This window comes from Impatiens glandulifera, chromosome 3 (genome assembly GCF_907164915.1).
Source record: "Impatiens glandulifera chromosome 3, dImpGla2.1, whole genome shotgun sequence".
Classification (NCBI taxonomy): domain Eukaryota; kingdom Viridiplantae; phylum Streptophyta; class Magnoliopsida; order Ericales; family Balsaminaceae; genus Impatiens; species Impatiens glandulifera.
The window spans coordinates 28,044,237-28,116,325 of NC_061864.1; the positions used below are offsets into that span (position 1 = coordinate 28,044,237).

The 72,089-nt window shown below is 29.1% G+C and overlaps 3 protein-coding genes across 3 annotated transcripts; all 3 read right to left on the reverse strand.

Moving 5' to 3' along the window:
- Window positions 1–24,372: 24,372 nt before the first annotated feature.
- LOC124931753 (putative pentatricopeptide repeat-containing protein At1g03510) lies at window positions 24,373–25,733 on the reverse strand. Its single transcript, XM_047472303.1, has one exon. The coding sequence runs from the start codon at window positions 25,699–25,701 to the stop codon at window positions 24,436–24,438; it is 1,266 nt and encodes a 421-aa protein (XP_047328259.1). The 5' UTR covers window positions 25,702–25,733; the 3' UTR covers window positions 24,373–24,435.
- Window positions 25,734–26,779: 1,046 nt separating this feature from the next.
- On the reverse strand, window positions 26,780–36,405 carry LOC124928712 (zinc finger protein BRUTUS-like At1g18910). Its single transcript, XM_047468964.1, has 12 exons — window positions 36,004–36,405; window positions 35,219–35,437; window positions 33,182–33,379; window positions 32,782–33,110; window positions 32,475–32,706; window positions 30,037–31,682; window positions 29,166–29,387; window positions 28,931–29,068; window positions 27,663–27,900; window positions 27,521–27,580; window positions 27,253–27,324; window positions 26,780–27,174 (listed from the first exon to the last, which is right to left on the reverse strand). The coding sequence occupies exons 1-12, from the start codon at window positions 36,277–36,279 to the stop codon at window positions 27,073–27,075; spliced, it is 3,732 nt and encodes a 1,243-aa protein (XP_047324920.1). The 5' UTR covers window positions 36,280–36,405; the 3' UTR covers window positions 26,780–27,072.
- A 1,674-nt stretch (window positions 36,406–38,079) lies between these two features.
- On the reverse strand, window positions 38,080–38,508 carry LOC124930108 (uncharacterized mitochondrial protein AtMg00820-like). Its single transcript, XM_047470470.1, has one exon. It carries the CDS (start codon window positions 38,506–38,508, stop codon window positions 38,080–38,082), a length of 429 nt encoding a protein of 142 aa, XP_047326426.1.
- Window positions 38,509–72,089: the final 33,581 nt, after the last annotated feature.

The window sequence follows — 72,089 nt, forward strand, 5'->3', positions numbered from 1 at the left end:
TGGAAGTTATAAAGATAATTGCGTTATTAAGTCATATACTTAGCTCAAATAATATTTTAAATTTTTTTTGCTAATTTATTAATAAGCTATATTTTCTTTATACATGCAGTTAACCACCAATATTATTATCACTACATGTCCATTGTGACCACGTCTAAAGTTACAAATATAACTCAAGACGATCTTATTTAATTTTTATGGAAAACAACGGCAAATGGGTGAGGGCTTTACGTATGGAATATCTTCGTTTAAGGAAGTCTCGAGATGACTTAATTGCTTATGAACGTCGTGGAAATTGTATTGTTTTGACTAATTTACAACAACTCGAGCGTCATATGAAAATGGTGAAGGCGAGAATGAGACGTTTCTATAGACGTATGCTAATAAACACTAAGCGACGGACACTTGGTTCTATTAACACTAATAGTCTAGAAGGTTAGCTTCGGTTAAAAATTAGCTTATTAGATGATTATTGGATTTTTTTTATAACTAACTTAACTTGATTTTATATTCATATTATTCATGCGTTTTAGTTATTATTTTTCAGATTTTCCCCTGGTACTATTACCTATATGGTTGTTTAAATATTTGTTTTTATTATAGTTGTTAGATTAGCAGGTTTGAAGGTCCTATTAGTAATTATTTTCCTTAAATAATTGATCAATTATTGGCATTTATTTTTTGGAATGAAGATACATTTGATGGTGTAAGCTTTAGTGTGTTACAAAGTTCTTTAAACTATTAATAAAAACAAATTATTATATATAACTTTATAGTTTAGATGAACAAGTTTGAAATAATTATTTTCCTTAACTAATTGGTCAATTATTTGCATTTCTATATTTTTTGGAATGAATATTTGATGGTGTAAGCTTTAGTGTTAAAAAGGGTATATTTGTATCAGTGAAATTAGAATTGGAATTGACATAGAAATCGTAATTTCAATTTCTTTAGAATTGATATTAAATTATAATTCAATTCCTATGTTTGAGAAAAATATAGAAGTTTAATTCCATCCCTTTGGGAAAATTATAGAATTGTAATTCAATCTCAATTCCTATCTTTGTAAATAATCACATTTATGTCACGTTTAACATTTTTTTAACACGTTTTCACACGTTTAACATGTTTTATACATTGTTAACACATCTAACACATTTAACACGTTTTTGACACATTTAACACGTTATCATGTTTTTCACACATTTAACACGTTTTTTTTATGTTTTTGACACATTTAACATGTTTTTGACACGTTTAACACGTTTTTTTTTTATATTTTTACACGTTTAACACGTTTTTGACATGCTTAACACGTTTTTCACGTTTCGGCATATTTTTCACGTTTTGACATGTTTAACACGTTTTTGACATGTTCCACATGTTTTTACACGTTTAACACGTTTTTCACGTTTTTGGCGCGTTTAAACACGTTTTTGACACGTTTAAACACGTTTTTGACATGTTTAACACATTTTTATACTTAAAACACATTTTCTCATTTTTAACAAGTTTTTCACGTTTTTGGCACATTTAACACGTTTTTGACATTTTTAATACGTTTAACATATTTTCACAAGTTCAACACGTTTTTCATGTTTTTGACATGTTTAACACGTTTTGACATTTTTAATACGTTTAACATGTTTTTCACACGTTTTGACAAGTTTAACAGGGTTTTCACGTTTTTGGCATGTTTAACACATTTTTGACATGTTTAACACGTTTAACACATTTTTCACATGTTTAACATATTTTTCACATGTTTAACATGTTTTTCATATTTTTGGCACGTTTAATAAGTTTTTGGCATGTTTAACACGTTTTTCACAATTTTGGTACGGTTAACACATTTTTGGCATGTTTAACACATGACAAGTTTAACAAAATTTTGGCATGTTTAACATATTTTTAGCAAATTTAACAGATTTTGGCACATTTAACACATTTTTCACGTTTTTGGCACGTTTAACACGTTTTTAATATTTTAACACGTTCAACATATTTTGGCACATTTAATACGTTTTTTGCACGTTTAACACATTTGACAAATTTTAACACGTTTTTGGCACGTTTAACACATAATGGCACATTTAACACATTTAACATGTTTTGACATGCAAAAAATGTGTCAAAACGTGAAGAACATGTGGAACATGTCAAAAACATGTGGAACATGTTAAACACATGTTAAACGTGCCAAAATATAAAAAACATGTGGAACGTGTCAAAAACATGTTAAACGTGCCAAAACATGAAAATGTGTTAAGCGTGTCAAAAACTTGTTAAACGTGTCAAAATGTGTTAAACGTGTCAAAAACATAAAAAAACGTATTAAACATGTATAAGACATGTTAAACGTGTCAAAAATATGAAAACGTGTTAAACGTGTCAAAACCTGTTAAACCTGCAATAAAACGTGCCCAAAGTATGCCAAAAACGTGAAAACATGTTGAACGTGTTAAACATGACATAAACATGTTAAACATGATATTAATGTGTGAAAAACGCGTTAAACATGTTAAAAACGTATTAAACATGTTAAAAACGTAAAAAACATGAAAAATATATCAAAAACGTATTACCGTGACAAAAACGTAAAAAATGTGTTAAACGTGCCAAAAACGTGTAAAAACGTGAAAAACATATTAAACGTGTTAAAAACATACTAAAAACGTGTTAGACGTGTCAAAACGTAAAAAGTGTATCAAATGTGAAAAAAACGTGTTAAACATGTAAAAAACGTGAGAACATGTTAAACGTGTAAAAAATATGTTAAACGTGACATAAACGTGTTTAATGTGTGAAAATGTATTAAACATGTCAAAAACGTAAAAAATGTGTTAAACGTGACAAAAACGTGAAAAATGTGTTATATATGCTAAAAACATGAAAAACGTGTCAAAAAAGTGAAAAACATGTTAAACGTGTCAAAAATATACCAAAAACGTGTTAAACATGCCAAAAACATAAAAATGTGTTAAATGTGTAAAAAATGTGAAAACATGTTATATTCCAAAAACGTGTTAAACGTGTTAAACATACCATAAACGTGTTAAACATGTCAAAAACGTGTTAAACAGGTCAAAAATTTTCTGGTAAGATTATTAGATGGAATGATCATTGAGTGAATGAATAAATGCTTAGCTAGGTAGTGTATCAAATTATCAATACTAAAGCTTTGAAATTAGAGTTGTTTACTATTTTCCATCTCTTGTTCATTTGCAATTATATATTTGTCCTTTTGGGATGTGCAATAATAAAATTATCCCTTTTCGTATGTGCAATTAGCCTGAAATTTGTATCTGTTAGCAATTTATCTATTATTCATTAGTCTTCTTATTTAGATTTTATTTTCTCATTAATAGGATGAACTTCTTTAAAATTAGAGATTTTTTTAGTGGGTATTTAAGAAACTTGAGACTTTTAGTTTGCTCTATTTTATATGCACTTAAATATATATTTGGTAAATTTAAACAATATCACTAATTATGTGGCATAAAAAATTGAAAAATATAAATTATTATTAAAAATTTAATAAAGATTGCAATATATATTGTAGAGTAAGATGTTAATTTTAGTGTTGAATTATTCTTAAATTTTAATAGAGATTACAAGATATATTAAAAAATACAATTCAATAGGTGTAGACATATAAAATAAGTTGTAATATATATATATATATATATATATATATATATATATATATATATATATATATATATATATATATTGCAAATGAAGTTGTAATATTTTCAAAATATAATAAACCTAAATGTTGGAACAAAGAATTCTAATATCTAGTTACAAAAGAAAATGCCAATAGAGTTGCAATTAGAAGTCTAAGATTGCAACTTCAGAATACCAATTACAAAATAGTGCCAAATATGTATAATGTTGCTATAGAAGTTGAAAATTGAATTTTTAATGTAATTTAAGTGGAAAATTGTATAGTTCCAATTCAACCTATTTAATTATTATCTTCATATAGATAGATAAAATGAGAACAAATTAGAGTATGATTATTTGTTTTATGTAAGTAATATTTGTTTGGTTACATTTGTTAAAATTTTATATTTTTGTAGTTATGATTTTTTTTATTTGTGAGTTTTTTACTTATTAATACTTGTGATCATTCTTATATTTTATTTATACTTAGGTTCATTGTTTTAAGGTCTTTTTTTATATTTTAATGTGTAATATCATTTTTATGTTGATGAATAATTATTGTCTTTAATATAATAACATGTTAAAATGTATGGATAAGTTTAATTATTTATAACGTTACAACTAAATTTATTATTATTATTTAGAACATTATTCAATAATGGACAGCTTCAATGAAATTTCAAACATGGTCTTTGATGGAAATTGTCAAGTTATTTGTTAAATTTGTGTAATTTATTTGAAAAGTGGTGACATTATTGTTTTCTTTTAGCATATATATATATATATATATATATATATATATATATATATATATATATATAAATTTAGGTGAATCGTTATTGAAGAACGTGTATATATTCTTGAAAACTTTCGAGTTGTCTTAGCTAGTTCAAGCTACAAACCTGTTGGAAAAAAAAATCACTTACGAGACAAAGATGTGCCATGTTGATGATGTTTTAGAAATACTCAAGTTTAGCTTTCAATTCTTGGACTACAGAAATGTAGTTGATCGATACATGGTTTGACATGTTTGAGAGTTTTTCGTTTAACCAAAAAATTGATCATGTAAATTGATGATAGACTTTGATCTTTGTGTGATATAGTAGTTCTTGTTCAGTTAACAAATGTTGGAAGTGAAGCTATAAGTCATACGGGTGGTCATTCGGTATCCAGAAGAGTCATTGAGTTACAGTTTGAAAGGTATTAAAATCATTGATCCCTAAGCTTATTATTTATCTAAACTATATTATTTTGTTCATATGTGTTTTTACATTGGCGAGAAAATTCAACTTACGTTGTAAGGCAATGCAACATTAAGTTTTGATTTACCTAATCATGGTGAAGAAAATACGAATATAATTGTGATTGTTACAAGGTTATTAGTCAAAGATTATAAAGGAAGTTGCTATGTATTTGAAGTTATCCATATTTTCATAACTATATATCTTACAAAATTTGTGTGGTTTGCAAAGTGAATTTGATTTCTTCAACTTCAGCCACTAAAACTTATTACAATATTCAGCTAAGTTAACCCGCTACTAAAAAAAGTTGTTTTTATCGTGTAAAAAATGTTTAAAAAAAATACTTTTTGTATATTGTGCAATCTATTTTTGGGAAGCGTAATGTCTTAACTTAACTTAGTGCACGTGTTCTCAAATTTTCTATTGCACATTTTAGTCCCATCCAAATTTTTCTTAAGATAGTATGTGAAAGTTCAAATTTACTTTGTGTTGTGATGTTAGTAAATAAAAAGAATGTTTATATAAATGTTTAGCTTGTTTTTATAAATATATTTTAATGGAAACAACAATTAATAGGATCTGCAATAAAAAAATGTTTCTATTATTCATACAATTTCTATGGTAAAAATGTTTCTCAAAATGAAAATGAATTTTTATTTTGACGCGTGTACTATGTTTACGAATGAACTAAAATTGTTGTGTCTATATAGCAATTAAAAGTATTGAATGCTATGTTGTGTGTAATGTATGAGTTTATTACTTTATAAATTAGGTATAAAGTCTTGACTATGGGGTGACTATGGGGTGTAATGCTAGCGCTCTTTTATTCCAAAAATAAAGCAGGTATAAAGTCGACTTTGAAGTGGAGGACTCAACTAAAATTGCTATGTTTCTATTATTCAATAGAAGTATTAAACAACTTCTTGACATATCAAACTCATGTTTGTTGTTTTTAATTTGAATAGTTCGGACGAAACAATGCTCCTCATACAGCTATCTCAATAGCCGCACAAAAGTGCTTTTTCAAACAAAGTTGACAACCTACGATTTTAAGCGTAACTCACGTAACTTTATAATTAAAAATATTTTCAAAATTGAACAATCATACAAAAATGATATTCACGTAACTTTATAATTAAAAATATTTTCAAAATTGAACAATCATACAAAAATGATATTTTGAGAGCGGATTCACACAGCTATGCTAGATACCGCAAGTTCATCTAACCAGGTAACATAATTATTTACATGATGTTAAACTTGTAACATTTTGGTTTTTATGAATTTTTGATAGGTTCTCATGAGTGTTAATAACTATTTACATGATGTTAAACTTGTAACATTTTGGTGTTTATGAATTTTTGATAGGTTCTCATGAGTGTTAATGTTAATAACGTTGTAACACAATATGATGAGTGCAATATTATTTATAAGAGATGCAATATATAATTTAGCTTTATTTATAAAAATATATTGTTTAAAAGATTTTTGTTTTTCATGAATCTTGTGTTCTTTTATCATATATGGTATCGTGTTCTCTATTTATTTTCTAGACATTTTACAAGCTTACAAATTTTCGTGTTTGACTAAGTTGTTTCTTTTAAATTTTTTTAATTTATTTTAATTTTTATATATATATATATATATATATATATATATATATATATATATATATATATATATATATATTTGTGCAAACATGGGTTTAACTCTAATTAATATAATATATATTAAAATAACATAAAACCCACTAGTATTAAATTAATTAATATTTTAAAAAATATAAATATTAAATGTTATAAGATTAATTTTCTACCGGGATTAGTTTTATTAATACATTATAAATAATTTTGAATTAAATAATTATTATAAAATCTATTATTAGAATATATATTTGGTATTTATTTCTTTAAATTTTGTATTAATTATATTATTGCTATCAAACACATACACATGTCTGATTTCAATAATAAATTAAAAATAAAATAAAATCAGCAAAAATATTAATACTAAATTTTGAATAATTTAAATAATTTTCTATTTTAAATCTATTTATAAGTTATTTCCTAAAAGATTTAATTAAATAAGTGATTAAAATATTTTTTTTGGAAATTTTTATTTAGTTTAAGTCAATAAAAAATGATTAAATTAAGAAAATAAAATTTTTATTCAATAAAATTGAAAATTAATTATTAGATATTTGATTTTTGAATATTAATTAGCTATAATTTAAAATAATAAACTAAATAAGAAAGTTAATATAATAAATATATGAAAATATTAATTAGCTATAATTTAAAATAATAAACTAAATAAGAAAGTTAATATAATAAATATATGAAAATAACCTAAAACAACACTAGTATTAAATTAATTAAAAAGAATTTAAAATATTAAATATTATATGTTATATTAGACAAAGTTTATTAATTGTTAAAATATAAATACTAAATTTTGACTAAATTAAATAAATTTGTATTTTAAATCTAGTGAATTAAATTAATATTTTGGAAAGCTTTTAATTTTAATTAAGTCAATTAGAAATTATTAAATTAATAAAATAAAATATTTATTTAATAAAATTGAAAATTATTTATTTGATATTTAATTTTTGAATATTAAAAAGAATATATTTAAAAAAAATATAAAATATTATATTTGAGAAAGATTATTAATAGTTAAAATTTGAAAGTAAGATTAATTTTATATTTTTAATATATTATAAATAATTTTGTTTAATTTAATTATTATAACTTTAATAAACAAAAAAAAATATAAATAAAGTAACATTATAACTAAATATTAATTACGTTAACTTTATTTTATTATAAAATCTGAGTTGTTTTTTAGAATTTAAAGTTATTATTAATATTTAGAATAATTGGTATTTATTTATTTAATTTTACTGATATAATACACAAACAATGAGCTAAAATATCAATACTAAATTTTGAATAATTTAAATAAATTTTTGTATTTTAAATATATTTATAATTTTTTCTTTAAAATATTTAATTAAATAAGATTAAAAAGTCCATTAAAAATTATTAAATTAAGAAAATATAATATTTTATTTTATAAAATTGAAAAATAATTATTAGATATTTAATTTTTGAATATTAATTAACTATTTATTTAAAATAATAAACTAAATAAAAAAGTTAATATAACAATAAATAAAATATATATATTAAAATAACATAAAACCTACAATTATTAAATTAATTTAAAAAATATATTTTTAAAAATATAAAATGTAAAATTAGAGAAAAAATATTAATTGTTAAAATTTTAATATAAGATTAATTGGTTTTAATATATTATAAATAATTTTAATAATTTTTTTATTTAATTATTATAAATTTAATAAACGAAAATATAAGAAATAAAAAAAGTAATGATTTTTTTTATAACTTTGATAAGGCTTAACTTTATTTTATTATAAAATATGAATTGTTTTAAAAAAAATTAAATTATTATTAATATTTAGAATAATTGGTATTTATTTCTTTAAATTTTGTAATAATTTTCTATCCGATTTTAATATTAAATTAAAAATAAAATAAAATCAGCTAAAATATTAATACTGAATTTTGAATAAATTATATAAATTTTGATTTTAAATCTATTTATAAGTTATTTCCTAAAAATGTAATTAAATAAGGGATTAAAATTAATTTTTTGAAATTTTTTAATTTTAGTTATGTAAATTAAAATTTATTAAATTAAAAAATATATATTTTATTTATTAAACTTGAAAATTAATTTTTAGATATTAGATATTTAATTTTTAAATATGAATGAGCTAATTATTTAAAATAAAAAATAAATATCATATAATAATAATAATTAAAATATATATATTAAAATAACCTAAAACCACAGGTATTAAATTAATTAAAAATATATATTTTTAAAAACATAAAATATTAAATATTACAGTAGAAAAAGATTATTAATGGTTAAAATTTAAAAATGTGAGTTCTAAAATTTGACTTACCTCAATTTATAAATGATTTTAAATAAATAAAATTAAAATTTAAAAGTTAAAATGAATTCCAACTCATTAAAATAATAAAATATAAAAATACATAAAATAATTTGAAAAAATATTGTATTTATTTTATCTAAAATAAATTTTAAGACTCTAACATAACATAGTAAAAATAAGTTCGATATTATTATATCGACCAAAAATCTCGCTAATTAATTAATATTTTTAAAAATATAAATATTAAATGTTATAATATTAATTTTCTACATTATAAATAATTTTGAATAAAATTTTAATTTAATTATTAAAACTATAATAAACTAAAGTAAATAATTATTATAAAATATGACTTGTGTTATTAGAATATATATTTGGTATTTATTTCTTTAAATTTTGTATTAATTATACTATTGCTATTCGTACACATGATTTCAATATTAAATTAAAAATAAAATAAAATCAGCTAAAATATTAATACTAAATTTTGAATAAATTAAATAATTTTCTATTTTAAATCTATTTATAAGTTATTTCCTAAAAGATTTAATTAAATAAGTGATTAAAATTATTTTTTTGAAAATTTTTATTTAGTTTAAGTCAATTAAAAATGATTAAATTAAGAAAATATATTTTTTATTCACTAAAATTGAAAATTAATTATTAGATATTTGATATTTGATTTTTGAATATTAATTAGCTAATATTTAAAATAATAAAATAAATAAGAAAGTTAATCTAATAAATATATTAAAATAACATAAAACAACACTAGTATTAAATAAATTAAAAAGAATTTAAAGTATTAAATATTATATGTTATATTAGACAAAGATTATTAATTGTTAAAATATAAATACTAAATTTTGACTAAATTAAATAGATTTGTATTTTAAATCTAGTGATTAAAATTATTTTTTTGGAAAACTTTTAATTTTAATTAAGTAAATTAAAAATTATTAAATTAATAAAATATAGTATTTATTTAATAAAATTGAAAATTATTTATTTGATATTTAATTTTTGATTATTAAAAAGAATATATTTTAAAAAATATATAAAATGTTATATTAGAGATAGATTATTAATATATAAAATTTGAAAATAAGATTAATTTTATAGTTTTAATATATTATAAATAATTTTGTTTAATTTTATTATTATATCTTTAATAAACAAAAATATAAATAAAGTAACATTTGTATAACTTAATACTAATTATACTAATTAGATTAACTTTATTTTATTATAAAATCTTAGTTGTTTTTTTGAATTTAAAGTTATTATTAATATTTAGAATAATTGATATTTATTTCTTTAATTTTATATTAACTTTATTCTTACTAAAATTGAGATACGAAAACAATCGTACAACTAAAATATTAATACTAACTTTTGAATAAATTAAATAAATTTTGTATTTTAAATATATTTATAATTTTTTTTCTTTAAAATATTTAATTAAATAAGATTAAAAATTCAATTAAAAATTATTAAATTAAGAAAATATATTTTTTTTTATAAAATTGAAAAATAATTATTAGATATTTAATTTTTGAATATTAATTAACTATTTATTTAAAATAATAAACTAAATAAAAAGTTAATATAATAATAAATAATATATATATATATATATTAAAATAACATAAAACCCACAATTATTAAATTAATTTTTAAAATATATTTTTAAAATAATAAAATGTAAAATTAGAGAAAATTTATTAATTGTTAAAATTTTAATATAAGATTAATTGGTATTAATATATTATAAATAATTTTAATAAAGTTTTTATTTAATTATTATAAATTTAATAAACGAAAATATAAAAAATAAAAAAGTAATAATTTTTTTTATAACTTTGATATGGCTTAACTTTATTTTATTATAAAATATGAATTGTTTTATTAAAATTTTAAATTATTATTAATATTTAGATTAATTGGTATTTATTTCTTTAAATTTTGTATTAATTTCAATATTAAATTAAAAATATAAAATCAGTTAAAATATTAATACTAAATTTTGTATTTTAAATCTATTTATAAGTTATTTCCTAAAAATGTAATTAAATAAGGGATTAAAATTAATTTTTTGAAAAATTTTAATTTTAGTTATGTAAATTAAAATTTATTAAATTAAGAAATATATATTTTATTTAATAAACTTAAAAATTAATTATTAGATAATAGATATTTAGTTTTTAAATATTAATTATCTAATTATTTAAAATAAAAAATAAATATCATATAATAATAATTAAAAAATATATATATTAAAATAACCTAAACCCACCTGTATTAAATTAAAAACATAAAATATTAAATATTATATTAGAAAACATTATTAATAGTTAAAATTGTAGAGGGAGAATTCTAATATTTGAACTACCCCAATTTATAAATAATTTTAAATAAATAAAATTTAAATTTAAAAGTCAAAATAATTGAATTATTTATTGTAATAATTAATTCTAAATAATTAAAATAATGAAATATAAAAATACATAAAATAATTTAAGAAAATGTTGTATTTATTTTATCTTAAATAAATTTTAAGACTATAATATCGTAAACATAAATAAGCATATAGTATTGTATCGACCAAAAATCTCTCTAATTCTCTAATTGAGGAGAACATTCATGGGGCTGGTCTTCCTCCAGTGACATATGTTCAAGAAAAGCTTCAGAAGATCATTGGTTACGTCAATGATAATTAAAATAAATAATTAAGGATAATGATTGTATCAATATGATCCCAAAAATATACCAAATAAAATTAAATAAATAGGCAACATAAATGTCATATTTATTACAAGTATTTTGTAAGTTGAAAATGTAGTAAAAAAGATTAAAAGAAATTAATTTCAAACAAGTTCAAGGCTGGAAAAATGCTGGAATCTGCTGCAGTTGAAATCAAGAAAAAATAGTGAAGCATACCTCACAATCATCGGATGAGCGCTAGATTGTCATCAACCGCCCATCAGTCAGACGCGTAGCCCGTTGCAACAAAGAGGGACGCTTTCGTGCAGTAGGGGAACAATAGACAAGCGCCAAAACATCGTTATCACAATTGCGGACGGAACGCTAGTACGTCCGCGCTTTGGCCCAAAACGACGTAGTTTCTCCTAGTTAGTCTTATTTCTCACGATGACAAACAAGACGAGAACAACTTTCATCTTTGATTTTTTTAAGATTCAACTTTGTCGTTTCTCCACCATTTGACTCCATTCAAAATGTGAAATGACCATCCTACTACGGTGAACATTTCACCTACAACCTAGGCATCATCATTGCCTATATGGGAAATTGACCGAAGATCAAACAAAAGACCATTGATGACTTTTTGACTAAATCGAAGCCACTTGGTCGATCAAACGACCTTAGGAGGCTATGAAAACTCTCCTTTAGGAAAATTGAAGGCTAGAGATCTACCCTCAAGCCTTCAATCACTCCCGAACGAAATCCGCCATTGAAGATCTTTAAGATTCTTTTGAAATTTTAAAAATTTCGTGTAAGTCTGTAAATCTCATATCCAAAAATTCACGAAGCTTTTAAAAGAATTCAGAAATGTTCTCCAACTTACAGTAAGTTTCCAATCATACTTTATTTGATTTACAAGTTTAAATTGAATTTTTTATATTTATGTTTAACCAGTTTCATATACTACTTGATTATATGATTTCTTAATTAAAAAACGATCCTAAGATCATTTATAAGTTTTCTATCGAAACAAAACAAAACCAATCTACCTAAATTAGAAATACCCAAATTTAATTTTAAAATTTTTCAAAATCGGATTTCTTAAGAACAACTTAGAAACCTTCATAATATGTTTATAAAGATGTTAGGAACATATTCAAAACAATTTCAATCCATCCCGATCATTTTTTATTAAAAACTAATTTTTTATAAAAAAATTCCAATTCTTGAATTGGTCAAAATGAACAATTAGTGTTCACGTTCTGATTTCATTCAACCATATGAAGCATAAGGAAGTTATTGACAAACTCTTTATGCTTCATCAAACCTTAAAAAAATCAAAAATCTATTTTTTACCTCAAAACTGTTTGAGTTGAATGAGACATCATCCTGATTGAATGTTGCGTTGGGATGATGTTATAAATGATCCTTGAAACTAGGCAAACCTTATCATGCCCTTGGATCAAAGGACCGAAGCTCCAATCGAAATATGCAGTTTGATGTTCTTGATGTCCGACCGGGGGCTCAACTTGGGTTCGATCTAGGAACGAAGAAATTGAACCCTCCCCTACATCCAACTAAGGATTCCTATCCTAGGAACGAGAAATCTCGCACCCGACCGAAACCTTTGGCACCCCTACCGAGGACTCTTCGCATCCGACCGAGGATCCCTAACCCAGGACCGAGAGCTCCTCGCACCCCGACCGAGGGATCTTATGCCCGACTAAGGATTCTTTGCACCCGACCAAGGATCCCTAACTCAGGACTGAGAGCTCCTTGCACCCCGACCAAAGAACTCTATTCCAAGACTAAGAGCTCCTTGCACCCCTACCGAGAGCTTTGTTAGGATTTGTATCTCCCAAATCCGACCAACTTTAAATAATCTGTAAAAATGCAAGAAAAAAGAACACAAGAAGACATAGATTTATAGTGGTTCACTCAAATTGAGCTACATCTACTTCAGCCACTACCAGATTTCACTATGAAGAAGAAGGAATACAGAGCTTTTGCCTTACACTTTATCTCTCTAGAATGCTGTCTTTTTTTTAACCCTTAATAATCACATATTTATAAGGTAAACATTCATGTAATAAACTTAAATAACTCTTGATCAGACCTAAGCCCAAAACTAAATATAAACCCAATAAATTCTAATTAACACTTGTAGAGTTTATTATAAGTGTAGGCTCCATAACTCAACAATCTCCCACTTGGAGACTAACTTCATCATCTCTCAATCGGTAGTGGCTTTCCATTCGGTGTCTTAACGAAGAAGACCAACTAAAGTTGCACACAACTTCAGTTTCTCATTTGTCACAACTTTCGTCAACATATCAACTGGATTCTCACTCCCGGGAATCTTTTAGAGATAATACTCCATCTTCTAAAGCTGACCGAATGAAATGATAACGACCTTGTATATGCTTCGTCCTGCCATGATAAACATGATTCTTTGCCAAATGAATGGCACTCTAACTTTTGCATCGCAACACACTTTTCTCGTAGTCTTGACCCAGTTCTCGTAAAAAGGATTATAACCACATCATCTCCTTAGCAACCTCTGTCACATTAACATACTCTGCCTCACAACTAGAAAGAACAACAATCTTCTGTAATTTTGAAACCCAACTAATTGCAGTACCTCCTAGAGTATAAATGTACCCTGTTGTGCTCTTCCTACTATCAACATTACCACCATTGTGAGCATCAATATATCTTTTCAAACCCATATTAGATTTTCGAAAACACAAAGAGAGACATGTACTTACTCTTAAGTATCGTAGTATCCACTTTACTGCTTCCTAATGTTGTCTACCCGGGTTGCTCATGAACCTGCTAAAAACTCTCACTGCATGTGCTATGTCTGGTCTTATGCAAACCATCGCATACATAATACAATCAATGGCAGAGACATACAGAACAGTGGCCATGTAATTTTTCTCGTCCTCTGTTGAAGGCGACTGATCTTTAGATAGTCTGAAGTGACTAGCTAAGGGGGTAGTAACTGGTTTTGCATCATACAAGTTAAACTTTTTAAGAACTTTCTTCACATATTCTTCTTGTGAAATCTTGAGAACTTCTTCATCCCTGAAAATTCTCATCCCAAGGATTTTTTTTGCAGCACCCAAATCCTTCATTACAAACTTTTCAGACAACTCTTTCTTGAGCTTGTTAATCTCATACAAGCTTTCTCCAGTAATCAACATGTCATCAACGTAGAGGAGTAGAATAATGTACAATTTATCAAACCTCTTGATATAGCAGCAATGATCAGCTTCACACCTCAGAAAATTGTTGATTTTTATGAAGTTATCAAACTTCTTGTGCCATTGCCTTGGAGCCTGTTTCAAACCATAAAAACTTTTCTGAAGCTTACACACAAGCTCATCTTTTCCTTTGATTTCAAATCCTTCTAGTTGTCGCATGTAAATCTCTTCATCTAAATCACCATGAAGAAAAGCAGTTTTGACATCCATTTGTTGAAGATGAAGGTCTTCTTTCACAACCAAACTCAAAATAGTTATGATTGTCATCAATTTAACTACTGGAGAGAAGATCTCATTGTAGTCAATACCTTCTTTATGTTGAAATCTTTTCACAACCAATCTTGCCTTGTACCTCATGATTTTATCATGTTCTTCTTTAATCCTAAAGATCAATTTGTTGTGAAGTGCTTTCTTTCCCTTTGGTGGCTCAGTGAGCTCCCAAGTCTGATTCAACGTCAAAGAGTCCATCTCACCTTTCATCACAGACTCCCACTTAACCGATTCATTAGATTGTATTGCTTCCTCGTAGCATTCAGGTTCACCTCTATCTGTCAACAAGATATAGTTCAGAGATGGAGACCACCTCTCAACTGGTTTTCGATTCCTTGACGATCTTCTCAACTGTATATCCGGTATTTGTTGATTTACCTCTAGGGCCACGTTCTCAACAATTTCATCTTTAACAACACATTGTTCTTCTTTTATAGTCGGTATATATTCATCTGAAAATTCTTTCAAATCGACGATACCAGTCTCTTCCAACTTGGGATCACCATCTGATGTCTTCCTAACACAATATTTGTAGAGAACTTGTTCATTGAAGATAACATTTCTACTACGAATGATCTTCCGATTTTGATTATCCTAGAAACGATAACCAAGCTTGATATCACCATAACTGTTGGGAAAAAACCCTGACAGAAACACAAAAGAAGAAAACAACTGAACGAACACACTAACAGAATTTGATAACGGAGTTCTTCCAAAATGTTGCCTACGTCTCCGAGCACTGAGGCTATCAATTAATAAGGAAGAAGAGATACAAATATTGGGTGCTATAAACCAAAGAGGGGAGAGTTTCTTTTATACACTAAGAAACTTCCCCAACTCCTATCATCTTCCGATGTGAGATTTATGCTAATTGTGAATATAGTTTCTTTTATATAATAAGAAACTTCTTTCACTCCCATCATCTTCCGATGTGGGATTCTAATTGTGCCAAAAACAATAAATCTCCACCTTGGCACAATATCCAAATACTAATCTTCAATATTAAAAAATAAACCTTCAGTGCTTCCAATTGGCGCTCTTCAGCGCCGACTCAAACACGGAATGTGTTTACCAAATTTAACAATTAGATTTGGTTTTCCCCATATCTTTCATCTCGAACTATCTACCCAATTGAGCCTTCAATTTATCAACTTCATATTGGCTCTTTGATGCTATCAACATATCATCAACGTACAAGATAAGGTAGATAGATAGATGTAAGACTCATCTTGCAATTTGCGCAAATACACACATGAACTAAATATGCTTCTTGTGTACTTGTGCTCCATCGTAAACTTGTCAAGTCGCTTGTACCATTGTCTCGACGATTGCTTCAACCTGTACAATGATCTGTTCAACTTGAAAACACAATTTTTTTTATCAGCAACTTTGAATCCATCTGGTTGATAAATGTAGATTTCTCGTTCAAATGATCGTGTATGTCTGCGGTCTTCACATCTAGTTGAGCTAGCTCCAAATTCATCTGCGCTACCAAGGCCAACAAAATTCCAATGGAAGAGTGTTTAACAATAGGAAAAAGTACCTCATTATAATCACCTCCTTCCTTCTGAGCGTAGTCTTTAGCTACCAATTTTGCCTTGTAGCGAACATCAAACTTTTCAAAAAATCCTTCTTTCTTAGCAGAGATCCATTTACAACCAATAACTTTCTTTCCTTTTTGTAGATGCGTCAACTTGCATGTCTCATTCTTCTGAAGAGATTGCATCTTATCTTCCATAACACCTCTCCTTTTTTCCATTTTCAGTACTTCGACTGACATCTAAAAAAGTGGATGGAACATCATCTACAACTAGAAGTGCATAGGCCGCCATGTCAACAAACCGACCTGGTTTTTTAGTAACTCGTCTTGGCCTGTTTATAGCAATTGATTCACGTTGTTCTGAAGGTTCTTAGGTCAGAACCTCTTCCACATTTAACTCTTCGTTTGTCGTCGGAGAGTCACTTCTAGTTGGGCTTATCTTTATCTGCTCAAACTCCACATGTTGCGGAGTACAATCAATCTTGTCTGGTGTTACCTTATTCAACATTGAATAATCATCAAAAATAACATATTTTCTGATAATGGTTTTCTTTGCATCCAAACACCAAAGGCGATATTCTTTAACTCCTGTATCAAAATCCCATAAAAAGAGCCTTCTTTCCTCGTGGATCCAACTTTGATTCAACAACATGATAATATGCAGTAGAACCAAAAATATGTAAAAAATCATAATTAGTTGCAGGTTTTCCAGACCATACCTCTAATGGAGTCTTGCCACCAAGTGCAGATGATGGTAGGCGATTTACCAAATGTTGAGCGTATGAAACAGCTTCTGCCCAAAATTTCCTGTCTAACCCAGTATTAGACAACATACATCGAATTTTCTCCACCAATGTCTTGTTCATACGTTTCGATACTCCATTCTGCTGTGGTGTTTTTCTGACTGTGAAATGTCGAACTATGCCACACTCTTGACATAACTTCTGGAATGGATCATTCTTGTATTCTCCAACGTTATTAGTCCGAAGAACTTTGATCTTTCTTCCTGTCTCGTCTTCAACTTGAGTTTTCCATTTAAGAAAAATCTCAAACACTTCATCTTTGTTCTTCATAGTAAACACCCAAACTCTTCTGGAAAAATCATCAATAAAAGTAACAAAATAATGTCCACCTCCAAGAGAAGGAGTCTTGGTAGTCCCTAGACATCTGAGTGCACATAATCCAAAATACCCTTGGTGTTATGGATAGCAGTACCAAATTTTACTCGTCTTTGTTTCCCATAATACAATGTTCACAGAAATCTAATTTACAAACTTTTGTACCTTTCAGCAATCCTTGCTTGACAAGAGTTTGAATAGATTTCTCACCAGCATGCCCCAATCGCATATGCCATATCTTTGTTGCCTCTAACTCCTTATTGCTCCCGAAAGTTGATACACATGATGTCCCATTAACTGCACTACCTTGATAGTAATACAAATTATTACTCTTCCTGATAGTTTTCAACATCACTAGCGCTCTAGATATTACCCTAAGAACTCCATTTTCCAATTTCACATGTAGGCCTTTCGACTCCAAGGCCTCCAAAGAAATGAGATTCTTTTTCATATTCGGTATGTACCGAACATCTCTAATAATTCTGGTGAATCCGTCATCATTCATCAGCTTGATTGAACCTATCTCCTTTATTTTACATGTATTAGCATCTCCCATGTAAACAACTCCACCATCTAGCTCCTTAAAGTTAAAGAACCACTTTCGAACTGGTGTCATATGATAAGTGCAGGCTGAGTCCAATATCCACGCATCAGGATGTGATGTTGTGTATGACATCGATAAAGAGTATTCTGAATCTATATCACCTTTGTTTTCTGCAGAATCTTTCTCTTTCTTCTTCAACTTTGGGCAGTTAATCTTCCAATGTCCTTTCTCACGATAGAAAGCACATTCATCTTTGGCAACTCTACTTTCATATCTTCTTCCTTTCCCTTTTGATTTGCTTTGTTGACGGCCCCTGACCATCATTGCTTCATCTGCTGTACCAATTTTGCTTTTCCTTTTGTCCTACTTTCTTAATTCATGACTATATAAAGCAGAACTTACAGCATCAAAAGAAACATTTCCTTCCCATGAAGTAACGTTGTTTCTAAGTGTTCAAATTCATCAGGAAAGGACGATAGCAACATCAAAGCAAGATCTTCATCCTCAAACTTAACATCAAGGTTTAATAGATCTGCTACTAATTCATTAAACTTAGTAATATATGTTCATTCATAGTAGTACCTGATTGGTAATCAAACCGGAACAACTACTTCTTCATAAGAAGCTTATTCTGACCACTCTTCTTCATAAATTTATCCTCAAATGTTTGCCATAGTTTCTGTGCAGAAGTTTCATTCTTCACAGCATACTTCTGCTCTCTGGACAAGCACGATCGAATTGTTCCGCACGCCAACCGATTCATTATACTCCACTCTTTTTCTTCTATACCATCTGCCTTTCCGACCTCAATAGCAACATCTAGACCCTACTGAAAAAGACAATCTAGAACCTCACCTTGCCACATGCCGAAATGCCCAGTTCCATCAAAGATTTTCACTGCAAAACTTCAAATTCGACATCGGTGTCCTCGTCCAGGATGACGAAGGAGTTGACGCCCCTTTTGAAGACTCCACCATGCCAAGGACGAACTTTCGGCTCTGATACCACTTGTTGGGAAAAAACCCTAACAGAAACACAAAAGAAGAAAACAACTGAACGAACACACTAACATAATTTGATAACAGAGTTCGGCCAAAATGTTGTCTACGTCTCCGAGCACTAAGGCTATTAAATTAATAAGGAAAAAGAGATACAAATATTTGGTGCTATAAACCAAAGAGGGGAGAGTTTCTTTTATACACTAAGAAACTTCCTCAACTCCCATCATCTTCCGATGTGGGATTTATGCTAATTGTGAATATAGTTTCTTTTATATACTAAGAAACTTCATTCACTCCCATCATCTTCCGATGTGGGATTCTAATTGTGCCAAAAACAACAATAACCAATGAAAAACATTTATTAGACTTTGGATCAAGCTTGCTCCTATCACATTCATTAATATGAACATATGATAAACAACCAAACACTTTCAAATAAGAAAGGCTTACGTTTTTATTGCTCCAGGCTTCTTAAGAAATTCTAAATTCAAGAGGAACAGAGGGTCTCATGTTTATCAAATAGGCAGCAGTATTAATAGCTTCTTCCTACATGCAATCTCATGCTTTTAGCACGCTCGTTCAATGTTCGATTCATTTGTTCAGCTACTCCATTCTCTTGAAGCGTTCGGGGAACAATCTTCACCATACTGATCTCATTCACATCACAATACTCTTTGAAATTTGAATTGATATATTCACCTCCGTTGTCGGATCTCAAGCACTTAACTTTCTGATTAGTTCATTTTCAACCAAAGTCTTCCACTTCTTGAAAATAGCAAATATTTCAGACTTGTGCTTCATAAAATAAACCCATACTTTTCTTGTTGAATCATCTATAAAAGTCACATAGTAGTATGATCCGCCAATAGAAGAAACAGGTGCAGGTCCCCACACATCAGTGTGTACCAACTCTAGCCTTTCTTTCTTGAGCTCCTTCCCAATCTTTAAGAAACTCACCCGTTTTTGTTTTCCAAGAATGCAGTTTTCACATAACTGATATTCAACAGACTTCAGTTCTGGAATCTGTCCATTTTTCAAAAGAATTTTCATCCTTTTTCGCTCATATGGCCCAACCTGCAATGCCACAACTCACTATTTTTCGAGTCATCAACTACAGCAATAACTGTTTCTCTGCAAGTTAAAGTCATGTATAACGTTCCAGTTTTGTGACCTCGAGCAACAACAATTGCTCCTTTAGTCCCCTTCCACGCACCATTTCCACAACTAAAATTGTGACCTTTCTTCATCAAGTTGTGTAACAGAAATCAGATCGCGCATTAAACCTGGAATGTGTCTCACCTTATTAATCTTCCAAACAGAATCATTTGACATTTTCAATTTGATGTCCCCCATGCCAACAATATCTAGTGGCCCACCATCTGCAAGATAAACTTTCCCACAGTTTTCAGCCACATAATTCTCCATTTATTCTTTGTGGGTAGTGGTGTGGAAAGACGCTCCCGAGTCCTAAACCCATGAATTTATCAGGCTATCAACAGAAAGAAGTAATACATCAGTGACAGTTTTTGTAACAACGTTGGTTGCATCATTTTTATCATCACTGTTTATCTTCGGTGCTTTGCAGTTCCTCTTCAAATGACCATGTTTACCACAATTCCAGCACTCAAATGTCCGCCCAGACTTGGACTGACTCCTCTTGCTCCTCGACATAGATCTGCTCTTACCTCGGTTGAAATTTCTAGCATTACCTCTGCCCATGTTTTCCACATTCAGAGCAGAACTTTTGAACGTTTCACCAGAATCAATTTTACGAACATCTTCAGCAAGAATACGATCTCTAACTTCAACAAATTTTAGTTTAACATTTCCAACCGAATTACTAATTGTTGTCCCCATAGGTTCCCATCTATTTGGTAGAGATGCTAACAAAATCAGGGCACTAACTTCATTCCCAAAATCAATCTCAACAGATAGAAATTGATTCACAATTGTATTGAATTCATTCAAATTAGTAGTGACAGAAGTACCATCAACCATTCTTAAGTAAAAGAGTCTTTTCATTAAGTGTACCTTGTTGTTAGCAGATGGTTTCTCATACATATCAGAAAGATTTTTCATCGGACCCATGGTGGTCTTCTCCTTTGCTACATTATGAGCAACCGTCTTGGCTAGCGTCAATCGGACAACTCCCAAAACCTGTCTATCAAGGAGTTTTCATTTAGCTTCATCCATCTTTTCTGGTTTCTCACTCAAAAGAACATGAAGCTTCTTTCCATAGAGATAATCTTCAATCTGTATTCTCCAGAAGGCATAATCTATACCATCGAATCTTCCAATCCTATGTCCTATACTGTTCTCACTTGCCATTGTTTCCAATGCTCAAATCTAGCCTAGATGCTCTGATACCAATTGTTAGGATTTGTATCTCTCAAATCAAACCAACTTGAAACAATCTGTAAAAATGCAAGAAAGAAGACACAGATTTATAGTGGTTTACTCAAATTGAGCTACATCCACTTCAGCCACCGCCAGATTTCACTATGAAGAAGAAGAAGGAATACAGAGTTTTTGTCTCACACTTTATCTCTCTAGAATTCTGATTTTTTCTAACTCTTAATAATCACATATTTATAGGATAAACTTTCAGGTAATAAACCTAAATAACTTTTGGACAGGCTCAAGCTCAAAACCAAATACAAACCCAATAAACTCTAATTAACACTTGTAGAGTTTATTATAAGTGTAGGCTCCATAACTCAATAAGCTTCTCGCACTCCGACCAAAGATCTTAGCCCAGGTTTGAGAGCCTCCAACATCCATCTGAGAGCCTCCCGCATCCGACTGAGAGCCTCTCGCACCTTATTGAGAGTCTCCCGCACCTCGACTGAGGGATCTCGCACCTAGTTCCGAGGGTTTTATCCTAGAACCGAGGAGAACGACACCCAATACCGAGAGGGTTGGTCCTATGGCCTATTTGGTTTGAATTCTAAAATTTCAAAATTATTTTTTAATTTTGCATCCTAAACCATTTTCTAAAAATCTGAAAAAATAGAAAATAATTTCTAAATATTTTTAGAATATTTTCATAAAAAATATTTTGATAAGGGTACGTTTGAGATTTACTTTCTTCATCAATCGTCGACATCAATCTTAAGTAACAATATTTAAATATTATTCTGTAATTTTAAATGTAAGAAAACTTGTGCATGTCTAGGACCGGAAGAATAATTAGTTAAATAAATTGTAATAATACCAATTTTCAAAAGCCAAGACTCTAAAAATAAAGACCGTTCTTTAATGGGTATGAAGAATATAGTGCGAATGTCCTTTTCCGAGTATTACCAAACACCGAACTTAAAAGAAATTTTAGTCAAATATACGTTTGTAAACGTATAATTTAATTGATTTTAAATTAAAAATTAATAAACGATTTTATTATCAAATAGATAATCTTTTAAATTAGTTATTTTTAATTAATTTAAAAGTACATATTCTTTTAATCAAATTATAAATTAATTATTTTAAATTTAAAAAATTTATCTAAATTTGATTAAAAATTAATTATTGCTGTAATTAATTTCAAAATACATATTTCTATAAATCTTTTTATATAATATTTTATTAAAATTAATACAAAATTTTAATTATAACAAAGCAGAATGATGCATTATTCAAAGTAAAATTAGTCATCTAAAATTTTGATCAACAATATCGAATGCCTTTAAAAAAATTCAAAATTACAAATTCAAGGTTAAAGACTAGCTTACAAACCCATGTTTTTTAATAGTTTTTTTAAGCAATAAAACTATGATTGTAGTTTTTAATTATATTCAATTATTTTAGATTCATTAAAATGATTCTTGCTTCAGAAAAGGCTGACTACAATCAATCCAACATAACCGTTCGAGTTATCAAAAAAAAACTCAGAATCACGTGAAGAACAAAACTATCACATGTAAAAACTTGTAACAAATCATTATAATACCTTATATTATTTGTTTCATATAATAAAAAATATTGTATGATATTTGGTGACATTTGTATCTATATATTTATATACTCCGGATTTTTATTAGGAATAGAGCTCGACCTGAATATTTCTTTTTATGTAATATAACCCTTAATTTCTTTTTTTTAATTTATTATTATTTTGTCTAATTATTAATAAATGGATAAATCTGATGTTCATTCATAATTTTTCGGTTATTTTCTTAAGCCTATTCCACAATTTATTTACTGTAAAAATGTGACATAACTCCTTAATTTCTTAAAAATATTTCAATTTAATTTAGTATTTGCATATCTAATTATTAATAAATGGACAAAATCGTTGTTTATTGATTAATTTTATCCATATTTTTTCTGTTATTTTCTTAAGTCCACCTCAACTCAAAATTCTGAATTCGTTATGTATAATGATAGAGAACAAAAATATATTGATAAAAAAATATAAGAAATAATGTGTATCTCTTGATTTGATTGAAAATCTAAAAATTATTTTTTATTAAATTTTCAATCTAATCAAAAGATGACATCGTTTCCGTTGTGAGACGCAACCGAATGTCATGTGAAAAGTCACAAATGCCCTATGAAAAGTCCACAATTGCGAGACGCAACCGGCATTTGGGAGATGGATTTTTTTTTTTTTTTTAAAAAAAAATTCGTCTCGCGAATGCCGGTTGGCTCTCGCAACTGGGGTTGCGTCTTGCAATTGTGGACTTTTCACAATGTACTCAGTTGCGTCTCGCAACAAGGACATTTTCGTCCAAAAAAAACAAAAAGTGTCACTAGCACAATTAATTTTATACGTTGGTCAAAAAGTAAAATAAGATCATCTTTAATTTCATTCTATCAAATTTCCCATTTTATTAAATTCTAACAACAACAACAAATCTAATGGATTTAATGAATATTTATATAAAAAAAAAATATAACACTTATAAAATATATATATATAAGTAGTTTAGAATTGGAGTCAATTTTTTTAATAGAACAATTTCTTTTTTTTGGTTAAGTATTATATATAATATTCTTGATAATAAATAAATAAATAAATTATACAAAATAGAGTAACATCAAATTCCTATGAAATATGCATGAAAGAGAGGAAATGATATCCAGTTTCCATGTCTTACATAATCCAGCTACCACCAGGTGCAGCTTTAACCCCTTTCTCCATCATCTCTCTCCTAATTCTATCAGCTTCTTCATATCTCCCAGCAGAAGCATAAATTCTCCCCAACAACACAAAATTTGCTGCATTATCAGGTTCAATCTCCATCAAAGCTTTCCCAGCAATCTCAGCAATCTCTACTTCCTCTCCATAAGTCCGACAAGCTCCAAGAATCGCTCCCCACGCCTTAGCCGTCGCCTTCACCGGCATATTCAAAACCACCTCATACGCCTCTCGTATCCTCCCCGCCCTGCTGATCGCATCCACCAGACACGAATAATGATCACTGTTAGGTTCTAAACCGTAATCATTCTTCATACGACCGAAATACAACCTAGCTTCGTCGGCTTTCCCTGCATGGCTACAAGCTTTAAGAACTCCAAGAAATGTAATATCATCAGGCTTCACTTTCGCTGTTTCCATCTCTGAGAATGTTTTCAATGCGGTTTCTGAATCTCCGTCTAAAGCGTAAGCTGATATTAAACTACTCCATGCAACCACGTCTCGTTCAGTCATATGTTCGAACACGATTCGTGAATTGATGATGGACCCGCATCGTCCGTATGCTTCAACTAATCCGCTATCGAGTTGAGGATTTGAACTGATTCTGTTTCGAATTGAGAATGAATGGATTTCTTGAATCATTTGTAACGATGCGGTTGACATAGCTGATCTGAGTAACGCAAGTAGAGTGATTAAATTCGGTTTTAACTTGATAGATTGCATTCTTCTATAGAATTGAACTGAAGATTCATTATCTAAGTTAGATATGATGGAATTGAAACTTGATTCGTTTGGAGCGATGTTCATAGTTTCAAATAGGTTTAATGCGCGGGGAATGTCTCCAGATTGGGCGTAGAGAGAGATCATGGAGTTCCATACGACTACGTTTTTGAGAGGAATTTCATCGAACAGGTGGTGTGCGGAGGAAATGGAAACGCATTTTCCGTACATGTTGATTAGGGCGGAGGAGACGAATGGGTTGTGGAGGAGAGATGATTTGATGATGTGGGTGTGAATGGAAGAGCCGAGGATGGGGGAATTGGATGCGGTGCAGGATTTGAGAGCGAGAGGGAAGACGTATGGGTCTAGAGAGAGGGTGGAGTGAAGTTGGCGGAAGAGAGAGAGTGCTTGATCGTGAAAGCCATTGTTGACATGGGAGGTTAAGAGCTTTGTCAAAGAGAGAAGACGATGGAATTGCTGATTTGAAGAGACGGATACCATTTCTCTCTTTCTATGAACCTGGTTGAATTTTGTATGGAGAAATTATCGAGTTATGAATTTTGGGTAAATGTGTAAATTAGGGTACTTAAATTTTGAAGATATATAAAATAGTTTGGATGTTTTTTTTAAAGGTCCTTAAATAACATAAAGAGTAGGTTAAGCCATCAATTAAATAATGATTGAATTCAATAATTAGTTTAACTATCTAAACTCAACCCTTATTGATTCACTTTGAATTTCAAATAAATTAGTACTTGTAAATTACAATATTAGCTTAAAAATGAAAGAATTTTTTTACTATCAATGAGTATTTATCAATGAGTATTGTATTTTGCAGCTTTCAATAACAGAGAAAAAAAAATTCCAAGTGAGATGCCTAAGAGAAAAGGAACGAGAGGAGAATCGACGAATAATAACGAATAATCAATAATGAATGAAAAAGCGTGATGAGAATTAAAGAAAAAACGTGACGAGAATTATAATATTTTAATCAACACTTCGATCGCAAACCCTAAACCCTAAACCCTAAACCCTAAACCCCAAACTCCGTTCACAAATTAAACCCTAATCATTTTCAATCTTTACCCCGTTACAAATATTTATGATAAAATTAATTATAAATCAATAATTTATAAATACTTTTAATAAGAAATATAATTTTTATTTTTTAAATATTTTTTAAGAAATGTAATTATTATATTTTGTTATTTTAACTTTTTTTATCAATATTATTTATTATTATAAATTTATGATAGGTAAAAAATATTAATAAAAATATATAGAATAAATAAAAATTAAACAGATAAATAAATTTTATATAAAAAACTAAATATAATATTTCACTATTAAAAAAATTATCATTTTATCATAAGTTGAAATACCTTTTATTTTTATTAAAATTTAAATACTTAAAAGGCATTTTAATAATTAAACCAATTAAAAACTAAAGCAACCTACTTTTTTTTATTTAACAATTATTTTTAGACAAAATCCCAAAAACCAAGATCAAACAAACTATAATACAGTTATTTTGGTCTGAAAAAATAAAATAAAAGATGGGTACACTCAACTCATATAATGATGTATCAACAAGAAGAATCACATTCAATAAATATCATTACAACATTTGAATGCCAAAATTTTCTTCCAAGAAGACATAATATTTTCTATCAAACTCATACAGAAATGGATGGGACAAGACAATATACACAGGACTGATGATATTTTAAGTTACAATTGCTATTATTAATGGTGGAATGAAACTAATAGACCTATTCTAGTTACAACAACAAAGATGAATTAAATAGACATAGTAGAAATCTTTTTTTAATACTCACAGTGAAGAGGCTTTAATCTTTATAATATGTTTGTTCACAGAAGCCTTGTGTTGTATGAGCCACAGTAAGGGCATTTGTGATAGAACCATTGGAATTGAGTTGTTCCCTTTTTTTCACAATCATTGCATAATATTGCCTGCATTTTCTTTCCCATAATATTAATAAAAAATCCCTTATCCTTGAATAAAATAGATTGGACTAAATAATTAATAACCTGAGTCTGTTCACTGTATTCATCTGGAATCTTTGCTTCAGCCAATAGTGCATCTATCATACCAAAATACACCTGAAACACACATTGTGATAATTTGTATTATTTTTCTCACTAAAATTATTATGGGTTAAATGGATTAGCGAGTTTTGGTATGGGTTTTTGTCAACTTTATCAACATTGCTTATCGTACCAAACAAAATAAATAAAATCACTTTCAATTTTCTTTTCAAAACGATCATCAATGTGAGTATGGAAATGTGTAACTCACCTGCATATCTCCAAGAGACTTGCTACATATTGGGCAAGTATAGTGGTTACACGTGTAGTTCTAAAATAAAGGAAAAAAGAAAAAACATTAGTCACATGCATCTTTGGATAAAACGATATATGAAATAGAACTGCATAACTACCTTGAAACATTCGGAATGCATAAGATGGCCGCATCTGAGTGCCTTTACAGTAGCAGTTGACGTGAAAAGATACTCATGACATATAGGGCAGTTGTCTTCAAAGCACTTTTCTCTACATATATGGACTTCTGAAAGAGACCTCCACATGCAAGCATTGCAGTTCATACAGTGAAAAAAATCTTTACCTAATCCTTTTCCAACTCGACATAAGTTACAGAATGGGCAATGATAAATGTCCCTGAAACAATGGAAAGCAGCCCATACTTAGATAGAAGCTTTGCTATCAAACAAAGTATAAATATATTTTTACTTTTTTGATAAAAAAACGATATATATTGCATGTGATAAAATACAATAATAGTTCACCGTTCGTAAAGAAGACCAACAAAATGTATCAAAATTCTTAAAGGAAACAAGCCTAAGAAGAACAGATCTTGTACGTGAGAAATAAAAACTTAAGAAAACTCTCAAATACTTCTGCTGCATAAATACCGTCTCCAAGATTATTTCATCTCTCCATTCTATCCGCTGTGTTATCTAAATTTAGTTACATATTTATATGTTTGACATGTCCTTTTATTAAGAGGAAAATTTGTGAAATAAGATCAGCTTTCCGTTTAATCTAGTTTTTTAAGAACTGTCAATTGACAATGAACTACTTACTGTTTTATAACACAACTTATCACATAAGAATTAAGTTTATTTAATAATTGTTATCTAAAATAACTTAATTATTTAAAGAGAAATGATTAAGGGAAGAAATTTGGAGGAGGGAACTGAAAAAACAAAATAATTTATCACTCTTCTCTCTTTCCTCACACTTTAATTTTCCATCCAATGAGGTGATGTTAAATCATTCCCTCTCCCAAATTCTACCCTTACTACTCCTCTTATTTAAATTAAGCTACCAATTGACTTAATTGGATAAGTTGGGAATGACTTAAATCTATAGTATAGTAAGAGAATAAAAAACAACTTAACCCTTGTAAACTAATCAAATTACGTAGTAGCAAAATAGTATTTAAAGTACTTTTCCTTATTAGTTCCACATTTTATCAAAGCAAACTCAAGCACTTAAAATTCAGACATTTTCATTTAGTTTATTCAATACTTAATTTTTACACTTAATTTTCAGTTTTATCTTAAAATTTAACTTCTTCAATGTGAACTTATTCAGAAGACAAAAAAACAAATATTGAAATTTCAGTTTACCAAATGGATTTTCTTGAGCATAACAGGAGGAGAACCAAAACAATAAGTTAATTTACCTCAGATCATCGAACAATTTGCAAATCCTGCAGAAGTATCTCGCCATGGAAAAATTGTTGCAGGAAAAAGTTGAGCAGGTTGGACCGACAGGCTGAATTATTAAACATTTCATACACATCATCAACAATGTAGTTTTCCTGCATGCATATATTTATACAATTAATAGATGAAAGGGTAGTAAATGTGTACTGCATATTAAAAAAGTAAAAGATTAAAAGTGGAAAAAAATACTACATATCCATTGTATGGTCAGCCTCATCATCATGACAGCGCCTGCATGCATAGAGTCGGTTGCAACAAGAAGCCAGAAGCTTGCAGTTTCTCTTGTAATGTTCACAGCCAAATACCAAATTTTCAGGATCTCGATAAGATGGATATTGACCAGGGACTTCTTCTTCAGTGTTACTTGAGGCGATAATATTTGAAAGGGATTTCTTCTGAGTTGCAACCCAGCGACTGAAATACCATTGAAACATCAGTTAGATCCAATGAAACCCTTTTTTTAATGAATAGAAATCTGACTTTATGCATTACAATGTCACCTAAATTTAAGGTCTATAAATGTCAATGTTTATGAATAATTGATACAACACAAAATTTTCCAAGTACCTTTTAATTTATCATTAGAAAATAAAAAGGTTATAAGAAGGAGCTTATTTGATGTGATGTAATCCAAATAAACCACTGTCACGTCATCAATCATTTCTTCCATCAAATCATTAACAAAAATACTAATTACCCTGGCTTTATTTTTTATAGCATTTTATAATATTAAATACTAAGATCTTGTTTGATCTGGTGTTATTTGAATAATCAGGTAGCTAGTTTAAAATGATCATGTTATTCATATGAAAAAATAGGTTATTTGGGGTTATATTAGTAAGAAAAAAGCATAGCAATATGGGGTATTATTTTGATTTATAATTTGAATGATGTAATTGATCAATATATTTTTTTGGGGGGAAATGATTGATCAATATATTATTTTAGGCTATTTGGGAATAATCCCACATCAAACCTAAGAATATTTTAGTCATTTTATCCAAAAAAAACATTTTTTTATGAAAAAAAAAGATCAAACAAACTGAGAGATATTTTCATCCACCTCATTAGCAGATTCTGGATAATGTATGATTTCTTCTTGGGATCCAGCGCAGAGTTACGGGATATTTGTCTAATTGCAGCCTCTAGTTCTCCTTGACTTTTTATAGAAGGTTGTTCTTGGGGGCTGATCTCCTTACTCTGTTCTGGTACAAATTTAACATCTTGACTTGTGAGCTTCACTTTCTCTTTGTATATCTTCTTGTCAATATCACCCGCAAAGTCAATGCAGTCTTTATTTAAGGATTTGTTTGTCTCATCACAATTATTTCCTTCACCAACGCTTAAGGCATCATCACCGAAAGAAGACTCCTTTTGTGAAATATATCCCTGGTCACTAAAATCCTCTATTGAAAGATGTGCAGCCGAAGAAGAAGAAAAGATATTCAACTCTTGTTCAACTTTAAGAGGGTCTGCAATGGAATCTTCGTCAGTTTTGTCTGTATCATTTATCTTCTTAACTCCCCACCACTCACCTAACCATTCATCAAACATTGTATTCTTAGTGGCTTTGCGCCATAATGACATAATGGCATGTTGCTCTTCTTCCGTCAGAGATGCCATTAACCACAGTATCATTTCTTGTAACTTCTCAGCGTTTATTCGTCCAAGCATATTACCGACAATTTTTTCTTGCTCTCCAATTGGAAAGCACTCTCTAAATAACGACCAAATTTCAAGTTCTTCCCGATATATGTGATCAGTCAGCAGTTTATGCATAGATATTGACATATCATTCAGAATCATGCATAAGCCACGGTATTTTATCATTCTCTCATCCAGTGAATCAATACCATGAACTGAAATTTGCATTCTTGAAAGCTGATCAATAACGAGAGAGATTTTATTGAAGTGTTCGAATTCCAGTTTGTGATCCATGGTGTATGAACCACTAATATTTGGAGCTTCTCCCTTTGCTTCCAGGGCTGGAAATGCAATTTCATCCTCTGAATCACAATGAACTTGGTATAGAGACCGAATAAGTTGAAAACGTGACTGGAAATCCACAAGGAGCTCACTGTTAAGAGCCAACTTTGAGGAAACTGATATCAGGAATTCCAAATCTTTCTTGAGAGCTTTGTGGAAGAATATAATATGATCCACAGGTCTAGACTCCACATTGCATTTGGAAGTAGGAGCACCTAGAGAGTTTTGAAAAGGAGATAAATGATTTGATTTTCGGGGGAAGTGTACATGAAAATAAATGTCACTGGAATATGTTATGCCGTCCTTTATTTTGGCACAACAATTGGAAGAAGAAGAATCACACAGTCCCTTAGATATGACAATGGAGGTTTCTGTCTTTGAAGGTGAGGAGAATGCATAATCTTCCTTAATTTTGTCTTTTAGAAAAGAATTCCCACTCAGGAACAGTTTCTCCAAGTCTGTTCTGAATTTGTCGACCGAGATTTTTCCTGAGTAACCAATGCGTATCCAATCAGATAATAGAGATTGAAAAGGTTTATTGTCCGATAAAATAGTTCCTTGATTTATGCTATTCAGAATGGCGTTGGCTTCAACCTCTGGTAAATGTGCAGAAAACCATGTAATCATGCTCTTTAATAGTCCAAGTGGTAAAGCAAGAAGACTCCTGTATAATAGCCATTGCTGCAGCTCAGTATTGCAGTTTTGATTGATGATGGGGAAAACCTGGCATAAAGTAAAGCCAGAGTAATATAAGGCCTTGTTTGATGTGATCTGAGATTAACTTCAAATAACCCACTATCTACGTAACAATCTAATCATCGATCACATAATTCAAATCATCAATAAAAATACCAAAATTCTCTCTATTTAAAATATATATATACATATTTTTTCACTATATGTTTATATCCAAATAACCTGATTTCCAATAACATACGTTAAACAAGATTATTTGGAAATAAACACTTTGGTATTCAAATAACCCAAGATCAAACAAGGCCTAACATAGGGTTGTTTTGGTATCGAAATTTTCGTGTTTACGGTGGTAGAAAAAATCTACATGTCATGATCCAAAAATTAATTTGATAATCATCGAGAAAAAAATCTCTATACCAAATTAAACTTTAATTTGGATCATAATCTAGAAAACAATTTGTATATCAAATGAAGAAACAAAAATACTACTATAATTTGGATCGTGATCAAAAACAAAATCTGATCATAACTGATAAAAAAAAAAAAACACTTATGCCAAGCGGAAAAAATAAAAACACTTTGAATTTTCAGTTTGGCGATTTTTCACTGAGATCGTGGTTGAGACGTGGCGGAAATACTAGTTTCCAAAAAGGATCTATTTACTGGTATGAAATTTTGTGCAGCTCAGAGTAAAAAACTGGAAGTATAATTAACAGTCAATCTGATAAAAACATTTCATATCCATCTCTTTTTCTTGTTTATATTCCTTATGACTGTGATTTGACTGGATTGCAGTCAATAAGGAAAAAACAAAGATACCTCATTTTCTATGTATGCCATGTTCTTGCTTAAGTCTATCAGAACCATCTCAAGCTCCACACAAAGCTTCTCCACAAAGGTTGACAAAGCCATCTTATCATTATTCTTAAGATGCAGCAGCCTCTGTAGACCTTCAAATTCTACACCCATTTTGAACCGTTCACTAGAAATAAGTGAGCAGCTGGTGCAAAACTCATCTATTGCAGGTTGGAAGACTTTTTGCAATGCATTACTGCAAATTAGAAGCAATCCTTGAGAAAATTAAGACAACCAGTTAAAATAAATTTACTCATATATCTGAAATTACCTATAGTAGACAGTGATGTCCAAGTAAAATCTTAGCTCCACAGTTACAGAGCATAATAGCGAAAAATCATTTGAACTTTTCATTTCATATAGCTTGTCCAAATTTTCTTTCATATCTTTTGAGATGGCAGAATGCCAGATATGAAGACCATCAATAGGACCATGTCTAATAGTTGCTTGGGAGGATTCCGCATTCCAACTAGATGAGCAAGCTTTGAGCATATCATTTGACTTTATAGTACAATTAGGACATTTTGCTTCCTTAACAGTCTCACTGCGTAAGGAAGAACACAAAGGCTGGTGCTTCTTCTTAAGCCAGGAAACTAACACCTTAAAATTGAGTTCAAGTCAGTAGATTTATACAGTAAGAAAAGAATACAAATGAACAGAACTATACCCACCTCTTGCAATAGTTCTTCTTCCTTAGGTACAGCTTCTTTGATACAATGCATAATGACAGTTTGCTCCTCTGGTGAAACAAAAGAAGTCAGCCATGCTAAAAGGGCCTCCAAGTCCATCATGGGAACACTGCATAAGAACTGCCAAACAAGAGAAGTCTGTTGTTTGCAAGAGCAGCTCTGGATTAGCAAAGGGAAAACCTGAAAGAACAAATATATTTCTAAAATTAGTTCCAAAACAAAGATATTCATCACAGTGTATTTCTCAAAATTAAATAATAAGCAAGAAAGAGAAAGATTAGTACTTTCACTTTGCCCTGCTTCCTGCCATACTAGGCAAAGGTGGTGTCTACTGATTTAATCCAAATAACCTTTGTATCCCATCATGAAACAAAGCATATACTAAAATACTAAAATACCAAAATACTCTTCATTTATCTTTTATACCATTTAAAAAGATTAAATAATCCATTTTTTCATCAAACAATAATTTTTTTCAAAACATTGAATTATTTAAAAAATTATTCCTGCATAGAACAAGCTCCTAAGCTACTCTATTTATTCACTCCGGTACTATTACTAAAGAATAAAATGTTTTAGATCCTATCATACATCAGAATCATTAACTTAGATTTCAGAACATTGTGAATTGATAATTTGAATAATGGTTTCCCATCCTTAAAGAGGATGTTACAAGATAACAGATAGTTGATAACTTTTAGCAAATACATCACTAAAGGAGAATGGAGGAAGGTGCATATTCACCCGACATTTACTGCACCACATGTTAGGATAGGTGGCAATGAAAGAATGAACAGCTAAGTATCTAATAATAATTATCCACTAAGTATTTCCAGTACCACATAATTATCCTAACCACTAATAATAATTATCTACTAAGTATCTATTATTTCTATTTAACTGACCACGTGACCTTTCTAGAGTATAGCTCAGCATGATATCAAAACTTCATCTACTGTAGGTCTTCAAACAAAACCAACACGAGTTTATTCTCCAAAATTGCATCCCATATATGAGGATCCCAATAACTCAAAATTACACCATTGAATAAAACGTATTATGATATTCAGAAAGACAATTAAAAGAAAAAAAATGCCAATATTTTCCATAAACTTGGAACAAGTTCTCATATTTGACCTTAAATCAGTCACCAACGGTTCAAATTAGTAAACATTTATCTTTTTTTTTTAGAAATAAATGTGGCAACGAATTAAGTATGTAGTCCGCACACACTTAACCATTAACCAGGCGCAGAAATTGCCGCCTGACGGGCTCGAACCTAGGAACTTAGGGTTAATATCCACCTCTTAAGTGTTAAGTGTCTTGAGTAGTTTTTAAGTACAGGGTTTAGGGTATAGGTAGTTTTAAATATTTAAAAAATAAGCTTAAACATTAGATAATTATTTAGCATTAATAACTTTCAAATGAAGTATGATGAAAATAGTATTTTTCAAAATTTATTCTTTTTTAACTGTATTTAATTAAAGATCTGCTTGTGCTTGCTCTTTCTTTCTTATATATATATATATATATATATATATAGATTTATTTTTTTTAGATAAATTATAATTTGAAATAATATATTTATTAAATATCATTTTGGGGGAAATTCAACATTTAGCACATCAAAATACAAAAAAAAAAAAATCCTTTTTAATACTTCTAATGAATCTAATTAATGTAATTAAAATATTTGTAGAAGTATTTTAATATAAAAATATTCTACCTAAATTAGGAGATAAAAATGGGTGCTCATATTTGCCCATATATTTTAAAAATTCTCAATAAATTTCCTACCAAAAATGGCTACATGGACAAGTTTATTTGTACCCCTACTTGCCACGTTCCACCCTTTAAAAAAAATGGCTACATAGACCAGGATAACATTGTAATGTTTAAAGTAGAGTGTGCTAATAGATGGAGTCAAATAAAAATTCTCAACAGTTTGGTTTGCCTAAGCATCATATAGTTAAGCATGAAAACCAGTTACTGAAATGCTCAAAAGTAGAAATAAACTACCTGCTTTTCCTCTTTCAGCATATGCTGAGAAATAACGGTCTCTATTGTTCGAACACATGATAGAAGTTCTTCCAATGAATTGAGAACGTTTTCAGCATCCTCAATCAAACCACTCAAGCAATTAGCAATAGATTCAAAAAGGTTATCTATGCTTTCATGCTCAAGTATATATGTACATGCCACATGTTCTACTTGTGCATCTAGTGCCGAAAAAACAACCTGTCAAACAAAGAACAATGATCAAGTCCCATACACTCGAAACTCACCAGTAAAGAAGGATACATATAAGTAACCATCACTTAATACATTTTACTATCTATTGCCACTTCTTTCTTAACATGTTGAATTGTTATTCTTTATATCAATCAACAAGAAATTTAGATAGTTGTGTAAAGCATGTGAAATTTTCTGTTTGACTTGATGCTAAGTCGAATACTAACTACTATATCAATAGACTTCATCTAGAAATACCATTTTTTTTGTCAAATTTCTCATTCGCCACAAAGGATCGCATTTATTGGTGGTTTCTCGTCCAAATCCAGAAGAAACATAAGTTTTTTTTTTTCAAATAGAGCAATAGGTATTTCATTCAGCCAAATTTTCAATCTCAATGTCAATCTAAAACATAGCATAATTGATTGGAAATGAGAAATCGAACAAGAGGCAGTTTTCTAATTAACACTTTCAACTTCCACAATCGATCCATCTCAGCTATTCTTAATTAAATATCCATGAGAATCATCTAAACAACGAAACAAGTCGACGTAGACGGAATAAGAACTTACCTCATCTTCTGCAGCGCAGTGGTATTTATAAGCAACATTCAAAAACTCAAACCGCCGGCGAATTTCAGCAATAAGTTCGCCGCCACTGCTTCCAGAAGATATTCTATCCAACGCCTCCGAAATAGTGCGACGGAGCTCGGATAACTCGAACAGAAGTGCTTTGTGGAAATACAGAAAGAAAAGTATCGGTGCTTCGACAAGTTGAGTACCTGAAAGAGTTCCATCTAGAGGATGAGGTGGAGGAGGAGGATCGCAATCTGGCTCGGCGTCGTCCATTGGACGTCGTGCCCCAGTCGCCAGAAACCACCATCAACGGCGAATATACGGCGGAGGAGCAGGAGCTCTGTTTTGGGGACGGCGAATGAAGATATAAAGGGTCTCTCTCTCTAGAATGCAGGTTCGTTTCTTTCCTTCTCTCGATAATTAATTTATTTATTATTTTAATTAAAGAAGACTTTGTGGGTCCATTATGCCACGCTGTTTGAATAAGACGTTATACCGAACCCCCTTCCTCGCTACTTCCGAGAAGAAGAAAATTATTTTTAAAGAAATGAAAGATGAAGGGCAAATCAGTAAAATGTTAATACCGTCCCTGTCCTGCCATGGAAAGACAGGTCAACTATTGATCTTATTTGAAGTCATTTTTTTTTTTTTTTTATTAAGGAGGTGTTTGGATTTATAAAATTATTAATTAGAATTTATTTGTTCAAATATCATTTCATCTAAATATTAAATTATTAATATAAGAGAGAAGATAAGTAAATCAGAACTTAATGTAGATTAAGATTGTATTTGAGTGTTATTACAATTACAAGAGTGAATTTATAAAAAAACAAGGAAAATTAAAAAGTTAGAATAGGTAAAGATTTTAAATACATTTAATAGCTGGAATATGAAAATTAAAAGACTCAAGTGTGTTGCTATTTAATTGTAGAGTTTTTAATACCTTCTCACACCGTGAGTTTGTTACATAATAAAGCAAATCGGTTTGACTCGGTTTGACGCAAGTTCTTTAATGAAGATGTCGATAATCATAATTAGGTATGTATCATATGAAAAAAGATTTTTGAGCAACACCTTCACGAACAAAATAAAAATCAATCTTTATATATTTCGTACGAGCATGAAAAATGGATTGAACGACAGAAATGCAGCACCAATGTTGTCACACCATAGAGTGGGAGATGCAAAGTTCACGTAGTAAGGATTGAAGCTAGATGAGTTCAGCAGTGGCATGAGTTAGAGCTCGATACTCAGACTCGGAACTAGACCGAGCAACGACTTGTTGTTTCTTTGAATTTCAAGAGATAAGATTGTCACTAAGAAATATATAGTAGCTAGTTATGGAGCGATGATTGTCCGGATAACCAGCCCAGTTGGAGTCAGAAAATGCATATAGATCGAGAGAAGATGATGGACGAATGAAAAGTCCATAATTAGGAGTATGACGCAGGTAGTTGAGTATTCTTTTTACTGCAGACCAATGAGCGGTGGTAGGAGACTTGCATGTATTGGCAGGCACAATTGACATCAAATTCTAGTTCAGGTCGAGTATGTGTCAAATATTATAGCACCAACAATGTTGAGATACAAAAATGCCTCAAGAAGAGTGTCGCCATCATGGTGAGATAAAGATGACCCAAAAGAGATTGGAGTATTAAAAGGTTTTGAGTCACTCATATTGGCTCGGATAAAAATGTTATTGATATATTTTGATTGAAAGAGAAAAATAATTGAGGTATCAATCACGAGAAAATAGTGTAGTGGACCTAAATCTTTAAGAGGGAAAGTATGGTTAAGTTGAGAGATGATTGTGGAGATGTGAGAGAAATAATTGCTAGTGAATATAATATAATTCACGTAGACAATAAATAACGGTGTAATTTATGGAGAGTGGTACATGAATAAAGAAGAATCATTTTTGGATTATTGAAAACCAATGGAAAGAAGAGCAGATTTCAAGGTAGTATATCGTTCAAGGGGAGCTTGTTTGAGTCCATAGATTGTTTTGTGAAGTTTGCACACATGATTAGGATAATTAGGATGAATGAACCTAGACGGTTGAGATATACAAACTTATTTGTGTAGATTTCCATGTAGAAAGACATTGTTAACATCTAGTTCATGAATAAGCCATTGACGAGTGGCGACAAGTGGGAGGATGGTTCGGATGGTAGTATGTTTCACAACTAGGCTGAATGTTTCAAGATAGTCAATGTCTTCTTGTTGATGAAATCCCTTTGTAACTAAACGAGCCTTGTGACGTTCAATGGAACCATCAACTCTTTGTTTAATTTTGAAAACCCATTTGTAACTCACGATATTATGCGAGGATCGAGGAATAAGAGACCACATCTTATTTTGAATTATAGCAATAAACTCATTTTCCATGGTGGAATGCCATTGAGTATCTTTATTAGCAGTGGAGAAATATGTGGGTGGAGAGGTGAAGATGGTGGCAATGTTGGTGTTGTGAAGTCTACAAGTTTTGGCACGTGTGATCATATGATGGGAGAAACATTCAAGAGCATGTATAACGGTGAAAAGTCCACGTATGGGAGTAGGGGGATTGATTGAAGATAAGTTGGTTGTTGATGATGGTTTATATGAGTTTGATGTTAGCGAGTTGGTTGGTGAAGATGGATGGTTGGAGTTTGATGATGATGATGATGATGAGTGTTTGGATGTTGGAAAAGATGGTAGATTGAGAATTTATGATGTTAAAATTGGGGAGATTGGAGGTGATAAACGTGGCAGAAAAGGAAAATGAGGTATTTGAGAGATCGATGGTGTAGAAAGATTGATAGATTCTGATAATGTATTTTTAAATGAAAATGTTTGTTCATCAAAAGTGACGTGACGAGAGATATATATTTTGTCGGAAGGAAGTTGTATACAACGATATCCTTTGTGATTTGGACTATAAACAAGAAAAATATAATTTAGAGTTCGAAGATCAATTTTGTGAGAGTTATATGATCGAGTGAGCGGAAAACAAAAGCATCCAAAAGTTTTGAGGAATAGATAGTCAGGAGGATGATTAAGAATAATTTCAAAGGGAGATTGACGAGGCTTACCATTTTAAAGAAAACAATTAATGAGATACGTACTTGTCAAAAATGCATCATCCCAATAAGATAGGGGCATAAAAGCATGAGAAAGAAGAGTGAGACTCATTTCTGTAAGGTGGCGAATCTTGCGTTCAACAACACCAATTTGTATACTTGTATGAGGTCATGATAGACGGTGTTAGATGCCATGGGTTTCAAGATAAGATTTCAGACTCTTATATTTGCCTCCCTAATCAGATTGTAGAACTTTGATTGATGTGTTAAATTTATTTTCAACAAGTGTCTTAAATTTTATAAAAGTTGGCAAGACATAAGATTTTCTATAGATAGGATATAACCAAGTAAAGCGGATGTAGTCATCGATAAAATGGATAAAATATTGAAAACTGTTAGTAGAGAAAAGAGGAGTAGGACACAAACGTCATAATGTATTAATTCTAATGGAACTTACAACGAGATTGAGAAACAGGAAAATAAATTTTGTATGTTTTTCCATATTGACAAGATTCAAAAAAACTTAATTTTTTGTTGCCAATAATAGGTAAATGAAAAGAAGACATGATAAAGGTTGATGTTGATGATGAAGATTGTCCAAGACGATGATGCTAAGAGTTGGTAGATGAACGAGTTCTAATAAGAGCTTGATGAGTGGGCGGAGGGTTGACGATTGAGTTTAGGCGATATAGCCCATTTTTAAGTGTGCCGCGAAGGAGTTTCCTCTTTGTGACATGATCCTTGACAATACAATAATTTGGATGAAATTCAAAAAATATATTATTATCGGTAGAAAATTTGGAAACACTTGGAAGATTTTTGGTTATTAATGGGACATATAATATATTACGGAGATGAAGGTTTTATTGGAACATGAAATGAATGATTGCCCAATATTAGAAATAGGAAAGGGTTATCGTCGCCCATTTTAATAGTTTATGTAGCATTATAAGGAGTTGAGATGCTAAGTTTATCAAGATTCGTCGTGAGATGGTCTGTAGCACTAGAGTTGGGATATCAGACCGAGTCATAAACAGAAGAAGGTGTATCCATCATAGTAGAGTGTGTCGTTGAATTTTGGTTTTGACGACGTCAGCAAGTTTCAATCAAATGACCTGTAAAGTTGCAAATTTTACAAAACAGACCCGATCGACAAACATTAGCCGCATGACCAAAACGATCCCACAATTAACATTGTATTTTTTTCTATTGGGCCCACGAGACCCACGACCCAAAATAGAAGGCCTGGTAGTAAAAAGACACCCTAACGCGATAGTAGAAGCCCGGTCGGAGTGTAAAAATTTAGATGAACTTGAAGACCCATTTATTTGATATCCATTAGAATTATGGGGGCTCAATCTATTGCCAATTTCATTTTCTGCACTATAATCACTCAAAGAGGAGACCGAACGTCGCAATCGTTGGAAGTTGGATGGTTTCGAAATCCCTCTCGATCTAAAAGAATGATTAGCGGTTGGAGAGTTAGAATGGAGTGATTCAAGGTGAATCTCATGTGTAAGAAACATTCCTTGGAGGTCTTCAATGGCGATAGGGTCGGTGCGAGTAGTTACCGCTATAGTGAGATATTCGTATTCAGGACCGAGTCCACCCAAAACATAAATGATGAAATCTTGTTGAGACATGTTTTGCCCAACACCAATGAGATCATCGATGATTGATTTTATTTTCTACAAATATTTGGCCATCGGGAGTGAGCCCTTCTTTACCATCTATAGATGAAAACGATGCTATATTAGACAAGCTTGAGATTGAGAGGCGAATGTGAGTTCTAAAGCAGACCAAATGGCTTTAGATGTGATGCAGGATTCACCAACCACTTAGGCTAGGATGGATTCTGAAAGGGTGGAGAGAATCCATGAAAGGATCCTCTGATCTTGTTCCTCTTAGATGGTAATAGGAGGATTTCGAGTGAGGACATTAGATCCGTCAGCAGTATCAGCTTGGATAAAGGCTTCAGAAGCAGAATTAGTTATAGTAACATATGGATAGAGGCCAAAACCTTTTTGGGTAGGTAAGATTTGAGATTTATAAAGAAGAAAGTTTTTGTGATTGAATTTAATGGATGTGAGATTGTGGAAGAGATGAGTGGTTGAAGTGGAAGAAGATGAAGAAGAGACCATGAATACAAAGATTTGTTAAAACTGAATAATGACTCTGATACCAAGAGAGAGAAGATAAGTAAGCAAGAACTTGATGTAGATTAATAATGTATTTTAGTGTGTTATTACAATTACTGGATTATATGAATTTATACAAAAATAAGAAAAACTAAAGAGTTAGAATATGTAAAATTTTAAATGCACTTAATAGTTGAAATATGAAAATTAAGAAACTCAAGCTCTTTTAATTTTAGAGTCTTTAATATTATATATATATATATATATATATATATATATATATATATATATATATATATATATATAAAGTAGGGATGACAATGGAACATTTTGGGGCTGAGAATGCATTTATCATCCTTATCACGTTTTTACTTCAGGGATTATTTTACTACCATTCCCGTCCTATTCGGTTTTGGAGAATCCCCGCGGGACACCGTTTATATCATATATTCTCAAAAATAAATAATTTTTTTATATAATCAGATTTTTTTAATATATTGTAATATATTAAAAATTTATATTATTATAAAGAAATAAACTTAAAACTCTTATAAAATATAATTAATAAATAAATACTTTATGATTTTATATATTTAATTGTGTTTTTAGTGTTCGGGACATAATCGAGGTGAAATCGGGATGGTTCAGGGCGGGGAGTCAACTATCGGTCAAACTGGGTTTAAACGGAGAAATTCGGTTCGGTTACGACGGGGCAGTTTAAAATTTTCATCCTTATATATAAGTATGTATTATTGTATTTAATAAAATAAAAGTATGAGATTTTTTTAAAATTAGTTATTAATAAAAGAAGTTATGCTTATGTAATGTTTCATTTTGTTTTTTTATACATCAAAATTAAATAATTTTGTTGTCCTTGTTAGGATGATATTGGCTATGACATTAATTTAATAGGATGCAGTTTAACTTGTCTTTACAAGGTTTTTATTTATTTTTATTTTTTTCAAATGAGAGACAAATCTTTTGATAATTGCTCATGTGTGGAGTTTTGTGTATTTGCTTATCATAATTTGAGTAAAGTTACTAATGGTGTACAATAATATTCATCACACATTCAATAGTCCCTAAGTAATGTTTCAATTAACTTTCCCTAAAGCAAAATGGAAATCTTACAATAATAACATTCAATAGGCCTTTTTTACTTTGGGGGTATGAATACCTCAATCTTCCTTATTAGCGTTTCTTTGTGAATGTTTTTATGGTTCCGACTTTCAGTATTATTTGGTAATCGACAATTTTTATATTCTCAATGATTGATAATTAATTTTTGTGGGATTTTTTATTTATTTTTTTATCTTGTTTCTTATCCATAGTTTAATTTAAAAAATGTGTTTTTACAACAATAAAAAGATATTGTAAAATTTTGAAAATATATAAGTAGTTAAAAAATGATGCAAAATGCAGCTTGCAAATAAAATTTACAATTATGTTATAAAATTAATTGGAAAATATAGCTGATAATAGAAAATACTTTGTTTGTTTGTTTTAATTAGAATTAGGATATCGCAATCATTTATTAAAATGATTAGATAAAAAAAGTGTTTTTTAGGCATTTTGTGTAAAATGTGTAACTAAATTATATGAAATTGTATTTAGTATTTAATTGTTTTATTAATCATTTTTTTTTATATTTTATCTCTTGTTTTAGTATATTATTTTTATTTTTTATAGCAATTATTTGTTTTATTTTAAAATGCAATTGGTTTAAAATACTATATGGTGTATTTGAGTCTTTGACTAATAATATTTTTGTACTAGTCAATTGTAGTATTTTTAATGCATTATGAGAGTTTTTTTTTTTTTTTACAAATTGTAGATTATGTGATTGTTTTTTTTATAACATACTAGTTATTTATTTTGCAAATAAATTAATATAATTGGTTTTAAATATATAATTAACACACAAATATTTACAATTAAAAATCATAAATTGATGCATTTTATTAGTAGATGAATTGTCAATTGATTAATAGATAATATCCCAACTTAAAAAGTAATATCATCCTAAATATCCCAATTTCATTAGTTTCTTGTACTTTGATAATTTTATATCAAAGTTCTAATTTACAAATATTTAAATGCATTACTCTCCTTACACTCATCATACACCTTTTTACAAAATTGACAAGCTTATTGTCGCAGTCTTTATTTTAAATGGAACATTTATATCGTAATCTCACAATCTTGTTGAGAATCTTTTACGTATTTTTCTTTAAATACAATTCACTCGATACAAATATTTAAAGATAAATGTTTCTTGCAACAAATTTGATATCCTCCTCCTAAATTGTTCTAAATGGTATGAGTTTCTCCTAACAATTTTTCTAGCCTCCAAAAATGTTGTAAAAACAAGATTTAACTTGGGTCAGGATTTCTTCAATTTCATAAAATATGTGTAGTCTCCTGTTTCTTCAAATATGAAAAAAAAATATAAAAATCAATGTCATACATTATGTTTGACAATATGAAAAAGAAACACAAATACAATATCACAGAATCATAAAGGCTCACACATTAAATATCATGATATTTCAATATCTAAAATGTTTTTGATGGATTTTCATCATCTTTTCGCAACCTCGGTTAGAAAAAAGTTAAACAAAGTTCAATTTTTTGTTTTTGTTTTTAACTTTGATGTTAGATATGTGAGAGTTGTTTATATGATGTTTTTACTTTTGCTAACTTGGTTTTTAATTTGATTATAACTAATTAACTGTACATCATGTGATAACATATTGTATTGATTCAAATTTTTTTCATGTTATCCTAACTATTCGTGTGGGTTGGATCTTAAAAAACTTATTTCAATTATTGTTTAGAAAGAGAGTGCACATGATCACTTCCATATACAAAAAAAAAAATGAAATAAATTAGTTGCTTAATTAATTAAGAAAACCAAGGTCAAATTAAGGCATGAAATTGGAGTATTTAGGGCACGAGGATGCACGTGCATGCCATGGTTTCATCTCATGCCTAATCATCTCATCTCAAATTTAATGACGCACGATCAAGCTTTAAACAAATACCGGCGACAATCATTAATAATACCAAAATATTCAAACTTTATAAACAAAACCAAAAAAATACAAGGGCTTGTTTGATGTGAATTATTCTCATATGAAACAATTAAAATACCCTAATAGCACTTTTTATTCTTTATAATATTTTATTATCAATCAATCAAAACAAATACCAAAAACATGTTTCATTTTTGGTTTATTATAATGATATTTTGATTTTTTTTTATTTTTTGTTTAATTTGTAATAAATTATGTCACCACCAAAAGATTTCATTGTTTCATCACATTATATAAAAAATCCTATTACAAGCATGTTTACTTTGAATGTGTCTTATGTATTTTTTAAATTGTACATAGTCCTTACTCAATATAATGATTAACTTAAATAAAATATTAAGGATATTTTAGTCATTTATTCACGTAATTAAATTATTTGAAATAATTTAATTTAACTCTAAAATATTATTAAAATAAGTAAAATTGTAATTCAAACAAGTCATAGGTCTGCACATGACTCATAACATTATATATATATATATATATATATATATATATATATATATATATATATATATATATATATATATATATATATATTTATTTAAGCTTCAATGTTTGGAAATAGAAAATAACAATTTGAAATACCTCTTAAACATGCATGGAGGTTTTAAACCACAAATAAAGAAATTGAGATGTTTTAAGCTTAAAATTTTTAAATGATTACACTATACAAAATGAAGTGATATTACTTACAATTTTAATCAAACAAGTCCTTAGAAGTTATTGTTATGGCAATTAGTTAGGAGTTAATTTGTAACTATTTTATTATGATTGCATTTTCCATATGAGCTCATGGTCAATGATTCCTTGCATTCTTTTGTTCTTGTCTAACAATGGGTATTTAAAAAAAAAAGGAAAATAAGCAATTCTTTTCCCATAATTTTTTAACAGTTGTGCATTTTTTATTTTTATTTTAAACTTTGTTTCAATTATTGGCCCCATTTAAAAACTTGTATCATCTACCTTTCATTATCAGACCCTAACTCAGATTAAAAACTACCAATAAAATTTTGTATTGGTCAAATTTATCAATTTCAAAACATTTTGTAGTTAGATCCAAATTTAGATTGATACAAGTAAAAAAAAAATACCAAATAGGTCAATTTTAACTTGTTTTTGATAAGCACTCCCAATTCTATATTATTTCATATTGAAAAGGCATATCACATAGTCTGTTTGAAAACGCCATTATATTATGTATGAAGTTAGAGTTCGGTTTAACTCTTTATTGAGAAATCGAAAAATAATTTCTCAATATATTTAGTATGAAGAGGTGGAACTAGATATATTTATTTATAATTTATTAGTTTGGTTGATATATATTAATTTATATTATTATACTATTTATATTTTAAAAATATATTTTTTATTTATTTAATTAAAAAAATAATATTTTATTATAATTCAATGATACAATAAAATATATATTTTTTAAAAAAAAATTTACATTATATTTGAGACTTTTAATATTAACTTAAAGATTTTTCGTACGATACATAAAGATAAAAATATAAGTTTTTTAATAATATGTATTTCAATAATTAAAATTCTTAATAAATCACGAATAATATATTAAAATAAAAAAATAGAATATTCTTATTCCACATTTTATTCATTTCGGTTAAAACAACTCATCTTCTCACATATCTCATCACATACTTTTTTTCAATGACCCTTTTATCTTGTAACCTTACACTTTCACTTTGGTCAAATTAAAAATCTTAAATATTACCAATCTCTTTTTTACACTCACTTTAATCCATCAACGTTTAATCGACCTCTCATCTCGTAACCTTAAACATTCAGACTGACCAACCATCTCATTACATATTTATCTACCAATTCAAATCAGAATTCTCATCTCATGACCTTAACTTTCACTTCGGTCAAACAACTAATGTCTTCACATATTTTAACCACCAATATCAATTTCTTTCCCAATCGACCTCTATATATTTACCTTACTTTCACTTCGACTAATAAAAAAATCATCTAATTCCATATTTATCCACAAATCACAATCGACCTCAATTCTCTCGAAGACCTTATTTTCACTTCATCAAACAACCCATCTTCTCACATATTTTATAATATACAATCCGACATTATTATCTTCATTTATTTTATATATATATATATATATATATATATTATTATTACCAAGAATGTCCCACATTTATAAAATTAATGTTAATATTAAAATATAAAATCTTATTAGCTAGCCTAATTGGTTAAATGATTATACATACCTATAACATTTTTAATTTTATTTTTAACCGTTTTATTCTCACATATATATCAAATTAAACTCTTGAAATTAAACATTATTATTATATATATATATCTTAGAAACATAATATTAATTAAACATGTTACATAAAAAGTAATTTTAAAAATATTTAATTCAAAATAAATGAAATAATAAATTTCAAATTGAGTATATAAATTTTCAAAACTGTAAAATTAATAAAGTTAAAATTAAGGTGATAAAACAAAGTAACATAAATAAAATAATATTATAATATTTAAATTAAGACTAAAACAATATTTTTTATATTGAATCATAAATTTATTTTGACAATTAACCTATGATAAATTATAATAATATTTAAGAGCACTTTTATCCTTCCTCGACCTTAGAGGAAGGACAATATAAGTCTTTACGGTTTTATCATCATTTTTTCCTTATCAAAAGTTTCATCCAGGTTATTATCCGTTTTGAGGAGCTTCTTCGTGTTTTGGAAAGTTTTTACGGCGAATCCAACATAATATCGACCGTTAACATTATCCAAAATCATGTCGATTTGTCTTTTTTCGCTGGGTAAAGAATCGATTTCTTCAGCAACAACCTTCCACCTTTTGATGAAAAACGTGAATTTCTTGTTTTCGGCTTGTTTCACGTTCTTAAGCTTTTTCTTGGGTCGTTCTAAGCTGAGATGCATACTAAAACGTTCTATAAAGGCTAATGTGAGCTCATCGATAGTCTAAAGGTATATTATATTCTTTTGGTGATACCAACGTAAGGCCACACCATCTAAATAATCTAAATATTGTTGAAATAGATGGATGACCGTTCGTTCTCCAAGGTATAAAGGTGTCATAGCCATTCTAAATAACTGAAAGAAAGTAGAAGGGTCACCCTTACCCACATATTTAGAAAGAGAGGGTAATTTTATCTTAAACGGGATGATTGCTCGTTCGACAATTTTCATAGAAATTTTCCAAACATGGTGTTCATCAATGCTACCCTTGGTCAACTAATTGAGCCGATTTTGGAAATTTTCTTGATTGACATTTAACTGAGCCATTTGGATCTCATATTCCGTAGGAGGAATGATCGTAGGATTTGCACCTTCTTAGACGTTGGGGTTATCAGCAGCTTATGGCTGGGTTCTTGCTGACCTATTATCATCTTCATGAGGTTCTTGTTGACCTATTATAGAGAGGTACATTTTGTTGTGGTTGTCGTGACGAGGATGGTTGTTCCTAAACAGGAATATCAGGCTTGGTCATCAAGTTTGTTAATACTTCCAGTTGCGCCATTACTTGTTGTAGAGTAGCCTATACTTCAGCAAACTCAGTTGGGGATAACGTATCATTGTCGTTATTCAGAGTTCCTTCGGCCTTTTCTTAGTGTATACACGTTCAGTTCTTGGGTCTCTTCTTTGTGGAGCCGTACTTGTTCAAAGTGATTGGTGGACTGTGATTATGAAGAGAGAGATAAAGATTTTTGCAGATGTCACAAAGTACAAATGCAAAAACACAAGATATTAATCTTAGAGAGTAAGGATCTCATTCATGATTCCATTAGATAAACAAACATAGAGTTGTATATAAACATACTCGCAGTGTTTGTTACAAACAAACTCTTTTATTGATATTTTACAAAAAAGTTTAAATGGGAAAAAGTGCACGAGGAAAAGTAAAAACTTATAAGTCCAAGCATGGTTTGCTTCGATATTAGCATCTTCTTCCGCTTCATCTTTCTAGGCTTTCTCATACTAGTTGTATATAAGTTCTAGATATTTTGTTCGTTTTTCCTAGACATTCATCTAGAAGGCATTGTACCATCTTCCGAGGTATTCTATATAGATCGTTTGGTTTATAAGTGTATTTACTGCAATAGTAACTTCAATGTAACTATAGCCATATTGTCTAAACATGTCATGGGTATTGTAGTAGGTAACACATTCCAAACCCATTAGTAGAATGATTGGTTTATCATCCATCATGAAAGTGATTTTCTTGTTGGGATACTAGGGAAGAATGTCCCATATTTCATTATTGTTTTGTACCGAAAGTTCGGGAAAATCTTCCCTCATTCTTTGGTATTGGATGAAGGGGGACATGATGCCGTCAGGCAGAACTTGCGGTAGACACTTGATATTGTCAAGCAGCTAGATGTAGAGGATTAAGGGGAACCCCTTTTACTCATAGTAGAAGAAGATCCGTGCGAGCGGTTCAAGATCATGCGTGTTTCTACTAAGATAATACCAGAATGATCTTTATTGCCCTTTCGTAGTTGATGTGCTACCTCAATGATTCTTGAGGAAGGTTTATTATTTGTTGGTTCTATGAAGAAATGATCTAGTAAGACTGATATTTTGATCATAGATGATCCCGCTCTTATAGAGATTTTCTATCTTTTATTTCTATTTCGGCCCAAACCTGGAAATTGATGTTCATGTCGACAATGATAGCATTGGACGTTGTTTTGGAGTAGCGGTACTCCTCTTGTAGAAGTTTTTCGATAGACATCGAGTCTATAAATGGTTTTAGATGTATGATGTTTTTGTTATCTATCATCAAGATAGCCCAGAATTCTTCTATAGTTGGGCATATAGTCCTGCTACCGAGGGAATAAGCTCGTTTGTCGGGATTCCATCTTTGCTACATCTCCATCATGGAGTTGGAGTTTATTTCGTATTTTAGGAATCTCGTGATGGGGTTGAGGTCATAATCTTCAAAGTGCCATCGATTAGCGTTGAACCTATTTACCCAGGGGACCAGTTCGATATTCTTCAACATGAACATTGTGGATGACTGCTATTATAACATAGGGGAGAATTGCAATTGAAAAGACAATAGCAAAATGCACATGCAAATAACATGACCTATAGATAAACATCTCATAAGGTTTTTATATACTCACTTTTAAAAGAACTTCCGATTTTACATATTTCAAAATTTTGGAGTTCTTAGGGTTTTCTAGCTGATTATACTAGGCTTCCTAACTTTTGCGTTTATATAAAAAGGGTAAAACTTAGAGCTCTTCTTCAAGGGGAGCGAGTTCGGCTGCAATATGTAGAGGTGACAAAACCATCACTTTCTACTTCCTCTTGTTAATGTCAGAATTCCTCGATGATCTGGTCAATATAGTTCTTCCTATCTTTTGGGATGCCCATCTTGACTGCGTCATTCCATAGATCAAGGTAGTGGACAAAGTCGTTGTGCTCGATGGGCCTGTCCATGGAGACCACGCAGTCACGACAAGGAGGCATGTAGTCTCGCCCAAACTACTTAAAGAGCTCGCTGGTGTAGTAAAAGTGATCTATTTGAGGCCCATAAACTTGATCATGGCTTTATCATCCATGAGGTATATCATTTTCTTAATACCATACCAGGGCAGAAACTCAAGTATGAAGTCATTATCGTTGACGGGTATTTCCCGCTTAGTGCTCCAAATGCGACGACATTGGAGGGAAGTGCTCATCACATTGCCAGGAAGTGGAGGAAATAGACGTTTCATCTTTTCTAGAAGCCAAATGTAGAAGATGATTAGATCTCTTCTCTTGTTGAGGTAGTAATTGAAATATGATTCGTTTAGCCTTAATAGTGTCTCAGCTAGGATGATGCTGGTGGGATCTTTATCTCCTGCCCTAAGATGGTAAGTCACTTCTAGTAATTTTGAGGATTGTGCACGACTGTCTATCTTATCGAGGAGAAATTGAGCCATCATGATTGTGATGGTAAGAGGGAGGTACTGAAATTTAGTGGGATTTCTCCGGTTTGAGTGGCCAGGTTTACTCCTCGTGGAAGGTCCAGGTATGTTCTTTCCAGAATCTTATCAGTTGTGGCCTTCGTATACCCGAATTCTTCGTTGAGTAGACGTCGGAGGGACATGGATTGTGTGTAGGATTTAAGTCTTATGATGTTCTTATTATCGATCATCATAATGGCCTTAAATTCTTCGATGGTCGGACAGATATGGCGATCTCCTAACATGAAGGCCCTGTGTACCGGATCCCATTTTCGTTGCATCTCCATCATGAAGTTATGATAGATTCGGAAGTGGGTGTATTTGAGAGCGGTACTGAGACCATAAACTCGATAGTTCCATTCCCTTTCGTGGAAATAGTGGATCTAGAGGAACAAATCTTCGTTCTCTAAAAGAGACATTCTGCGATATATAATCAACTTGACAAACATGTCGTTTGATTTTGATAAAAGTAAATATGCTTAGAGATCTTTATTATATTTATTATAGATGTATGCATGTATAATAAATAAGCATGTGCATGTTTGACTTTGTCGAGGCTTTGTTCTTTGGGCGCGTCAAACAACAATTAGGTAAAGTAACCAGTTTTTGTGTGATAAGGTTTTGTCGAGGTTTGGGTTAGAATCTCTCTCCACCATCGCTAAAGTCGCATCCTAACAAATGTATCAAAGACAACAGGGGGATCCATTCCAGGTTCCTAGTTTTTCCTTTCACAACATCTCTTTGTCACAGACTAGTATTATCGATCTTTAGGTAATTCGTAGGAGTACATAATTCATATTTGGTACTTCTTCACGTAATCTCGGGTGATATACCCGTTTTTGTTTTTTTTTGGGGAGGGGGGGTTTGTCAATTATTATGATAGAGCTTAGGTACCTTTTGGGGTGATAGACCTTGTAAGGTGGACTATCGTTAAAGTTCTGTAAATGATATAAATAAAAATTTATATAGCCAGAGTTTGATTTGTTTTATTTTTTTAAATTAATAATGAAATGCTACAGTTTCCCTAGTAGAGTCAACAAGAAAGTTGTAACCCCAGGAATCGCTCCCTTTGTAGCTTAGCACGTGCCGTGAACACATGGCAATACAGGGAATATCGCGGGATGGCTCAAGATTCGATGCATTTCAACATTGATTTGCGTGTCAGGCTTCTTTTAAAAGAAAACTTTATTTTAAAAGATTTTTAAAATAATTTCTAGGAGCTTTAGAAATTAATTATGTAAAAATAATTGATTTTATTCAAATTTTAATAATTTGGGGACTAAATTACATTTTTGGTAAAAATCGGTTGAAATTAATTAAACATAACTAATTAAAAAAATTATTTATTTGAAATCAGAATCGCTAAATGATTTTAGGAAATTCAATAAAATGATACGTGTATAAACGTATTTATACCAGAATTTCTGTAAGGAGTTCATATTTTTGTTACGCTTGGGAAATGCTTTCACGCTATGTCCTCCGCGCCCATCAAATGACGATTTTAAATTTATAAAATAAACAAAGTATGGCTATTTAAGATTTATTTATAACATTTATTTTCTTTAATTAATAGTCCGGGGTTCCTGAACAATGATAGGTTTAGATTGCATAAATAATTGTACAAAATTATTTGAAAAGACGTATCTACGATTGCGTTGAGATAATACTAAGTAAAAATCCTGAAAATATCATAAAATGTTAGAATTTAAAAATAAATTCCAAACATGGCCTTAACCATAATATTAATTTAGAAAATATCCCGAAAATATTTAAATATCATTTTTGACCTTTTGGGATTATTTGAAAATGAATCTGGGTTCAAAAATTACGAAAATAATTTTGGATTTTGAAAAGTGGAACCAAATAGGCCTTAGGACCCGAGTCTCGGTCTTGGTCCTAACTTAAGAACATCGGTCCTTAGTCTCGGTCCTAACTCAAGAACACCGGTTTTTGTTCTTGTTCTAGATCGAAGATCCTCGGTCATTTCTCGGTCCTAGTCCTACATGACTCGGTTGTCGGGGATCGATTGTTCTTAATTTGATCATAAATTATAGAGGCAATAACTATTGATACAGATCATGGGCATGACCTGTAAGGTGTAGATGATTCATATGATTATGGAGAACAAAAGTCCTAACCCTAATCACGATCATTCGATCATTACAAAGATCAATTTTAAAAAAACTATTTTTAGGTCAAAATTTGGGATATTTCAAATTATGTCACTTCAAGGTCTGATTTTTGTTTAATTAGATTGAAATTATGAATATAGTTGAACATAACCAAAACAAGAACATCAGAACATCATTGTAACACTTTTTGAAGAATAAATCAAAATTCATTTTTTTTCAAAAATACAGTTCGATCAAACATGACTGGGATGATGTTATAGTCTTATAAAAACATTCCTAACTTGTTTACAAACATGTTTAACAACTATTTGAATAAAAAAACGAGATTAAAACTCAGGAACATTAATTTTCAAAAATCTAAATTTTCAGTTCAAATTTTTGTTTTTGATATTTAGTTTGATTTGATCGAATCTCTTTCAACAAAAAGTTCATATAGCATATAGGGAATGATTCTAAACAAAGAAATCACATAATTAAACCCTAGAACATATCAAACTAACCGAACTTGAAAAATTTGAAAATAATTCAACTCTTCAAATCGATATACAAAGGATCTGGAAGCATACCAACAGTTGTAGAATATTAATGGGATGTGTTAGGAGTTTCATGAAGCCTAGATCAGAGTTGTGGTGTCCAGAGAAGATTTTCACAAAAATTAGTTCGCTAGAGTTCCTTGAATCTTCGATTTGGATTGTAAATTTCGATAATTGTTTGATGATATAGTAAAGGGGGACTATGGGCTATTTATACTAGGTTAGGTCAGTTGGGGGTGGACGAATTCAACTCCAATTTGATGATCAAAGTTCTTATCCCTAAACTTATCTAAATTGTGGCAGCCTAGTTCTAGGTTAAGGTGGCGATCCTAAGTATAGGGCTATTGAAGACGAGGATAAGACGAAGATAAGGGTGGAAAAATCAACGGATAAGGTTGATTGTAGGCAGAGCTTGATCTTCTGGAAGAAACGCCGGTCTTCATCGCGTTTCCGGCGAGCGTCCCTACTCAACGAAGAAGAAGACCCAAAATGACATTGTTTCGTGGCACCGTTTGGCGTTCTGTCCGCATCTGGGAGATCTGGGCTAACGGTGTTTGCTATCGCGTTAGTTGATCTAGTGGAGCGGGCGCGCGTTGGCTCAATTACAACGGTTGTGAAGTGCATTCCTGGGCGGTGGATGCTGATCCGTTGGTTGAGAATCCTATTGCAACCTATTAAACATAATTTCGGCTACACCAGATTATTATTTTAATTTTTAATAAAAGGGTTATTTGAAATTGAATTTAATCATTTCTTGTGTTTTTCTTCACTAATTATTTCACAAAAAAATATTTCTAAAAATATTATAAAAGTTATGTTAATATTTATATTTTTATGGTATTTTTGAGAATTTTGAGGTATTTATTTTATTGTTTTTAAGCTATAAACTACACATAATTTATAATTTATGATTAAATTCCAACTAAATAGTTTTAATTCTTTATTAGGTTTAATTTGGTTAAATAAATATAATATTTTAATCTTAAATTATTTTTAAATTTTTATTTATTTTTCTAATTAGAGATTAATTAAACAATAATTAGCCCTAACTTGACCTTTAACCCCTTTTTGAGTTATTTTGAATTTAAAATTTTAAAATATTATTTTAATATTATTAAAAATAATAATATTATTTATAAAATAAGATAAGTCAAATTTTCATATTTACACCTCTATTATATAAATATCATACCTATTTACTTTTTAATATTGTATATTTAAATATATAAAAAATCATTTAAATTTATTAATATTAACTAAACTAAAAGCAAAATATTAAAAAAATTAAAATTAAAATTAAAATTAGAAACTCGTATACTAGCTTCCAATTAATATTATAATCTTATATAAAGTAATATTACTATATAATTAATTTAAATTTGTTTATAATATAAAAAATATGTATGATTTGAAATAATATGTATATACATATTATTTTTAAATAATTGTCAAATAAATATATATATAACAATTTTAAATTTAATACATCAAAATTTTATTTTTCTTTCTAAATAAAAATATTTTAATTTTGTTTTAGTTTAATTTATTTTTAACTTTTATTCACATATTTTCTTTCTTATTATTTAGTTATCTTACTGATATATATATATATATATATATATAATATTTTTAAGTTTATTTATTTTTAATTTTCGTTTATCTTTTCTTCCTAAATAATTTAATTATTTATTTCTTATTATTTTTCTTTATATATAAAAACACATATATACTGATATTAAAGATATATCGAAAATACCGTACCGGAAATTTTTAAGGTATACCGAAAAAAAGGTAAGATATAATATCGATACCCCAAAATTATTGGTACGGATAAATGTATGAGATTTTTAAAATTTTGGTATATCAAGATATACCGAAATATATTTATAAGTTAATATATATATATATAATAAAATAATTAAATAAATTTGATATTAATTTAATTATAAAAATATAATTTTTGAATAATATCAAAATATAATTATACTGAAATATTATTCTATATATGTCTCTCTACCTTATTGATGAGGATGAGATTGATTTTTTTAAGTTAATATGTTTTTTAGGTATAAAGGTATAATACCGGATACCATACCGAAATTAATGTATATCTAAATCAAATTAAGATAAATATATAAATTTTTTGTATACCTAAATTAAGGTATATCGAAATCAAGGTATACCGAAATCAAGGTAAGGTAAAAGTATGCATTTTTTGTATACCGAAATTTTAGGTAAGGTATAAGGTATAAATAAAATATTAAGGTATACCGTAACGACCCACCCCGAGTAAAAGTAACTACAATATATTCAAAAACATTTTATAATATAAAAAAATGTAATCATATAAAATAATATAACTTTTATTTTATATATATATATATATATATATATATATATATATTATGGTTAAATATTTTCAAACATTTGCCATATAATAATAATAATAATAATAATAATAATAATAATAATAATAATAATGATGTAATATTAAATTTAATACATCAAAATTTTATTTTTTTCTTTAAATAAAAATATTTTACTATTTTTTAAGTTTAATTTATTTTTAATTTTTGACATGTTTTAAATATTTAATAAATATTTGTTATTTTAATTTATAATATTATTATTTATATATATATATTATACAAAATATTATAATATTAAATTATAATAATTCTATAAATATAAAAATAAAAATTAATATTAATAATGTATGGTGATACATATATATGTACAAATTTGAGAGTTAGTGAAGTGTGATTTAAATTGAGAATGAATGGTGTGTATATCTAGTTGTGAATTGGAGAGATGTAAATGATGATTTGACATAAATGTGAAAAATGGTTAAGAATGGATTTTATTGTCTTCTAATATTAATATTTTAAAATTATTAATTATTTATATATATATATATATATATATATATATATATGATATAATATATAATAAATAGGTAATATATATTTAAAATATAAAACCAATTAAATATATTTAATATTATATTTTGATATTTTTTAAATAATTAATAAATATTTTTTATTTTAATTTATTTATAATATTATTATTTTTTTATATATATATATATATATATATATATATATATATTACAAAAATATTATAATAATAAATTATTATTATTAATAAAAATAATCATTTAATGTTATTGTTTGATAAAAAATAATATTTATATATTTTTTATTATATTATTAAATAAATGACTGAAATAAAAACATATTTTATAAAAATAAATTAAAATTAAAAAAAGGAACTTTAAGATAAATTAATAAAAAATATATTTTAGAATTGACTTAAAATTTAAAGACAAAATATTAATTACTACCTATTTTTTATTTAATTATTTATATATATATATATATATATTAAATAATTTAATTGATAATTTAATAAAAGAAATTTAATGTTTAAAGACAACTATCCTTTCCACCTATTGATTAGTTTGTGTTTAATATATTTAATCTTTTTTTTGAATATTTTTTAAATAAATAAAATAAATTTCAGTCCCATTTTTTTTTATAACTTTTTATATTTATGAATTTAAAATATATATTAACATTAAATTTTAATAAATATTTACAAAATAAATCATTCAAAATTATTAGATTTAAATAATATTATTTTTATCTAAAATATTTATACATAAATAGTATTTTATTTATATATTTATATGTGTATTTCAGGTTAGTTATAATAATTTTGAATAAATTATAAATGAAATTAAATGAAATTAATAAAATATTCAAAATCAAACCAGACTAATAAAAAAAAAGTTTAAAAGAATCAGTCCTCAACTCCAATTTCGTTCTATATTATCCATTTTAAAAAGAAATTAATATAAGATAAATAATAAGTTTAATAAATATAAGTTAAATAATATGAGTTAGATTTATCTGTTTGATCACTCCTAAGTTACTAAATTATTAACTAGTAACTTCAAATAAAAAAGCTTGAATCCTTGGCTTCGGGGTTGAGCTTGAATGAAGTGCTATTTGATGTCTTTTTATTATGGCTTTGGATATGCTCTTTTATACTTAGCCCTTTGTTTGAAATGATAAAATATATTTTCTTATAACATATCACATTTAACTCTAATTAGGTTGTTGATTGAACTAGGGAAGCGTTTTAAACTAATTTTATTTGAATTTAACTCCATAAATTAACTTATTTTAATAATTCTTTCATAAACTAATTTAGTTGATTATTAAAACTCAATTATTCTCTCTCTATATATTAATATTTTTATTACTATTATAAATTATTATTAAATAGGTTCTAAATTTAATTATTTATATTTATATATTTAAATTATTATTTTTATATCATATAATAAAATAATATAGTATATTTAAATTATTCTCTCTATATATTAATATATTACTCATTTTCCTCGACCTCTTCTTTTCATATTTTTTTTTATTTGGGTAGTCCATTCTTGCGGACTTCTTCTAAATATAATAAATGTAATCCACATATAAATATTTTTATAAATACTTATTTAATACATAATTCAATTTAAACAACTTTAAAAGTATAATACAATAATTAATAAAAATTATTACAATAATCTTATTTTCAAATTATTAATGATTTTGTTAAGTCACTGATTACGTCTAATATAATCGTATTGGCTACACATTTATAGATTATGGTCTCAATTCATTCATGTTGACTTTGACCATATTTATTTTCCTTGATACTCAAATTTTAAAGGAAATGAAATTACAATTTTTTATTATTTCAACCATGTACTATTAGGAACTACTATTAGGAAATGAAATACATATTATCACATTTTAGAAAGTGTTGTAAAACTGTGATAAGACTAAAATTTTAAATTATATATTTGTAATTTCGGTAAACTCTTGAATCCCAAAAAAATTCGAGGTTCGAGAATTTAAACCTCGATTTACGTGTTAAGAATCTTTTTAAAATAAAATATTATTTTAAAAGATTTTAAATAATTTTGGACCGATTTTTAAATTAATTATAAAAATAATCAATTTAAGATTTAAGTATAAATATTTTTTAAATAAAAATTTGATTGTTTGAAAGTTTGTGTTAAATTAATTAAAAATAATATTTATTTGAAACAGATTCACCATTTTTTTTAAATCAATAAAAACACATTCGTCTACAAACTTATTTTTAGTTAGAGTTTCTTTCAATTCGTAGTTTGTTCGATTGTGTGGAAAAGGGAGCCTCATAAGCTTAATCGATAGGCGTCTCACGGACTTCGGACGGAACTCCCGCACTTAGGTCACCTTAGGAGTTGCAACCTTCTTCATAGACCGAATGGTAACTTCTACCGTAAATATTCCATCTTCTAAGCGAGAATACCCTTCCTTACACTCGACACCTTGGCACAAAGATCATTGGTCGGGGCTAGAGTTGGACATCGTTTCTAAACGATCGTATTCACTTCAGGCAAGTCGGGTTAGACTCTCAATGTTGTCGTGTCTTAATTTTATGCGTGATACATAGGCCATTTTGTGTCGTATTAATTCGTGTTTACGAGTTAAATCATGTCGTGCTAACTCGTGTTTAAATTCATATTTAGTGTTAACTCAATCTAATATGATATATGTTTGTTTGAAATATTGAGCTTATTAAATGACGTTACTAAACTTAACTTTGAGCATTATAAAATAGTATGGGAGAAAAAAATTGAAGATTATGAAATGTTTTAGTGGAAAGAAAAATGGGCTTCAGAAGAGCAACAAAATTCTAGTGGGTTCAGATTAAAGAAATAAAAAAAAAATATATTCTTCGGTGTGTTTTAAAAGAATATTTTTTAAGCAAATAATAATAAAAATGCTATAGGTATGTTTCGAACTCGCAACCTAACAAAACAATTACAACTTTTTAATCAACTAGGTTAATAACATTTTATATTTTTAATTTAACACCAAATTTGATGAACGCGGGACGTTTTAACAAAATAAATTTAACTTTTTAACTACCTAATCTATATATATATATATAATGGTGCTTAATTTTGAAAGTGTCCGGATGGCCGGGTCGAGAACTGTGGTTAATTTTAATATATATGTGAGAGTAAATAGATACTTGGGTCGGATTCTGGGTTGACCCGTCCATAAACTTAAAACGGTTAAAAATAAAATTAAAAATGCTATAAATATGTTTCGAACTCACAACTTAATAAAAACAAGTACAATTTTTTAACCAACTAGACTAATAACACTTTATAATTTTAATTTAACACCAAATTTGATGAACGCGAGACGTTGTAAAAATATATTTTTATCCGTTTATATCGCACGGGGATCTTCATGTTGAGAATTAATATTAATTACTTAATATTTAGAGAGAAAAAATTTAATAAACTCATAATTTTATCTTCTAAACTTGTTAATTTTTCCAACTCGTTTCATAATTATTTAACTGTGTATTTTTTATAATCAGATCATGATTTAAAAATTTATATTTTTGGCAAATTAAAAATATAGAAATAATCCATATTATCAATCTACAAAAATAGTACTTATATCAATAAAATTAATTTCTCTTTATAATATAATATTATACAAAAAAAAATTTATTTAAAATTGTTATTAGACCTACTTATTCATATATCTTAAAATTTAGTTAATTATATATATATATATATATATATATATTATAAAATAATTAAAACTTTAGTAAACTATTATTAGAAGAAAAAGAAAAGAGTTGGTTGAAAGTACAGTTAGGTAATGGGGTGAATCAACACGAACCGACACGATATAATATTATCTTACTCGGGTCGTGAGTTGGACACGACACAAGCACACAAGACGACATTATATGACACTATTATGAGTTTATATGATCGTAACACGGTCACGAGTTGACACAGATACAACACGACACAACACAAACATAAATATACACACGAAATGACATAAACACAATTAGTCAAATTACCTAGCTACCCATCTTCTGATTAATATTCTCAAACTATCACATCTCTCCAAATCTATTTATATTATCCTTCAAATAATAAAAGCCCATACATGTATTCTATACTTTTCAGATGTCCAATTGCATTAGAAATGGTCCGCTCAAGATTTACCCTTGATAAATTGCTGTAAAATTTTCAGCATTGGACGCTAGCATTGTTATCTTTAAACAACTTTTTAATTTCTATAAGCACTCATCTTTTTATATATACCTATAAAAATAAAAACATTATCAATGTATATGTTAATAACTAATTATTAAACTAGAATAAAAAAATAATACTTACCCAATTCATCACCAAATAATTTGTCGGATTCAGTTCCATTGACCACACTAAAAAAAATATAAAATGAAGAGTCAAGAAGAAGAAGGAAAATTATGAGAAATTATTGTAATTAAATGTTGATGAAATTTGATTATAGAGGTTTAGACCCCCCTGGTAGAAAGGCAGGAACATATTACACATTCTAAGTCTCTATCTTTTCCTTAGAGTAGTTTATTTTCTACTTTAGACTATAGTTAGATTGGCTAACCAACTGCAAAGGTCAAGGTTCAACATTGATACTCCAAAACGATTTTTTTTGTTTTGAGTCGTGACCTACCTTTTGCGTTTTGGTTCGGTCTTTTTTGGCAAAGTTCCTGACTAGAGCTGAACATCTTACCTAAACGGTTGTATTAGATTCTCAATTGTGTCGTGTCGTGTCGTGTCGTGTCGTGTCGTGTCGTGTCGTGTCGTGTCGTGTCGTGTCGTGTCGTGTCGTGTCGTGTCGTGTCGTGTCGTGTCGTGTCGTGTCGTGTCGTGTCGTGTCGTGTCGTGTCATGTCTCAATTTTATGTGTGTCGTGTCGTGTGTCTTGACTCATTCAAAAATATTATGATCAACGAGCTCTTTCGTGTCCACACGTTTATTCGTTCCACGCTAATTCATGTTTAAATTCATGTTTCGTGTTATTCCGACTAGAGCTGGTCATTGTTTTGACTCAATCGTATCGTGTCGATGTCCGTTTTCATGTGTCATGTCGTATTTTGATACCCTCATTTTAATTATTTATTTATATATATATATTAAATTACATTGTTAATATAATTATAAAATATAATTATTAATTAATTTATTTTAATTTAAAAAACTTAACTTAAATTAAATTAATAAGTTAAATGTGTTAAATATGTTATTTAAAAAAACTAATTAATATATTAAATATGTAATATGTGTAGATATACATTTTAATACATGTTAAATATTTAAAATGTGTTTTAAAACATAAAAATAATTATTTAAATAAAATTAGTTTATAATTTATAAAATTAAATAATTTATTAATTTAATGAAAATGAAAATAGATTTAGACATGATGTAGTAGTTTGAGAATGTTAATGTTAAAATGGGTAGTTTGAAAAATTTAATAGATTTGTAGTTGACTTATTTATAAATATATATTATTTCATCATAATTTAATGAAAGGTGAGAAAATTGGTAAAAATTATAAATATATATTAATATATTATCAAAATTAAATTATTATCATATATTTATTATTTAATGTATTAATAATAATTGAAATTATAAAATAATATAAAATTTAAAAAATAAATAAATTAAAAATAATATCGGAGAGAATTATTAGAAGATTTCACATTTCTATCCATATAATTTATTTTTTATATTATATATTTATTTTAATTTATATACTATTTAAGTTAATATTTTAATTTAGTATGTTTAGTTTTAATTATATATAATATATTTATAAAATTAAATAATTTATTAATTGAATGGGAATGTAAATAAATTTAAAGAGAATTAGTGTAAAATTGAGTAGCTTAAGTCATATGACTAGTTGTGTTTTTGTCGTTTCGTGTGTATACTTGTGTCGTGTCTATACTCGTGTTGTGTCCGTGTCGACTCGTGACTTTGTTATGATCATATAAACTCAAAATTGTGTTGTGACCGTATATTCTCATGCTTGTGTCGTGTTCAACTCACGACCCGAATGAAATAATATTGTATCGTCGTTTCGTACTAATATCGTGTTAAATCGTGTTGGTTTGTGTTAATCCAACCCATTGCCCAACTCTATTCCTAATTAATAAACGAGACCATGACATAATAATCGGTCAAGAATTGAGTGGTTGTGACTAAAAGGATGACCGAGTGGGTGAGCGGATAACTCTAGAAACCATGCGGATGGTTGAAGACCCGATCGAGTGATGCACATCCACGTGCCCACCATCCAACCGAGAGTTCCGCGCGCAGGAAGGAGAATTTGTCAGGGATGGATCCTGGGCTCCGCCTTTTTTTTTTGCTCATTAGAAAATCTGTGTGCATCTACACCCGTGCCTATGGATGGTAATGAGATGGTTAGGTTCGGTTCGAGAAATCACATTATTATCCTGTCCCGAATCTACCAACCCCTCCCTGATCCCGTAAGGATTTTTAATATAAACCATCACCACCCGATTGGAGACGAAATTTCTCCGCGGTGTACCAATAACCGAAAACAATTTAAATTAAAATATAAATAATAAAATAAAATAATTTATATATTTATATTTATAAATTAACAAACCATACAAAAATAACAATTAATAAAAACAATTTTAAAATATTAAATACTCAAAAAAATAAACATCAAATAACAATATATTTTTAAAAGATAACATAAACTTTGAATGAATTCATTAAATAAGAGAAAAGATAAAAAAAGGATTAGGAAAAAAAAATAATGATTTCACTAAATAAGTATATATTATTTATTTAAAAAAATATCAATAAAATGTAATAATTGAATTTTTTCGGTCGGTACGGGTTTCATTGCGGAGCATTTTAAATACTAACCTCGATCAACATATCCTCGGTTAAAATGGGAAAACCATATGATCAATCGGTTCGGTTCGAATCGGTTATCGTAGGGCAATTTCAAATTACCATCCATACCCGTGCCCGCTTATGGCTCGTGGCTCGTGATCCTGTGGTCCAACTATCCATGGATAGAGCTCAGATCGAAATTCACCCGTGCCCGCTCGTGATCATGACAAAGCTCAGGTCGAACTCACATCCGAGGCTCTTAGGCCTCTCATTGCCTTTGCTTTTACCCAAGAAGCGGGTAGCCACATCCGAGGCTCTTAGGCCTCTCATTGCCTTTGCTTTTACCCAAGAAGCGGGCAACCAACTAGTCTGACAAACAAAACTTTTACAGAAAGTCAAAAGGTTTTATCAAAAATCATTTTTTAAAGTTAAGGGATTATCATCTGGCAAGAAGACGTCTGCCAGGACTAAATCATACGCACTTCTAACAACTTAAAGTGGGAAATCCATTAAAATAATTAAAGTATGGACTCCCAAAGTGACTGATAAACTATGGACCCAAAGAAAAATGGGTACCAAATTTGTCATTGTCTAGGTGCAGGGAAAACATGACAAAGTCTGGAATACGGACCCAACAGAGCAACAAGTGACAAACATCTTCACTAAGCCCCTCCCCGAGACTAAGTTTTCTTAATTTATCTGTTATTTTATTAGATTAATTATTGCATAAACTTAGGGGAAAGAACAAGCAGGGAAAGTTTGACAGAGGAGGAAGGGAAGGTTGAGAAAGACTCCTCTTCCCATTAGAGAGCTAAAGAGAGGGATATATACTTAGATTAGATATTTTTTTTTGTATATACAAATATATAATTTATCATTTTAATTTGTCTGATAATCCCATCATCTTATAATTTATTTGTTAATTTTTTCCCAGAAATAGGATTGAATAGTTTAAAACTTAGCCTTACGTATTTCTGAAATCCCTATTTTCATGACTTAGTTTTAACATCATAAAAAATGGGGAATTGTTAGATAAAGGAAAATTGTTAAATTAAGTTAAAGAATTAATATGGGGAAATTAAGATTAGAATGAAATCAATTAATTGTGCGAAACGTTTTAATTGAACTTAGAATAGTTAATTAAGACGTAGTTTTGATAATGTGATTAAATAAAACTAAGTCCTATAAATGTTTAGTGCACAAGAAAAACTAAGGAAGCGCGGGCAGACGACGTTTGAGCAAACGTCTCAAGATGAGCAGACGTCTCAAGATGAGTAGACGTCTTAAAGCTGAAGGAAGCGAGCAGACGACTTAAAGCTGAAGGAAGCGAGCAAACGTCTTAAAGCTGAAAGAAGCAAGAAGACGTCTTACTAGTTGAAGCGCTAATAGTTGTCTGTCTTCAGCAACAGTCTGAAGAAGTGCGAGCAGACGCCTTGCTTCAGCAGCAGTCTAAAGAAGTGATCTGCTTATATACATAGCTCATCAACACAATCAACATAGTTCGTTATAAGCAGACTTCCTAGTCAGCTTATAACAACTACCACCAAGTGCTCAACCATTAGAAAGTCGACACGTATCTACGTATCAGATTCGATCGTTGCCTACTTCTCAATATCAAAGGACATCAAAGTATAACATCAAATCCCTAGACTTATGAACGACGGATCACTATAGCTCCGGTACAACGGATCCTCGAAAATCTGGATTTGAGGTACGATAAATCTTTTCTGGTCATTTCAGAATCCAAGATTTAGAGTCGAACGTTGCTATGCATCTTATTTAAAGAGCTTCAAAGTAAAACAACGAAAGGGGTTACACAGAAATACATACACACAACGAATACGAGATCAACCGGGCATTCAAAACGATTCAACAATCTACGAATACTCAATCTACTTATTCTCTCTAGCTCATACTTCATAAGTGTATTCTGCAAGCTGAGAGATATCATACTATAATATCTGAGAGCATATTAAGTATTGTAAGTTAAACATAAGTTGTCTGTTCAACAAAGAGTGATTACTAGGAATTCAGAATAGGCAGTTGTTAGGTCATGGGTTTCTTTCTGGGTTTGTGTAGAAGCTATACAAACCAAAGCCTTCTAGTGAAATTCTTCTAGAAACAGAAAAAAGGTGACGTAAGAGTTTTATCTTTGAACATCCATAAAATTCTTTGTGTCATTTACATACCGTCTTGTTATCTTGCATTCATATGCTTCCAATTCAGCAAGCGTTTTCGCACTTGAATATGTTTCAAGAGCTTGCGGAGATTTGTCAAGTGAATAGAAACATGTTTTAATCTCTAACAGGATTAAAACCGTATAAAAAGTTAAGGTTTAGCATAACAACATTCAGCCCCCTTCTGTTATTGTATTTGTTCATAACAAGTGGTATTAAAGCGGATTTCTATTCTCAAAGCATCAACATCATGTTTATTCTCAACAAGATCCCAATGTTCACAAAAAAAAGACTATGATGACTGGAAGATCAGAATGCAAGCCCACCTGGCGGCTCAAGAGGATGACATGTGGTACGTTATTACTGACGGACCAATGAAGATGATGAAGAACAACATAGTCACAACTACAAATGATGGGGATCCTGAAATGACGAAGAAGCCCAAATATGAGTGGACGACTGAAGATAAGAGAAAGGTCAATCTAGACAATGTGACCAAAGAAATTATATATAAGACGCTGGACAAGGCGATGTTCAGCAAGATCACATCATGCTCGTCTTCCCAGGAGATTTGTCAAGTGAATAGAAACATGTTTTAATCTCTAACAAGATTAAAACCGCATTAAAAGTCAAGGTTTAGCATAACAACATTCAACCTCCCTTCTATTGTTGTATTCGTTCCTAACAAGTGGTATCATAGCGAGCTTTCTATTCTCAAAGCATCAACATCATGTATATTCTCAACAAGATCCCAATGTTCACAAAAGAAGATTATGATGACTGGAAGATCAGAATGCAAGCCCACCTGACGGTTCAACACGATGACATGTGGTACATTATTCTTAACGGACTAATGAAGATCAACATAGCCACAACTACAAATGATGGGGATCCTGAAATGACGAAGAAGCCCATATATGAGTGGACGGATAAAGATAAGAGAGGTCAATCTCGACAATGTGACCAAAGAAATTATCTTCAAGACGCTGGACAAGACGATGTTCAGCAAGATCAAGTCATGCTCGTATGCCAAGGAGATTTGGGAGAAGCTGATTCAAATCTATGAAAGCTCCTCAAGTGAAAGTGAGGAAGAAATTGTCAATTGTTTCATGACAGACGACATCGAGGTATTTGACTTCAACTATGACGAATTTATGAGAGAAGATCTAACTTAACTTCTGAGTAAAAAAAATGCCAGACTTTTTAATACAATCACATAAGTGTATTATTTGAAAACCTGTTTTTTTAGAAAAAAGAAAAATACAATCTATATATAAATTCTTCAAACAAGATTTGACAATAAAGAAATCAACATAATCGGGTTCGCCGGAGTGAGGGTCGACCTTAAGGTTAGGCGAACTTAAATAAAAAGTAAGAATATTTTCTTTTTCGAGTAGCCCCAAATTTCAATCTAATTGGTTCGCCGGAGTTCGGGTCGATGCTTTACTGGAAAATAAGCAGTAAACCAAAATCATGCTAAAGTGTTTTGATTTTTTTCAAAATATCTTAACAATTATATGTGAATTCAGAAATTAGAGATGAGTGAACTTTGAAATTAGTGAACAAGTGTTAGTTTTGTTTTTTTGTTTGTTTTAAATTAGAGAAAAATACAGTGAATTAAATTGAAAATCAAAATTAAGAAATTCAGGTTGGATTTAAGCCAACATCAGCCCTAACTTGTAGATCTGTCCATGTTCACAGCTTAATTAACATATATCAACAAAGATCTATCAACATCCATTTCTTTTTCTCTTTCTTTTCTTCCCTTTTCAAACAAAAACCAAAGTCCTATTTATAGTAAAACAAAACAAAATCCTAATTGAAGCTTTAAAGACAAACCGTGGGCTGTTTTGGTCTTCTTCCTTGGTGCAAAGAGACCCTTTTGCTTGTTTTTTTAATCCTCGAATCAAAGCAGCTGCGGTCAATAATTGAAGGGTCTGGCTCAGATGAGCTTAGATTGACCGGACTAATTTTGTTGAACTCCGAGTTCACTCAGTTTAAAAGTTTGTTTATTTTTTTTTTCTCTGTAAAATAAATTCACTAACTTAGTTTAAAATATAATTTTTAATATAACGTATGTTCTAAATAACTAATTAATTTTAATCTCTTGCAATTATCTTTTTTTAAAAAATACTTTCCAAACAAAAATATATTAGTTTTAGATATAAAATATATAAATTCAAGATAAAAAGTAAGTTTCCAATAATCAAGATTATATATATTTCTTTTCGAAAATGATATTTATTTAAAAATAAAGTTATGATTGAATATGCATTAATTTTTCTTCAAACTACACTATATTTTATAATTCTTTTCAAAATATTCTAAATTAGTTGCGCCTTACTAGAAAATTAGTTATTTGAAATTATTAATTTATTGTTAGATAATCTAGTTGATATTTCTTGTTAGATGTAGAATGTTAAAAAGACCAATATACTCTATTTACATATTTTATTTTATTTCAACTTTATAAAATATTTAAATAAAGCAATACAAATACTTTCATTTATTAGTGGATTGATATTCCACATAAAAAAGGTTTTTAAGTAAAGCTTTTCACTTTAATTTTATTAGTAATTAATTGTATAATCCAATTAGATATTGTGAATCTTGTAAAAGTGAAAGAGTTGAAATATCTTCACCTTTAAAAGAGTTTAAATACTCCTCATTCTGAAATAATCTATATGCATAATCATTTCATAAGCATACAAAATAATCAAGGAAGTTATCATATTATTGTTAGCTATCAATTAACATGGAAAAATTATTTCTCAGTCTTGTCTTGGTGTTAGCTCTTCTTGTTTCTCGTAAGTTTACTTCCTTATATATATATATTATTCATTTTAATAAGAATAAGTGATAAATCATAAAAAATTCTTAATAAAATCATGAATACTTTGTTTTAACAGAGGAGAACAGTGGAGTGATGTTAGCTGATGCACAACTATGTAAATCTCCTAGCGGCACATTCCACAATATTTGCCTGTCAGATAGAAATTGCTCTGCTGCCTGTATAGGAGAAGGATTCACGTTTGGAGAATGTGATGGGTTTAGGCGAAGATGCATTTGCAAAAAGCCATGTTAATCCTTAATTTTGTAATTGTAGTTTTGTATTGTTTGTTTCTCATAAAGACCAAGCATACAATAACTACTACTATAAATGTTTATGAAGGTTAAAGATATTTAATATTTAGATAAATAAAACTTGTTATTCTTAACTATTTATTAGATTAGGGTTTAGGTAATAAATTTTCTTAGCATTTATCTACCTCTAAAAATAGTGTAATAAATTAGTTAAGAAAAGAAAAGCTCATGTATAACATTAATATCACTTAAACCCACATCTCAAATTTGATCCCGGCTTAAAAAAGGAATGAAAATAGAACAAAGAAAAGCCCTAGAGTTTGAATATAATTGAAAAAAATTCTTGTTTATTTTCCCAATTAAAACAAAGAAAAATAGAGCCAAAATATATAATAAATTTATTTTACAAGTCAATGCAATTTTAACTAATGCTAACATTTTAAAAATCAATAAAAATAATAAAATAAATATAAAAAGAAACAAAAATCCCTAGGACCATACAAATCAATCAATGAATTAGACTAAAAATAACAGGTTGTTGTCCTCACTCTATCAGCTAAGTTTGGGAATCAACCTTGCCTTCATTTGATCGAAACTCAAATGATTTAATATTCAAGTTTGATCAATAGAAGGAATAGTGTTATTTGCTTATTAAAAAATATCAAAAAAAGTGAGAAATTAGAAATGGTATGATATAATGATTAAACAATAAAACAAATAAAAATTTATTTGAAAATTAAACGTTATTGATCACAACAAATCTATAATTTCTGATCACATCATCTGATAATCAAAATATGAAGTACTATATTAATTTTTATTATTTAGATTCTAAATAGTATATATATTTAGGCCAAACTTGTTATATGGTATTAATTATATAAGTATTAATTGTAAGGGGTATAAGTTATAAAATGGTATCAAGAGATATAAGTTATATATGTTATTTATATTTGGTTGAAATTATAAGATGGATTGTATATATTTTATAATTTTGTATTTGGTTGGTAATATAAAACTGTTGTATAAAATATAAAAGAAAATTTTGTCTTTTATATTTATATAAATTTAATTTAATTGTTAAATTAATATTTATTTAATTATAATTTTTTTCTTCATTCATTTATTTTTTTATTATTGCTTTTAATTTGTAACACATTTTGTGTTATGTTATAAAATGTTGTTAAAAATGTACATTTAAATATTAAAACTTTACCTTTTCACCTATAATTCTTTTACATATTTGTTCATGACAAATCTTTAAATTGTGTAGATCTCATGTAATAATCAAGTTTCTTACCATTATATTAAATAATGTATTTATTAATTAGTATTATTTTTACTTCAATTAAGAATTTGATAAAAAAAAAATGATTGAAAATGAAACTGCACTGCTCACATAATTAATAAGATTGTCACAATATATTAATTTTCTTGATAACACAATTATATAGATTTAACAAAATATAATTATTGGAAAAAAGGTGTAATTAAGATAACATGTTAAATAGGACTTTTAAAGAAAAAATATAACCAAAATATAAGAATAAATATGAAAATGGGGCTTTCAAGAAGAAAAACATAATCAAAATATAAGGATAATTATGGAAATATTTTTTTTATACATGCTTGTAAATGATTCTACTAGGTACAAACTTATACCTAGTTTAAATGATAAATTATATAGCTTGTAAATACTATTTATATAAAATAATTAACCAAACATTAATTATTTTATACCTACAGTTTAATCCTATTAGTAACAAATACGACTTTAAAGAATTTTAGTATAGTAGGTAATCTCTAAGTTAGTAAAACAAATAAAAGTAGCATAAAAAGAAATTTTTAACCAATAGATTTAGATATGGTTAGGTACAATAAAAAAAATAATGATCCATGACAGATGAAAAACAAATGAAGAGAGAATTCAATTATCTAAATAAAAAAAGTTTCCAATAAATAAAAAAGACTACAACTATTAATATATAATATACAAGTTATAGAAAAATATAAACATCTAACTTAAATAAACGTAATGATTGATATTAATTTCTATACTTAAGACAAATCGTTACAAATCTCCACATTGTCTTAGTATAACCCAACAATATGAGCTTTATCATGCTACTTCTAATTGTCAACATTTAGCAAGTCCAAATAAGGGGCGAATTTATTAAGTGGGACCGACTTCGTGAACATGTAAGTAGAATTATGATGAGTGATGATCTTCTTCAACTTGATTCTCCTCTCAGTACGAAGAAAATGATAACGAACATCAATATGTTTGGTTATATCATGATGCACTTGATCATTGGCCAAACAGGTAGTACATAAACTATCACAAAAAACAATTTCCTGATCGTGATGGATACCAAGGTCACTAATTAATCTTTTCAACCATATACCCTCACTAACTGCTTCCATTATCGTCACATACTGATCAACCTCAGTAGTAGACAACGTCATAGTTGACTATAATGTTGTCTTCCAAATAACTACAAAGTCACTAAGGGTGTAAACATAACCAGTCATTGCTCTTCTACCATCGATATCTACATCATAATTTGAGCCTAAATAACCAGTTACGAGACATTGGTTGTTACTCCCATAAAATGAGACAGATTTGATGTGCCTCTCAGATAGCGAATATTTGTTTTACCGCTTGTTAGTGTTCTTTACCAGGTTGAGACATAAACCTACTAACAACACTAACTAAATACGCAATAGCATGTCTAATATAGACCATGGCATACATTAAATTGCCGACCACACTAGCATACGGTTAATGAGACATGTGTAACTTCTTAGCTTCAAACTGGGGTGCGAATGTAGAAAAATGAGCAGTAACAACCGCAAGAATATTTAGAGCATTTTCTGTCCTCATACCAAAACGAGACAACATTTTCAAATTATAACTCTTCTACAAAAGGAATAAATTCTTTTGAACTCATTTTCTTACTATTTTCATGCCAAAAATTTTTCTTGTTCCACCTAAATCTTTCATATCAAATTCGGAACTAAGAAGGTCTTTTAGCTTTTGAATCTTTGATATTTTCTTGGATGCGATTAACATGCCGTCTACATACATGAGTAAATAAATCAAATAACCATCACCAATTTTGTTGCGATATTCACAAAAATTATATGCATTCCTATTGTAACTATGTTCAATCATGAAATTTTCAAACCGCTTATACCAATTTCGAGAAGACTATTTACATCCATACAAAAACTTCTTTAGACTGCAAACATATGTTTCCTTACCAGGAACAAGAAACCTTTTAGGATGACTCACCAATATATATCCTCCTCAATCTCACCATGTAAGAAAGTCGTCTCCATGTATAATTGCTCGAGTTCTAGATCCTGATGTGCTACTATAGCTAGTAGTACCATAATAGAAGTGTGTCGGACTACATATGAGAATATATCGTTCTAGTCCACACCTTTCTTTTGACTGAATGCCTTTGCAACTAGTTGTACTTTATATCTGGTCCCTTTAGCACAAGAGGTTATATATTTAACCCCACCAAAGTAGCCCAGTGGTAAGAGTCGACTTAACAGACCAAAAAGTTACAGGTTTGATTCCATTTTAAAGTACTTTGAGTTTAAGCGGGAGGCCATGACTGTGGGGTGTCTTGCTAATTCTCCTTTAATTACCAAAAACTAGAGGTTCCATATTTCTTTTTGGAAATTCATTTGCACCCAATGACTTTTCTCTCCTTAGGTAAAGTAACCAACTTCTATGTATTATTCTTATGAAGTGATTCCATTTCCTCACACATGGAAGCAATCCCATTGCGCAAAATTACTACCATGAACAACTTCACTACAAGAAGATGATTGATTATGAATGACATCTTCATCTATCTAAAGTTCATAACTTTCCATTTCTTTAGTCTATTCATAGAGGACTAGTTGTCCTACTTCCATGACTAATTGATGTATTTCTTCCTTTAATTAAATGATTAACCTATCAAGAGCTTTAATTTGCCTTGTAGGTCATATAGCAATGTTAGATTGACTTTCAGGTACTCCAAATTGATAAACTTCCTTAGATGGTTTATTAGTATCGCGTGTCATGTTAGTT

Bases quoted from the DNA above. Each gene is read 5' to 3' on its own strand.
- LOC124928712 (XM_047468964.1), bottom strand. From the start codon at position 36,279: ATGGACGACGCCGAGCCAGATTGCGATCCTCCTCCTCCACCTCATCCT. The intron at 31,683-32,474 runs GTATCTTTGTTT...ACTTTATGCCAG, and splicing joins TGGCATACATAGAAAATGAG to GTTTTCCCCATCATCAATCA. The intron at 29,069-29,165 runs GTAGTATTTTTT...ATATGCATGCAG, and splicing joins GCTGACCATACAATGGATAT to GAAAACTACATTGTTGATGA.
- LOC124931753 (XM_047472303.1), bottom strand. From the start codon at position 25,701: ATGGTATCCGTCTCTTCAAATCAGCAATTCCATCGTCTTCTCTCTTTG.
- LOC124930108 (XM_047470470.1), bottom strand. From the start codon at position 38,508: ATGATCACACGTGCCAAAACTTGTAGACTTCACAACACCAACATTGCC.